Raw genomic sequence first — 72089 nt, forward strand, 5'->3', positions numbered from 1 at the left:
GTTGAAAATGGGCCAAAAATGATTTGCATTCATTTCAGCAAATCGACTGATTTAATTGGGCTATTTTGCACTGACTTTGCTCGTTTTATGGCTTTTTGTTGGACGTCAGCTGCAAAGTGTTTCCCCAGTGATTTCCAGTTTCTCCCTTCACAGCTGACATTGAACGTGGACATTCATAAACCATCCAGCGCTTGAGACTTTTCCAAAGACTTAACAATCCAGCCTGAGATCTCTCTTCCACCTCTGTCCTTCTACCTCTATCTCACTTTATCTCTCGCTCTCCATCCCTCCTTCCCTCCCTCCCTCCCTCCCTGTCCAAAGCTGTCCTCCCAGCCATCTGTCATGTGATGTTTATGGGGCCTTTTGCTTTTGTGTCCTGATGACCACTGTCACAGAGAGCTACCCATTACCGATGCGGCCTGATGAACGATGTTACCCAGACGCATTGCTGACACCCCTGTGTCCTTGGCCGCAGAGACGGTGCCTCACTAGCCAACTCAGGCCAGTAAAGAATGAGGACAGGGGGGACCTGAGGGAGCTGGACTGAGGACCTGTCCGTCATCCCGCCGACAGGATGTTCATATCGCCCCCCCTGCTCCCACCACCATCTTCCCTCTCTTCCTTATCCAGCCAATGGAAATGTGGTGCTGGTCAGCATGGTGATGATGTTGTCATTAATCCTGAGGTGCTGAATAGTGCCCTTGCCTTTCACCTGAATATATATCTACATGTGAACAGACACAGTGAGGGACCCTTACGCCCCTCCAGAGGCCACAGAAGACGCCCTAAAGGGTTAATGTAGGAAGGAAGACATGATGAATGTTGTTGAGTGTGATTTTTATCTGTCAAATAGAAATGTTGCTGCTTGTTTTGATCTTTTATTCAATATGTTTGCAGGTACTTCTGTGTTAGAATAATCTTTTATCATAGGAAATAAAAGCTCTTCCAATATGATTTTTATACACACTGTTAAATCATGTTGTTAAAACTGTGTGCTTGTTTGGATTACTCTTGAACTTGGCCACATCTATGAAATATGGGCTACCATGTTTGATATAAATGCCTGCATATTTTCTACTAAGTACTGTTTTGGCAATTTGCAGGCAAAAAGATGTGTAAAATTCTACAGCATAAAATCAAGCAAAAACAAATTTGAAGATCTCTAGGTCACATACAATTATGTTGTATATACAGTATATATTATTGTATAGTATGTTTTGGGCACTAAGAGTAAAGGCGCCATAACAAGGCCATAATTAAAACTTCATTCAAATTGCAGAAAACAGAAATAATCTAAATCAGGTCAACTTTTGGTTTGACCACCGTTATCCTTCAAAACAGCACCAGTTCTCCTCTTCATGGTATTTCAGACTGACTCCATGATGTGAAAATCAGGGTTCTGTGTGGCTCATACCATCTGTTGCAGGACTCCTTGTTCTTTTCCTGACTAATGGTAGTTCTTTATAACTCTGGCCTGATGTTTAGGGGTGTTGTCATGCTGCAGAATTGACCTCAGACTAATGGTCTTGTGCGATTCTCTGTACATCTAAAGTGCCTCCAGCACAGTAACATTCAGTATATTTCATGCAAAGAAAGGAACTGTGTCACATTGAAATATATGATGTAAAATGCTGCTGAAACAACTGTCAGATAACCTACAGCAGTGGTTCCCGACCCAAAGGGCTGCACCACGTTAAGTGGTTGTTGGAAAAATCTGAGGTGTCAAATAAATCTCATTATTATCAAGATTGAGAAATTAAAGAAAATTCTTGTCACTTTCTCACTCAAACCTTGGTTTCCTGGGTTTGATAAATTCAACCACCCCCAACCACCCACCTCTCTAAACTCCTCGGACTTCATAAGTTTTGTACTTTGCCAAATGACCTCTGTCACATGACCTTCGTCACATGACCTCCTTCCTCGACCCCAATCATACGTGCATTTACTTTTCACGCAGAAAGTGACGCTGACATGGCATCGTCTGGACTGATGGGTATATTGCACACTTTGGCCTGATACTGGGCTGGACTGTATGTTCTCAAATCTTTGCTTTGCATTTGTAGTACATGACGTAATGTCACTTGTCCAGGCATTTCTTTTAAAAAAAATTCTTCAAAAGAAATAGCAGAAGGGTTGGTTGAACTACTCACTGGAACCACATATGCAACATGTAACCACATATGCAACATGTAACAAGTGGTCTTGAGAACACATTGTTACGGTACCACAAGTCACAAAATTGAAAAATGCTGACCCCAATCTATGAAAAAATGCTCAGTTTTCAACAAGATTGATCCCAGCTTTAAACTAAACCTGGAGATTTCTTTTGGCTTGAAAAATCATCACTGTTTACATCAAAAATATCAACCTTATTAAATTCTGTTGATCTGGACTGAGCTGGATAATATGGACCAAAACAGGGAATTCTAACACAGGAAATAACAGTGAAGATCATCCTTTCACAATAGTGTAACATAATGTGAACAATCTGTTGGACAAAATCAAAACCTCATTTAATCAGCGAGGCCTTCTCTCCCCCTGTGTCACCCTCCCTTCCCCTCCCCCTTTCTGTCTCTGCGAACGTCTTTACTGGCCGGTGAAGCCGCTGATGAATTTTTAAGCAGATCACACTGATAATTGTATTTCATAACTGTCAGTTGTGCGAAGGCTGCCAGTGTGCCCAGGAGCTATTTGTGTCTCAGTATGTCCTCCACAAACCCTTCTCTCTCCCTCCCCCTACCCTGTCTAACCCCCCCAATCACCGGGGATGTGCCTACTGTCTCCGGCCCCGAATTACTCAATCAGGAGGACACATTTATGGATGACACCTTTATTACAATTAATCAGGGGAACTTGATTAAGAAAGTTATTCCTCCCCTTCATTGAGACTTACACAAGTGGTGCTGCTGCATATTGTAATTTATGTCCCACTGAGCTCTCGCGCCGCTGATAGACAGAAAAGCCCGACAGATTGCCAGCCATACTGAGACACATGTGGACATTTGTGTGTGTGTGTGTGTGTGTGTGTGTGTGTGTGTGTGTGTGTGTGTGTGTGTGTGTGTGTGTGTGTGTGTGTGTGTGTGTGTGTGTGTGTGAGGGTTTGTGCGCATGCATGCAACTTGCACACACACTTACATATCCAGAAACACATGCACAGACACAAACAAACACATTCCCCTATCATTCTGTCATGCTCGACTCAGGTTTCGCAAAGAGTTTAATAAATGACTTTAATTGGCTGTAGAGATGTGCCGGCTAAAGGAGGCTTGAATATTCCATTTCCCTTTCTTCTTGTCTCTTTCTTTCACTCTCCCTCTCTTTAACACACACACACACACACACACACACACACACACACACACACACACACACACACACACACACACACACACACACACACACACACACACACACACACACACTCTCTCACTCCTGAATGAAGCCATCTCTTTACCTTTACTCACAGTTCCTGGGTCTGCTGTGGCTAATTAGCTGAGTGGGGTTTTAGGTTTGGTAATTAGGCAGAGGTAGGAGTGATGGGGGCTCGGGGAGCTGGGGAGTTGAGGGGGTCTGACTGACTTGCAGAGAAAGAAACTGGACTGTCTGGATTCTGGCATCACCAAGCAGCCAGCCAGTGTCCCTTAGGTGCCTGGAGGTAGACTACCATCCCACACTTTGAGGGTGATGTCTTTGTTATGTGCCACATATTCCAGGGAGGGGAAACTGTGGAAAAAAGAGGGTTTAGTGGGTGGGGGAAGGAGAAGGAGGGAGACCTTTGAGGATTTCACTACTCTGAACGTCAACATGCAACAATTAAAAGCAGCACTGTGCCGTTGTCTTGAATTGAGAGTTAAAATGGATCGGACAGCTACAAAAAAAGTTGTGATTTTTCTTTTTATGTAAAGGTGAAGAGAATAACAGATAGAGGAAAGTGTTAACATTAGCACAATGTCAGTTATTGAACAAAATGTCATTAGCTAACGATAGCCACCGTAAGCTACAGGTCATATGACTTAAGAAGCAAAACCCCCAGAGTGTGTTGAACTGAACAAAGGTTCATTTTGATTCTTAACAGGAAAGCTTTTAATTTTTTCAGGAAATAATGGGTTATTTCTTCTTATATAGTCACTTTTTTACATGAAAACTTACACATTCCCCTATGAAATACATCATTCTAGGCAATCAGTTCCAATAATCTCTGCACCGTTTCCAAGTCATACACTTTTACATTAATGGGTAAATTTAGTTTATCCTCCCTCACTTTCATCTACATAACTATTTAAATATAACTCATGTATTAATGACCCTTTCTAAGGAGCAGCAGTAGAGTACCTTAAAAAACGAGACATTTATTCTAATTTCTTAAAAGAAGAATGTTTCCCTCCAGTTTCACCATCACAAAACAGTCTGAGTACTTCCCGAGAAGACCTTCTCTATCTTTAATGTCTTGTTTACGCTCTGCAGATCCAGGATGCTTCAATACGATGCCAGTTAGCAGCGTAGGACGGCAACACAATCCAATTAAATAAAGAGTGTTGTCTCTCCAGGTTCCTGTGTTCTCTAATTGGGGCTGTGACTGCTCACTAATCAGCGGAGGTACAGGTAGGCCCTGGAGGACGCCGAGACAAGGCCTCTCCTGTTAATTGAAGAGATGCTAAACCTGGCCCTTCTCCTCGCCGTCCGACGCGGACGCGCACAGTACTCAAGCATGCTAAATTCATCTAAACATCCGTGTGCATCGTCACCTCTCTCACCTTCTGTGTGGCTGGCATGGAGGAGCTTGCGTTTGCATTATAACACCTGAGCAAACATTTGAGTCACAGAGGTGCCTGCAAATAATTTGAAGACTGTTTGTTCAGTTGGTCACTTAAACTCCCAGTGCCTGCATTTCTGCTTTAATTAGTTTAAAACATAGTCACTTTAAATCAGTCAACTTCCGCAGCAATAAAGTGTTAAATCTCGTGGGTCAGAAATCTACTCTTAGATTAGAAGCAGTGTCGGGATGCTTTAAATAATGACAAAATAAGTGACTCGATAGTGTTAAATGAAGTAAATCTGAGCTTTTTTTTAAATGTAAGGCTGTAAGGGGAAAGCTGAGAATGTAATGAGCAGCATGAATCCTTTTTGTTTTTCACTATTAAAAATAAGAACAGACCTACACACTACATATTTTGGCTAGTAATAAGAAACAATAAGGAACTACTTGGATAATTAAAGATAATTGTGTAAGCAAAAATGCTGTTCCCTCACCTAAATATAAAAATGACCACTATCTTTGCTGACAGTCACTTTGAGTGGTGCTCTGACTTCCTCCACTGCGGATTTCCAAACGTCCCAGGCCTGGTGTGTTTCTGATTTCCTGCACCGTCTGGTGAAGGTAGCAGCTTTGCATGCTGTGGTCACACCTGTAACGTATTTCACACTGGGTTATATTTTGAGTAGCCACCTGGATGAGGAAATAACATGTTCACAGTGCATGAAGACTACATCCCTCCCTTCCAGGTAGGAACAGGTGTTTGTTTTAGCTGACATACAGGACATTAATGCGACGTGGGCCACTTCGAACATATCTTGCGTCTGCTTCCTGCTTTTTGAGAAATGCTGCTGAGCTTCAAAAAGTTTAATCCTATGAGATCTTCTAAACTTTTTGCCTTGTGGGTGTTTTAAAGTTACAATAAACACGTATCTTCTGGGTCTTATCTGACTGAACTTCATATGTTGTAAGGCTCTTTTTCTCGTTTCAAAAAAACTAAATTAAGTACAAAAATAGAAATGAAAAAAATGTGTCAAAGGGCATTACACAAAGCATTCACTACCAGGGATTTTTTTTTTTTTTTTACCTTTGGTGCAGGAAAATAATGACATTTTCTAGTCCAACTCCTGGTTAGCTGGACTAATTTTTTTTTTTTTTTATTATGTGCAGCTTCAGGGCATGTGAATGAAAAGATTGATTGTGTGAACGCCATTTCTGTCAGCCACAAACAGGCAATGAAATGCCAAGCACACCTGGAGCAGCACTCACTTTTGACAAGCGCATACCAACGTAAGCCCCTATTAGAAAAACAATGAAGTCTATCATAAAACATTTATGGTAGATAAAGTGCTTGAGAGTGCTAAAAGCAAGCACATCATGGCAGTGGGTCTAAACTAATTTTAGAGGTGGGCACAACAGATTAGGTGACACCATGGAAATATTTTTATAAGTGAAATATAGAGGCTTCTGTTTCTGAGTTTTAATTTGTGCAATATCAATGAAGACGTTAATTTCAAATATTTTATGTTAAATTCAGTGTTGCAAATTTATGACTGAACATTCAAAAAATAAATCACTTTTCATTCAACAGTTATGACAGTAGAAAAATAAAGCTGCTCAGTTTGTTTATTCATGAAAGCATTTTATATATTTAGTTATCGGCTGTCAATCATCTTACAAAAATAAAGAGCCTAACCTCTCAAAAATGTTCAATGAAGCCATTCACAGTTCTCGGTTTTAGCTTAACAATCATTTGGGCTCAAGTATGATTTCTTTAGTGCATCAACAATCAGTTAAATCACAGCTTACTATTACTAGCGGCGGGTGGTGCCACCTCCACCACGACTTTGCCCAGGTTTTTCCCAGCATACATGTAGTCCACGGCTCGGAAAACCGACTCCAAGCCTACAAATCTCCCCTCCTGAGCCAAATCCCCACAGTCCACCTCACACACGAGCTTCCCTTTGGCGAACAATTGCATCATGCTACTCAGAGCCTCCCTGTAGTCACCCAAGAAGTGGGGCAGGAAGAACCCCCGAACGCTGGCCGACTTCTGGAGCAGCTTGACCGGTAGTGTTCCTCCTCTGAAAGGCGGGATCCCTGACGCGCTCTGGTACCCCGAGATGAAGCCGATCACTATCAGCCGGCCTTTGGTGGCCAAACTGTTCAACGCAAGCTCTAAGATGCTGCCTCCGATGGACTCATAGACTACGTCTATGCCTTTTGGGTATTCTTTCCTCAGAGTCTTAGCCAGGTCTTCTGCGGTGTAATTGATCGGCCTGTCGCAGCCGATGGATTTAAGAAAGCCGGCTTTCTCGTTGGACGAACAGGTCCCGATGACGTGACAACCAGCCTGCTTGGCGAACTGCACAGCAAACTGTCCGGTTCCTCCTGCAGCTGCCGTGACCAGGACAGTCTCACCTTTGGCCAGGTCACCCAGACGTTTCAAGGCGATGTAGGCTGTGGCACCGCTGACCAGCAGAGTGAGGAACTCTGGCTTCACCGCGGGGACAGTCACGCTTTCCTTGGCTGGTACCACCGTGTACTCGGCGAACGCACCGCTGCCGAAGTAGGCCACGGTGTCCCCGATGGTGTAACGGGAGCTAGCGCTGAGGCCGAGGCCGACGACCTCACCAATACCCTCCAAACCGGCATCGAAGGGAGGCTTCACCGAAGGGTCGTACCGGCCCGACGAGTAATTAATATCAGAGGCGTTGATTCCCACGAAACTGGAATACAAACAGAGAAACACAACAGTTGTGATTAAAAGGTGAGAAAATAAAACACTGTGATGTGTCGAGCAAATTGCATACATTAACATTCACTTTAGTAGACAATGGCTTTTATGTGGTCATTAGTGTATGCGCATATTTTCTGACACCCCGAATGAAGGTCAAGGTTTCAGCTTCCCTCTCCAGACACGTGTGCACGGGGCACAAACACTCCGGTTTGTTTTGGCAATGTTTCCCTTTTCGTTTGAAAAGAACAGTCCTGCACTGACAGGGAAAGGCTTGTATCACAAAACACAGTGCATGATGTCATGATTCATTGTCTTCAGAGACACCCACAACAAACTGCACTTTTTAAAATCTTAGATAGTTGCCTCTTGCCTCAACACGAAGACGGCTGTTTTCATCTTACTTTTGTAACATGCTGGAAACAAATATGTGAGAAAGGAATGTATAAATAAATCATTTACTGTCTTTTAGAGCGGCACGCATGCTGTGCCTCATTACTGTGCATGTCACACGTGTACTTTGCGCTTGTAGATAATGCTTGTGTGGTTTATAGATGGGTAACGATGATATAACACAACACCTTGATTCGACTGCTTTACAGTTTCCTCACAGAGATATATTACGTTATTATCAAAAGGTACAACTGTTTGGATGTACATAACTAAAAAAATACGGAGCCATCTAAATCCAAAGGAATCTAAATAAGTGAATATTTGTGGAGAAAGAAAGACACAAACTGTTCCAATCTAAAGCTTTGAAAAACGTTTTAAACTAAAAACATTTCATTCGTCGTGCTGCAAACCTCCAGACTCAACACTTTTTCTACTAACATAAGAAAATATAATAACAGTGATATGTGATACGGTGTATTGACAAATGCTGAACTTGGAAAAATGCGGAATCAAGTGTTCAGGTTTTGAGGCCTGTGGTTTTGATGTACAACAAAACAAACAGGAATTTAAGCAAATTATTTGTTTTGAAATGCATTTTTATAAAATAAATAAATAAAAGAAAATATATGATATCATTTTGGGCCAAACACTAACAATGGTCCAAAAAAACATGACTAAAAGGCCTCATCATACACCTTGATGCCACCGCTATCTTTCATGTAGCACACTGGGATCAATGTTGAAGAGCACTTGAGAGTTTCTCCATCGAAGGACTTGCTGTATGTTAAAAAGATCTGCAGCAGTGATGTCACAAGGCAACATCTAAAATAAAAAGAAGTTTAATTTCTTTCTTGCAAATGTACCTGCTCTTTTCACAGCAGACATGCTCTTATCAATTATCAATTTCTCCCTCCTGAATTCCTCTTCTTGTGTATTTTATGTTTCATTAAGATTCACACTCACACTGTGCCAAATGGGACACTCAGGATGGCGAACACACATTTGAACTCCTACGACTGTAATGCATCACTAACACAGGAGAGTGAACGGTCAAAGGTCTTAGTTCACGAGCAAGTGAGCCCTGTCTTACAAGCTAATAAGATCCTAATGTAGTATGTTTTACCCTCGGTCTGATAGAAAAACTACATTTTACTGGCAGTAAATACGACAGTAAAGCCTGCAGTGTATTTGTGTAAAGCCGATTTAACATTAAAAACCACATCAAGCGTACATACAGCCGGTAATGTGGTAGTAAATCAGAAGTCGAGTGAGATATTACCTCCAGCTGGGATCAAAAACACACTCAGAAATCCAACTATTTAAAAAAAAATAATTTTTGCCTTTTTCCTGTTTAAATGAGTTGATGTTTAGTTCAATGCTATTTATCTGTTCATATTATGATCATTTTGACTATAAGAGGCCACAACAAGGTGTGTATGACTGACTTCTGGATTCACATTGCTGGGCTCTGCTGCTGTGGATGAGAGAAATGATGCTGCAATTCCAGCGCCATGTAACACTGCATCTCCTTCTCCATCATCTCCATCCCTTGATGCAAGTCTGAGCCCCCCCATGACTTTCTGTTTTCAGGTTGGTGACGTAGAGAGACAGGAGGACAGAGAGAGAGAGAGAGAGAGAGAGAGAGAGAGAGAGAGAGAGAGAAAGAGATGCCGAGATGGATTGATAGACAAATACAGAGAGGGCGGAACTTGGAATTACAGTAGAGCGCTTATTCCTCACGCATTTTGCCATCTTGTGATGATGATGATGATGATCGCAGGTGCTGGACATGGGTAAACCGAGGTAAGCGGATCCCTTTTTATAACTTCTCAACAATGTAGTGATAGATCGACACCAGTGATCCACAAATAGACTCAGAACACGCTCCGGGTCATCTATTGCTATTCCGAAACGCGCCTGCAGAAAACAGTAGGGTCTATTTCTGCCCACCTTTCAAAAACAACAACTTACCGATTTCTGATGAGCAAGTCCGCGTCTCCGGGTGTCGGTACGGGAACGGTTTGCACAGACACGGCCTCTCTGAAATTGGGACTAAGCTTGGTTACGACCAGCTTTTTCATACTGCTCGGTATGGAGGATCCTTTAAAATCCATGAAGTGCGCTGAGTAGGACATGTCTATGATGAAGCGCCTCGCCACCGGATGAACTCCTGAAAGTGCGTCGGTGCCTCTGCGCCCCCCGCCGATCGCCGATATCGCTCTCCTGCCGTGTCTCACCGACAGCAGGCTGGTCATGGCTCCGAAATGTGACAAAGTTCACGGGTAACTTGACGTGTGTTCGTGGCAGTATTAAAGCCCGACTGCCATTAGCCCGCGCTCGAGGCTTCTCCCCCCCCCCCCCTCCTCTGCACATGCACAGCGTGCAGGCCAAGCCGGGCTGAGCAGGACCAAATCGCGCTTCTACGCTGAAATAAAACCCGCCATGCTTCCTAGCGTGACTCTCGGTTACTTAAACAAAAACAACAAGCACGGAATCGAGGTTTTTTTAGGGCTTAAAAACGATGCAGTAGTGCAGCCTGGTGAGAAGCACAGCAGCGCCCCAGACTTGTCGTCGGAGTCCCTCCCCTTCCCGGACACAACACTCACTTCCTCGTAAGGTGAAACAAATCAATCCTCATCTCCTAACATATCCTCGGCCGTATTCCTCCCACGAAAACAACACCAAGCTGCCGGATCTCTTCCAACATTTACCAATATATATATTGTGTATATATATATATATACATTCACATAAATCGTGCAGCGTAAATTACGCTCCCGTTTAATTCGCCTTTTTATTTGGAGAGCGCTGTTGCAGAGACGTGATTGTGGTCACACTGTACAGTAGTACACCTGTAACCTAAACCCATATCGGCGATTTGTGAAAGTGTTTTGTTTCTGTTACATTTTCCTTGCACGATTCATGCAGCTGTTTTCTCATCTAACTGTCATGTTCTGGAAGTATTTGCTATTAGAAATCCTATAACAGTAACATTAAATCCTTGTCCCACCCTCAGTGGGAGTCGAGCCCGAACTCGTGCCATGTCACTGCTGCACTATCGTGAGCCAACGATGACATCTAAATTCTCACAACCTCGTGCTTGAGTCGTACTTATCGAACTTTGATAGCCTGCATGTTCAAGTTTGGTTTCAGTTGATCTCCCAATAAGTTCCGAAAGAATCCTATCCTTTGTCGAAGGTTTGGGATTTTTAAAGCAAAGGGAGAAGGAGAGAGAGAGGGGGGAAAACAAGACAATTAAAAAGATTGACAGGTAGGCTCCTCTGTCAGGGGTGACGCTTGTGGAGAGGGGAGGAGTAAAAATGTAGCAGGAAAAGCCACTCGATGCGTCTGTCTATCAGTTGAGACTGTCTGAAACAGCTTCTGGATCCACCGCGTTTCCATTTTTTCTTTTTTGAGAGAGCTCGGATCAGTCCCTGGAGTTTCCCCCACCTCTTTTTCGCTTTTTTAAAGAGACAAATATTTTAGTCCATGTCGATCTGATCTGTTTTTTGGCGAAGCTTGGATGCGCCTGCGTCTTGTTTGTTTCCCCTCTCTCTCAAGTGATATCCTCTCCACCGCATCAACCACCCCTTCCAAAAAAACGACTCTGTGCAAGATGCGATGAGATGAGCGGTGGAAATCATTCTCACGACTCTTAAAACGTAAGTAAGAGAGAAAGCCTGCTCGTCCCATTTATTCTTTCTTTGAATGGGAGAGAAAGAGGGTAGGAGGGGAGGGAGGAAAAAGTCTCCGCCGGACTGGTGAGGCTGGATCCGGGCTGAGGTGGCGTGGTGGTGACGGGATTGACATTAACCCATCTAATGCCTGTCTATCTATTTTCTCTTCTCCCCTTTCTCTCTTTCAGGTCTCTGGCAAAAGAAGAGAAGGAAACACGAGGATACATTACTTATCAGAGGTGTGCGCTGCGCTCACACGGGACTTATTTGTTTGGTTACCCCCAGAAATTATTTATTTTTTAGTTTTGGTGTGCGTAAAAGGCGCAGCAAACTATCTTCCCCCCCTCTAAACAGCACTGGAGATCAGGTTTTTTTTTTTTTTTTTTTTTCCAGAGGGAGTGAACTGAAAACTTGGGTTTCAAGGTGCTGGTTTGCTGCTGCTTTTTCTTTTTTTCTTTTTTTTTTTTTACCCTGCCATGAGAGAGATGAAGAAAGATGATTTTTAATGGACATGAAGGTGTCAGGAGCTGGCCGAATCCCTTCGTAATTTTTGAGCTTGTTCTCGCTGAAGCCGATCCAGCTATTAAAACCCCAAAAGAGCAGCCAATCTGAGAAGAAGCCTGACATTTTCAGCTCCAAGATCAAACACTCCAGCCCTCCCCCCGAAAACGGGATGATTTTTCAAAACTGATAGACTTGATTTGTTTGTAATTCCTGCATGAGAAGCACCGTGGAACGTGACGGTCACTATGCCGAGGAGAAAGCAGCAAGAGCCGCGGCGATCAGCAGGTATAACCCGCCCCTCCATTGCGACCATTTCCCATCCCAACTAGTTTTTATTTACAAGTGCCCCGTGAACACATCTCCTTCCACATCACACTCTTCACTTGTGCTGCATGCTGCGATTTATTTTACAACTCTGTTGAAATTAATTTTGTTGTGTTATTAACACTCCGCGCAGCTCACCCCTGACCCACACTTGTGTTTAAAATGCATCTTAATTGCGCAAATGACGTACGTATATGCGCAATGCCAGTTTGAGATTTATTTTTTTTAATCTTCCTTTGCCAGGAAAGTTCTATTAGGAATGGTGAGATAAACTAAATGGCATGTTATGGGATAAAAGGGAGTTTTGAGGTTCAAGAGTGAGTAATGATGAATAATTGACTGGGAAAGAAGGGGGAGAAAACTGGTGAGAGCCGGTTTTTTCCTTTCTTTCTATTTTATTAGAGGATTGCCATCCTTGATTTGATGCGTGATTGATCGCCTGTCATGTGGCAGTCTTTGATCTATTCATTCCTGATAAACATCAATAAATCCCTCCATGAAGACAAGCATGCTTCTGGTAGGTTTAGCCACTCAAAACACACAAAACCCTCCTGTTGTTTCGAACAGGAACTGAAAAGAAAAAATAAGTTGTAAATTAAGGTGGAAAATCAACTCGTTTATTTGGATGTTCTTGGACTAAATGCAGATGAAAGCATGGTGTGTATGTTGAAATAGATTGTAGGAAAAAAAAATCAGGTGTTTGAATCCCCTCCTTTTTGTTCTTAGAGATAACTGTTGAGTCTTTTTGCGTGTTTCCATCCAAATTCATCCCACATTCACTGTAAGAATCAGTCCACTATTAAAATCAATATCCACTGCTGGAGGCGAGTGTGATATTTGCGATGTGACCAACTGATAAAACCAGGTGGTTGGCAGAGGACCGACAAGGTTGACTTCTAGTGGTTTGGATTTGGACTCCCCCTTTTTCCTCTTGTCTCCCTGCAGCCTTTAAACAAATGTAAATGAGTGACAGGGGTTTCTACCTCTGTGCTAATGAGGCCGAGCCTTTGAAGTTAGGCATTAACAACTGGAGTGAACAAAAGACAGTTACAGAATTTTAAAGAGATTTTGAAATATGAGGTGCAAAGCGGGTCGAACAGGAGGGCCAGCCGACGAAGACTTTGAACTCAGCAGGTTTTATCATTTTAAGCAGGGAGCTGGTGATGATGATGGTGGTGGTGAGGAGGATGAGGAGGAGGATGAGACGGAGTGTAGGACGGAGAACATGCAACCAGTGCTCGCTTTTAACTTCTTTTCTTTCTCCTTTGCCTTTCTAGCAAAGCAGTGTTCACATGATATTCTGGCCCACACTGCAAAGCAAGGATTCAGATTTAGATATCGACCCCCACTGTACTTTTCTCACTCTGTGTGTGTGTGTGTGTGTGTGTGTGTGTGTGTGTGTGTGTGTGTGTGTGTGTGTGTGTGTGTGTGTGTGTGTGTGTGTGTGTGTGTGAAAGAGAGACAGTTGCCTTGTGTTTTTTTTTTGTTTTTTTTGGCAAAATATCCTTCTTAAAAAAGCTCAGCCGCGGTGGGAGCAGAGTGACCCCCATTGGGTTTCTGCATGTAGATGGAGGCATGAAAAACATGACATCGCTGTGACCCCTCCTTTCCCTCCCCTCTCGTACCACACACAGACACACTCGCACAAACGCTCACACACAAGCCATTGATCCATTACACTGTCCACTGAGCGCCATGCACATCATGGGTTGTAATGGTCAATCACAGCTTGGCAAACGGTATGTTTTCCATTCTCCTATGAACATGACGGTCGGTCAGAGATAACACCATCCACACCACGATCCCACCAGCAAATAACTAACACACATTCACACAGTCACACTCTCTCTCACACACACACACACACACACACACACACACACACACACACACACACACACACACACCAGGCTAGCCTGATGCTCCACTGGGAGCTGGTACTGACCTGTGGCTTCCTCGCTGGGCTGCTGCTCAAAAGAGGAAATTGCTCATAGAGGGACTAATCATGGATCTCACGAGTCAGACAATTAAAACAACAATAGCAGACGTGTCTGGCCAGGTTTCTTTTTATTTCTCACCTTGTTCCTCTTTTGGAGAATAATTTTTGGCACATTATGTTTTATTTTGTGCTTTCATGGCCAAATCATACATAAAGATAAAATATCTTGCAAGACCAGAAATAGCGACGATTCAAATTGTGGATTTTCACCATCAGTGATGCAAATTTTACTGTTCGTTTTCTTACATTGTGCACGTCAGTGAAAACTTGTTGAGAAAGAACAGACATTTTGTAACACTTATCTTTCCCAAATAATTTTTTTTTCTTGAAATTTAATCATTTGATTATTTTTCAGTAAATATTGAAGTTCCATAAAGACAAATTGGATGTTGAAACAACAATTATTTTTTCAATTAAAATTTTGCAGAATTTTCTTAGTATTGTTTTAAGTATTATTTTGAAGTGTGTGTGTGTGTGTGTGTGTGTGTGTGTGTGTGTGTGTGTGTGTGTGTGTGTTTTTGCGGTGTTAAACGAACACATTAAAATTATCTCAAATTTTCTACAGTTAAAAACAAAGCACTCACTACACTAATTATCTATTTATACTTTTTATCAGGAAAATTCACATGAAGGAATCCAAACAGGAAGTCACGATTGACAGAAACTTTGAAAAGCTGTATCAGCAAGTTTCTCGTGTCGTGTATTAGTTTGTGCACAGATGCATGCTCCTGTGTGCGTTAGTACTCCTTAAGCCTTGCCTCATCACCAAACGACTTGATTTGAGGGTGACGAGGACAACAGGGAAGGCAGGAAAGGAACGAGAGGAGTGGCGCCGCCTTTCATCCAAGGCAGATAGTCTTACCGGAGGAAGAAGAGCAGATAAGATAGTCGTTCTTATATCTTTGGAGTACGATGGTTAATTATCAGAAAGACAGTGTGCGCGCGCGCGGGCGCGTGTGTGTGTGTGTGTGTGTGTGTGTGTGTGTGTGTGTGTGCATAGAGTGGGGTGGTGGTGATGGTGGTGGGGATAAGGTTGCTTCCCGTTGGCTTCATTAGAGAGAGCCCTAATTATCTGTGGAGCTGATGGATTTGTGACAGGCCCTAACGATTAATGCTGACAAATTCAGTAAGGTGTCAAGTCCGCAGCTGCCTTGATGTAATCAAGTTGATATTATACAGTCCCTATAGCCCCTAGTGCAGCACCAACTCAATTTGCCTGTGCAGGTGACAAATGGACTTTGCTACCTGACTAATCACGTCAGGAGACAATGCCAGTTAATGACCTCAGTAAGCCCCCGCCACCCCCACCACTCTTATAACCTTGTAATAAGCAAGCAAGATCAGCTTCAGCACATCGCAACCTTCCCCTCTGCTCTCTTCTAATTTTCTCCCGTCTCACTCTTTTGTTTTCATTTGAATCTGTTCGGTTAACAGCCGATAATTTTCATGTTGAAACAGCAGCGTGCCCTCATGAGTTTCCTCTTGTTTTTCGTCTGGAACGTTCGAGTGGAAATTCTTCAACTGTTGCAGGAGATTTATTTATTTTTATATTAATGACACGGCTCAGGCCTGTTCTAACCACTTGATATATCAGCGCTCCAAAGCAATCCCAGGAACCATTTTTAAAATCGAGACGTTCTGTTGAAGTTTTTACACTTTTGCGTGTGTTGCAGCCCCTGCTAGTAAATCACCAGCACATCATAACACTGTCTCCCTCGCACTTTGGCTGAACGTCCTCCTCCCAGCTCGCTGCTGCAGCCGCCTCGCTGAAGGCCTCCAGTTTATTCCGAGCTGGAGAATCACAGCGCCCTGGGATTAATGATTTTGCATGCCCGGGGTAGCTAAGATTACACGGCGACCTTTGTGCTCTTATTTGACGATGCTGTTATGTGATATTCTCCCCTCGAAATAATCAGCATGTTGAGATTTATGTGCCCCCCACCCTGTCTGTCTGCACCGGGGTCCTGGGGAGTACATCAGTGCATAGCCTCTAGGTGTGTGTGTGTGTGTGTGTGTGTGTGTGTGTGTGTGTGTGTGTGTGTGTGTGTGTGTGTGTGTTTTCTCTCTTTGAATGTTGCTGGATTTGAGTAACACCCTCCTTCCTGAGAATTAGAACAGTCTTGTTTTGATAAAAAAAAAAAAGTTGATTTTCAGCAAAGGAACCAGTGTCTTTGGCCCGAAAGTTGGAGCGGCTTATAACTTCCGATGGCTTAAAGGCTCCCCGGCTTTTGAGAATTGAGAAGTTAGAATTTGATGAAAAAAAAAAAAAAGCGTGTGTATGTTTATGTGAGTGCTGAAGAGAAAGAAGGGGAGAGAGACGAGGAGAAGAGGCCGTGTGTGTGTTTAGTAGCTTAGCACTGACCGGTGTTGGTTTTCCTGGAATGAATAACTCGAATGAGTGTAACGGTAACCACGCCATGTTAGTCATCCTCTTTAGCACCCGGCCTGCCTTCAGATCCCCTCTCTGTTCCCCCACATTAGCAGGAAAACAACCTCCCAACAGCAGCGCCGTGTGTTTTCCACTGCTGACTGTCATATCTTTGCACTATTCCCAAATCAAAAGGAGGGATATCAGACAGAGCAGGAACACATATTGATCCACCGCAGCCTGCTTTATTTTCCACCCTTCGGTTGTACTGTATGTTTCCTGGGCGTTCCCTTTAGCCTCTGTGTGTGTGTGTGTGTGTGTGTGTGTGTGTGTGTGTGTGTGTGGTGTGTGGTGTGTGTGTGTGTGTGTGTGTGTGTGTGTGTGTGTGTGTTTGTTTGGCGGTCGGACTCAGATAGAGGTTACGCTAATTGGAGCGGCGGTGTCGCTAGCAGGTGGCATCGATCGACCTCGTCGATAGCCACTTTTGCTCCAGCACCACCCTCCGAAACTAATAGTTAAATTTACATCTGGGATTTGAGCCAGTCAGAGGTCAAACATGCTCAGCTCGCTCTCCTAATGCTTCGAGTCACCACAAGTGCCCCCGGTGTTTCTCTCTGTGTGTGTGTGGTATTAGTTTCTTACATTTATTGTCCCTCCTTTCATTTTGTGTGTACAAAAAACAGTAGTTACATTAACATCACCAAAGCGGTTTCAAGATCAACAGGTTATTTATTTTTTTGTATTAACGATTATCAGTGACTAATCAAACGGAATACATTAACAACATGTTAAGCTTCTCCTGTTCACATTGATAAGAGTACATTTCAGACCATACTGCAGCCCTAATGCCCCTTCTTGTCTTTTTCTCTTTCTGACTCTTTTCGGGCCATTCTCAACAAAAGCTGCCCTCAGGGCACGCTGCTACCATCACTGCCAGTGTGTTGCCCTCGCTGCACTTTAAACACACACATACACACCATCAACCGTAAACACAGACAGTCAGACAGACACACTGACGCACACACACACACACACACACACACACACACACACACACACACACACACACACACACCTACACCTAACGCTTAAGTGCAGCCAGCATGTCTCTGTGGGAGGTCATAATGGAGGTGGCTTAGTATGATGGGAAATCATATCATTAAAGCAGCCAGATGTGCTTTGTTGCCTGCCTTGCAGCACATAAAAACAGCAGCAAGTCATGGGATCCAAAAAAGAAAAAAAAAAAGTCTGAGAAAATCAAGTCTGAAACAGATAGAAAGCAGCCCTGTGGGACTGGGCTGACAAGCAGTCTTACTCCTGACTGCCACAGAAAAACAATTCCCCCCCCCAAATAAAGATTTTTGTTTTTTTTTGTTTTTGTTTTTTTTGTTCTCATGTTTCAATGTTGCAGCAGCATAACAAACTCCTTTTTTTTTTTTAAACTTTCCTGAAACTCAGATAGGAGTCAAAGCTATGCTAAAAGGCGTCGCTGATGCCGTTATCAGTTCTCTGTTAACTGTGCTTAATTACTATGTAATATTTGTGTTGTGCTGAGTAATTACATTTTGTTAAGGGTCCACAGCAGGGATGTAAGGCTTAAGAGCTCATTAATGAGAAACTGTTGATATGTTGTGTTTTCTCCTTTTTTTTTTTTTTTTTTTTTTTTTTCCTCTGGCACATAATTTGAGACATGAGGAAATAAGAGGGGAAGCGTTCAAGAGAAGTAGTCATGCAACATTTAAGGCACAAAAATTGACATCTCAAATTTTCTTAAGTAAAGTATTACATTTGCCGAGGGTAAATTTGCTCTCTTGATCAGTGCCGTGCCTCCTCGAGAGGCTATGGGAAAGTCTGCTAGAGCCAAATTTAACATGTTACTACTATCAATAAAAGATGAGCAATTACAGAATATTTTGTCTAATAAGTATTTGAATTCCTCGGCGCAGGAAAAAAACAAAAAAACATGTAGCTTACCCACTCATTACATCAGTTAGCAGGGGGAGTGAGAGGCAGCTCTTTGATGCCAACAAACAAACAAGACAAACGAGATGGGCCCACTACAGAAGAGCAAAAGCCCTATCCAGGGACACCCAACCCCTGCGCACTCCTCCCTCTCCTCCGTCTCTTCTTCCTCTATGCCTCTCCACCTCTCCCTCTCTCCCCGTCTCTTCCACGCACCTCTCATCTCCTCTCGTTTCGCGGCACTCCCTCTCCCTTTATTTCTGGCTTTTTACCACTCTCCAGCATGTTTCTCATCTCACATATCCCTCTCTTCTGGATAAATACTCGTTTTATTTTATTTTTTTGCCACTCAGAAGCAACAAGAAAAGAGGGAGAAGTGCTGGTGGTGGGGGGTGAAAAATGAGGATGGAAAATAATTTATATTTTTATATACATATATATATACACATATTATATATATCTATATATATCTATATATACACATATATAGATATATATCTATATATACATATATACATATATATATTTAGCATTTTTTTAAACTGCAGATTTTTTCCTGTTGGTTGTACCTCATCAGACAAAATTAGGTGAAGATTGTTGGTGAAATGAACCGTTGAAAAGGAAACAAATGAACGAAGAAGTAAAACTGCATTCTTTATTTATTTGATACGTACAGCGATGTAACGAAATCGGCCTGTTTTTCTCTGTCATTCCAATAACTGAATGGAATCGAGGAGAGAAGGGAAGAAGGGGTGTTTGATGATGGCAGTGGGCACCAATGTTTAGTCCAACGGCAGCATCAAAGAAGGTGGTGTTTGCGGGTGGGTGGGGTGGATGAATAGGATGGGGAGAGGTGGTGGTGAGATGAATCCTGTGTGTGTGTGTGTGTGTGTGTGTGTGTGTGTGTGTGTGTGTGTGTGTGTGTGTGTGTGTGTGTGTGTGTGTGTGTGTGTTTGGGGGGGAGTGGGCGGGGGGGTGCGCAGCTTTTAGGATGGGCATTAAAGCTGACAGATGAACGGGACGATGGACAAATTCTCCCGCAACAGCTGTGACTGCCGCCATTATCCTGACAGGTGTCAATTAAGAATTACTGCCTGGCCGGCTGAATGCACCCCCCCCGCCCCCCACCCCCCCCCCCCCTCCACTCCACTTCTCCCGACTCACGCGCACGTCCCTCCATCCCTACAATGCTCCCCACCGCTCCCGCCCCCCTTGTCCAGCTGTCGGCGTGTGAGAGAAATAACACTTTACCCTTGTCAGTGTTGTCACAGGCCCTGCAGGCCCTGCTTCTCGCCCCCCCCGCGCCCCCTCCCCCCCTTTGAAACAGCAGCCAGCGGCAGACTGGTGCTGATCAATAGCTCGGCGTATTAGTGATCATGGTGATGTGTCTGGCGGTGGAGGTTTGGAGTGTCCGGTATTTGTTCATCTTTAACCGGACAAACTTCTTTTTGTAGCCCGCTTCGCTCTCAGATTGCCAAATATTACCAGGAAGATGCAACACTTACACAGATGTACTTAAAATGTAAAGCTTCAGATCAGATCTATATGGATTTTGGGGTGCATTACTACACAGTGTGAGTTAAGTTCACCTTTTGCAAAGCAGCGGCTGCAGTCGAACCGAGACGCCCGTTCTCCTGATCCTCTGTTCGTCACCCCCGTTGGCAAACGCGAGCGGCGCTTTTTATTCCACGTTGTAAAGTGGGGAGCTGAGGTCAATGAGTGAGAAAATGAACAGTTGCCATTGCCCATCTCGAAGGCCTCCTTCCAGTAAACTCGCTGGCTGACACACGTTTTGGGGTCGACAGGCTTCTGGCTTCACAGGGAAAAAAGAAACGGAAATTGAAGTGGTGTGTGTGTTCTCCATTTGCCATATTTTAAAACATTTTAAGGGTTTAAATCAGTGCGGTGGCATGTAGTTCAATTTCACTTTAATTGTTGGAGTGTATTAGAAAGCATTACGTGTATGAGACGAGGCCAAGTGGTGACAGTGTGAGTAACAAAGACGGAAACATAAAGTTTAGTGTCACATTTCTGTTGCTTTATTTCTAATTAAATATCACATAATTTACTCCTTACATGCATATATGTTCTATGAATTAGAAGTCATGTCATGCTGTTGACACTGCGTAGTTTCTACTTTGCTGCTGTAATAAATGCAGTTTTCAGTGTTGGTGCAGAATAAACATGAGATGCTTCAATCGAATGAAGGAGGAAGCAAAAACAGCAACGCGAAAAAGCAACATGAGAGTGAGCGCAGACGACTCCCCAGGAATACGCAGATGGATTTGCATGTTCACTTGGGAGTTACAGTTTTGGATTTCCTCCCTAGAAATCATTTGCCACAGAAAATAACCGGGGAAGATAATATCAGTGTTATTTCGCTACTCCTGCTTTATTTGCATATCTCTTGTTTTAAATAAGGCAACCCCTCGGAGTGAAATTTGGTTTGTTTTTCCGAGCTTCATTCTGCATCAACTCTTTTTTTTTTCTTTTCTTTTTATCATCATCACAAACCCAACATCTCTCCCTCTCTCTCTCTCTCTCTCTTCTTTCTCTTTTTTTGTTATTTCTTTCTTTCTTCTAGCCTGCCTCCTCTCTTCTGTCTCACGCTGGCACTAGACTGCTCTGAGCGATTATCAAACCTGAGAATATTTTTTCCATCCCCATGCAAATCACCCCACCATGCTCTCTTATCATTCCTGCTTTGCCTCCCCCCTCCCCCTCCACCTCTCACACTCACACACACACACACACACACACACACACACACACACTCCCCAGCCACCCCAAACGGCTGTGTGTAATCAAAGTAAACGGCAGCTAAAGCTAAAAGGAAAACGCTCTTTGTGGAGATGGATGGAGGGATTAAATATTAACCGGATGCGGCTGACTTAAGGCAAGTGTTTTACATAGCTGCTGCCGCCGCCATGGATGGCGAACATTGATCCCCTCGCCCCGCCGACTTCACTTGTTTGGCTGCCTGCTGTTAATTTTTCACCATCATCTCCACTGGCCAGGCCTCTAGAACGGAGCGGGGGAAAGGGAGGCCAACGAATGGTTCAGCCATCTAACCCCCCCTCCACCACCACCCACCCACCCCTGTGCTTTAAACAGGGGCAGGTGAGATGGATGATAGCAATTTGAAATTTTGTTTGTGCGTGTGATCATGGAGATTGTTTTCGGTATTACCATGGTGTAACAATTCCAGTGATTAATTGAGCCGAATGCTTGGCTCCGATTGCAGGAATCAAGGGTGGTGTTGGTGGCGGAGGGGGGTTGGGGGAACGGGAGGTTGCAGGTTCTCCACCTTCCTCCGCTCTCAACTCGTGAATGTGCTGTTTATCAGCTGACCTTGGAGTCCAAAATTGCCGCCTTCTCAGAAACATGTGCAGCAACTCACTCCCCCCAAAAGAACTCCTCCACACACACAGCCCCTCTTGTCGTATCTCTTCCTTCATTTCCTCATGCCTCTTTCTTCCTCTCCTCCAGCTGTGATTAAAAGAGAAAATCAAACCACTCAAACCAATCTTTGTGTAAAGGGGAGACTAAACAAAAACAAAGTGGCTACAGTGGCTACACTATTCATGTTGATGGACATCAGTGGCAGGGAATGTTCTTGCAGTGGCAGTGGCGCTGTGTTTTCCATGTGTTTGTTGTCTACATGTGTATAGCAATATCCTGTGGGTCACAGAGGCAGCTTGTTAACAGGGAGGGGGCTAATACCAGTGGTGGTTTCATCCCACCCCTATTTTCCAACCACACACACACACTCACTCATACACAAAGTTTCTGCACTGGTGCCATTGACAGCATTGTGAAGGCCCTCTGGCATTTATAAATGTGTCGGTCCTGCAGCAGAGTTATACCAACCCCCTTCCTTCTCCGGCACCCACCCCAGCCAAGAGCACACATCTGAAGGGGTCGAAGGCAGGTCGTGACCCCCAGGTGGCCACAGTCCGCACGACGCAGGGTCTTGTTTGCTCTCTTTCTTTCTCTGTCGGTCTCTGGCTCAGCTTCTCTCCTCCTCAGCTGACTTTATATTCTATTTAAGTTCAAACAGTCATGAGTCTTCTGCAGCGGATATCAATGTTTCGCTGCTGGAAGGTGCAGATAGCTGATATTTATAATGCTGCATGGTATTAATTTGACAATTTTCATGCCACCAAAAATTCCAAACATTTGGTGTTTCAACCAGAATTACGCGATATTAAAATGCTGTAAGCCAATAAGCCAATAATAATAGCTCTGATAATAATAATAACACTAAAAATATTGTTACCTTGTTGTGTAATCCAATCAAAACGCTGCATTAAATTAAATGCAGTTTAAAGAGCTTATACCTTTCACAAAAAAAAATTTGATGATGAAACATATATATCTGCAGTATGGCTCATTCTTTAACATATGATAAATATTAGTAAACAAATATATCAATATGCCTGACCCTCCTTTTTCTCCTTTCGTCTCCTGGATCCTCGCCAACTTCTCCTTCCTTTTCATGGTCTTTTCTTTCTGGTCCTCCTCTCTGTCTTTCTGTGTCTCTCACTCTTTTGCTCTCCTTTAGTCAAAGTAGCCCTGGTCCCCATAGCAACACATAGTGAACTCTTACTCATTAGTGTCTATGCAGCCGGCTGAATGGCCTGAATCCTGCTCCTCATTCCTGTGTTTTCATACCAACACAACCGTCACCTCATCATGATTTTTCACCTGAGTAAGCACCAGTGAAGATATTTGTTTGATTCCAAATCTATGTGTGTCTTGTAGTAGTAGTGTGTGTGTGTGTGTGGGGGGGGGGGGGGGGGGGGGGGGGGGGGGGGCACATAAAGATTGAGAAGCGACACTCGTCCCTCGTCCCTCCGTCACGCCTGACTCAAGCTCGCCTGTTTGTTTTTTTTTTGGCTGTTAAATCTCCAACGTGCTGATAACAGGTTAGCCGTTGAGAGAGAAAGGAGAGGGAGGAGGGGTGTAAAGCGAGAGAGAGGTAGAGGGAGGACACAGAGAGAGGAAGAGGAAGAACCAGGATATGATCAGAGAGAGAGAGAGAGAGAGAGAGGAAGACAGTGAGTATGCAGGAGGGAAAAAAGGGAAAGAGAGAGATTGGTCTTCTTTATGCTGGCTAACCCGTTGCGTGGGCGGTGCATGGAGTGGAGAGGTCAATAGGATGCCGTGATAGGCTAATCTGCCAGGAAGGGAGGGTTAGGGCAGGCCTCACGGGAGCAGCTCATTGGCTAGACTCATTTGCCCTCTGAAATAAAATCTCATCATGTCTTTGTTTTTCCTTTTTTTCCTCACTGTTTGAAGATTGATAGTATGGATATTTGCTCTGAAAAGTCCTCTTGAGTGTGTGAATATGTATCTGCTTGCATATACTGTATACTGTAGGCCCGTGTGTAACTCTGTGTGTGTGTGTGTGTGGTATACTTTTCTCAGTCCATCCCAGTTCCTGTGGGAGTGTGTGTGTGTGTGTCTGTGCGTACGTGTGTGTATGCGCAACATTTCCAGAGCTGTGTGTGCTCCTGCTCCAGTCACACACATGGATGACAGATGACCCAGTGGGAGACACCAGCCATCCTGCCCAACCGGAATCCCCCCCCGCCTATTAAAAAGTGTGTACTTTGTTTACTTCCTCGGCTTTTCGCCCATAAATCCTGAATCCACCTCCGATGTGGCGTTGCCCTCTTTTCCTCGGGTTACGGCTTTGAACACGATCATAATAGCTGCGTCACAGTGAGTGTGTGTGTGTGTGTGTGTGTGTGTGTGTGTGTGTGTGTATGTGTGTGTGTGTGTGTGTGTGCCTGTGCAAGAGAACAAACCAGCCGCAACCTGACTTCATGCATGCCTGTCTATTCCTGTGTGTGTGAGGATTGGGGGGGGGTGGGTGGTGGTAGTAAGGTGGGGGCTTACTGGACCAGAGGAAACCTAAATCCTCATATAAAAAGGCCATGCACTCAGGACGAGGAGGGAAGGAGGGAGGGAGAAAGACGGAAAGAGAGAGGGAGACAGAAACGGAGAGAGAGAGGGAGAGAGAGAAGGGAAAAAAGTTGATTTCCTTTTTCAGCAGAGCCATACATCACAGGGCCTCCCAGCTGCAGTGTCACAAGCTGACAGAATGACATGTGTCATTTATCAAAGGGGCCAGGCGGGGGGCCTTGGGAAACGTGCACCACAAAGCCTGAGAGAGTTCATTCCAACGCTCAACCCTCCCTCCTTCCCTTCCTCCTTCCCTCCCTCCCTCATCTCTACTCCTTCAGCCCGCCCCCGCTGTTCACCCCCCCTCCCCGGCCACCTCCACCCTCCCTACTGGCTGCCTTGTGCCGAAAAAAAGGGCCCTGTAATGTTTTCTGTCTTCCCCGTACTCTCACTCAGCTGCTGTGTGTGTGTGTGTGTGTGTGTGTGTGTGTGTGTGTGTGTGTGTGTGTGTGTGTGTGTGTGTGTGTGTGTGTGTGTGTGTGTGTGTGTGTGTGTGTGTGTGTACAGAGTACATCAGGCACCAGCTAAACCTTAAAACCAAAGTCAGGTGAACTTTGAAGAAAAGAAGATTAGATTAATTATTTAATCAACTATAATTTTAAACCAGTTTTCATACAGCCATTCATAAAATGATCACCCAATGATCACCCAATAATCTTCTTGCTATTACTGATGTGATTAAATACAATTAACTCTATAGTTACTTTATAGTTTAGTTATTATTGTAGCCTTATTAGAGAATAGCTGGGTGCACACCCATGATTCTTTGCTGTCGTTTTCCTTAATGTTATCTCTTCGTGGTCTGGAAATATTTATATGCACACACACACACACACATACACACACACTCAAACTCTATACCTGCTACCGAAGACTTGTTTGACAGAGAGATTACAGCTTTCCTGGCTGGTCGGGCCCCAGTCGGGGGTCTGCGGGGTCACGGCACTGAACACTGGGGGCCCATTTAAGAACGCATTACGCTGCCGAACAGCTTGTACATAGGCATGCCTGTTGTAAACCGACGTGTCGGTTACAATCGCAAGCGGTGTCAGTCCGGTCACGGCATGCCTATCTACCACTTTTTGTGTTAATGTCTTACCTCACCGCGTGCACTCCATTTCCAGCTTCCGCTCATCCATCATCGGCTCACCTTTCATCCCAGCCCTTCATCCACCCACATCATCAGCCTCAGCTAGGGTTAACTCCATTCCAGCCATTTCCAGAATCAATAAACTATCTCACCTGGGCGCCCTTCCTTTCCTCCAACCCGGGCAGATTGGACGTTTAGAAAGGCCAAAGCTTGAACACTGTAATTTAGCTCCTTACCTGTGTTTAATGCAGTCAAGCAGGCCCTGTTGTCATGTTTGTTCCCTTCCTTTTCTTTAGAGCAAATCCAACCTAGATAGATGGTGTCAAACTATGAATGAGAAGAGATGAAATAAAATCAACGTGAATTTATCCAGAAACTAAACCCCAAAGAATAAGTACAAGTTTTTACATGAAGCTAACACCAGTTTTACTGGCTACCAGTATTAAATACAGAGACTTTGGAAATGCATACAATTTTGAGGCATCTTGCAAGAATACGTCTTCCTTGAAACTTGTGACCGCTCACTCACTTTTGCTTTTTAATTACAAACATGACAAAACATTCTACTTATTGTCGCTCACAGTGCAGAATCCGGCCACGTCAGACAACCCGAAGAGCAGCTGAAAAACTCCGGGCGGAATTCTCTTTTTAATAATTAAAAATCCAACTCAGGGCAGGACGAGGTGTTGAGCTGAAGAGTGAGTGAAGGGGGAACAGAGAAAAAAAAGAAGAAGTGGGGGAGCCCTCCCGACAGTATAATGTTTCCTTGCTTTGTCTGCAGGGGTTAAAAGACTTGGTACATCATTAAGAAGAATATTCAGTGGCGGGTGTCACCGAAGGGTGACCCTCCTGACAGGTCATGGATAGTTCACTCTTTGAGCCCTCACTAAATACCTCCCCTGCCCCCTCCTGTGTACACACAGCCATAGGTGTGAGACCACGGCTGAAAGTTTTCACTCAGAGTGGACATTTGAATATCTTTGTTATTTCCTTGTTCAAGTGCATTCAGCAGGAGAAGCTTGTAATTGACTGCAGTGAGCAGTCGGGTTCAGCTACATAAACAAATCACATTCAAACATATTCGCTTCAGCTATGAGGCGCATTTTGGCACCTACGGGCGACTCAACTCATGTTGACCAAACTAACATGTGTATTCAACAACATCAGTGTTTATAGGGGGATCAAGACCGAGGGAATGAGCTCTGAGATGCAAAATAACTGTCCGTGAAGCATGACTACATGAATGAATGCGCTCTATCTCCTCTCACCTCTCCCACTCGGCCTCCCCCCCTCTCCCCTCTTTGTCTCCTCACGTCCTTTCTCTGCCCCTCGCAGTGCATTTTTGGCCGCCTGTGTGTGTGAGTGTGTGTCGGCGAGGTGGGGGGACTGGAAAGACGGCCTCCCCTCCTTTTCATTTGTCTTCATAAGCCTCATTTATTTTTGCAGCCAGATGTGAGCTGACAGACATCACTCAATCCCCCCCCCCTCACATACACACACTCACACATACAACCAACTCCCCTTCTTCCCCTCCATCAGCACCCTTGAGTCCTCCCCTCACCCCACCCTCGCTCCCCCTCTAGGAGGTCAGGCGAGCACCCCACTACCTCCTCCACCCCACCCACCCCCCTCCACCCAATTCAGCATTACAGAAGATGGATGTGTCTTTAAAGCAGAGATTGATTGTGGATATCAGAGTTATAGCGCCATTCATCACAGCAGATATTATTCAGACGAGCAGGATTGAACAAGGAGGTGGGACTCTGAGCCCATGGGTGAGTTCTTGGGGGGAGGGGGGGCAGCATGGAGTGAAGTTTAATAGATTTTAGATGAGTGTGTTAGTGTGTGTGTGTGTGTGTGTGTGTGTGTGTGTGTGTGTGTGTGTGTGTGTGTGTGTGTGTGTGTGTGTGTGTGTGTGTGTCATTCTGTGTGTTTGCAAATGAATGGGTGTGCTTATGCTCATGTACTTGCTTTTAGCTTCATAAGCCTCCCTCAGTCAGGAACTGAGCAGGAACATATTTTTGCATCCGTCTGTTTCTCATCCGTATTCTCTTCTGTGTGTGTGTGTGTGTGTGTGTGTGTGTGTGTGTGTGTGTGTGTGTGTGTGTGTGTGTGTGTGTGTGTGTGTGTGTGTGGAGCTGTCTGCATTGATCTCCACTGATGTGATCCTCCTTCAGACTGTGTTCTCATCGGACTCTGATTTACGGCTTCATTAGGATCCCTCCGCTCCCTCCCCTTCTTTTTGTCTCCCTCCTTTGGCCAGGTCACTCTCAGAGAGTCACACACACTCAGACACACAGTCAACACACACTCTGTGGAAGGGGGAAGCTGCAACTAAAGGACTTCTCATCCCTGCACTATGTATAGTTTGTTTCTGTTCTGTTTGTCATCTTTATGAATAATATCTCATTATTCATCAAGGCTTAGCACCTCATTGTGCCTTGAGAGTTGAAGTGCTGTGGCGGTTTTGGAGGTGCTTCCCTACCCCCAGGCAGCCCCACTCGCCTGAAAAGAGCCCTCATTGTGTGTGTCGTCTTTTATGGCGCTGTCTGAAAGAGAGGGATGCACTCCAGTCGGCATTCAAATGCACGTGGTAAAGCAGCCAGCAGAGCAGGACAAACACCACAGGTTGTAAACGCTTTGAAAAGGGAGTGTGTGTGTGTGCGTGTGTGTGTGTGTGCGCGTGCGTGTGTGTGTGTGTGTGTGCGTGAGGATGTGTTAATGTGTCTGTGAGTCTGTGCAGGCTCTTGACTGAAAGGTTTTCACTCTCTTTACCTCCACTTTTTCTTTCCTGATACTGTTCGCCACTTACTTTACTCCTTTTTTTTCTGTCTACCTGTCTTGTAGTTGCCTGAAATGACTTTCCTCTTTCTCCACTAAGAAAAGAACCTCAAAGTTTTTGCTTCTCGTGTTTTTAAACCCTACCCCCCCCTCCATTATCAGGAGTCAAGTCATGTAGAAATGTAAAAAATAAGAAGGTAATCACACTTTGTGCTGGTGCTTTTGTCGTCAGTCCGTGATGGAAATGGGTCTAAATATGAGATTAGAACCTGCCGGTGACTGATGCTATTAGGCAGATATGCCATAGACTTTACTATCTCCCATGAAGGATTAGCGCAAATTATACTGGGAGACAGGCTTGATTTCTCCTCTGCCTGGCTGGATGTGGGCATTTGAGGCACTCTAAGTTGACAGCGTCTGTCTCTGCTTAGTTCTCCGAGACAGGTTGTGTGACAGCTGATGCCAGGCGAGGGCTTAAAAAGTGTGTATGTGTGGGTGTCTATTTGTGTGTCGGACGATGTTTGGTCTGCGTGTGTGTGTGATTGTGTCTGCGTGTGTGTGAGAGTAGGAGAGTTATAAACTGACAGGCGAGTGTGTTTGAATGTGATTGCACGTCAATGACGTTTTTTCTTTTTTCAGAGAACAGGTTCTCTTTGAGTAGGTTGACAATTGGGAAAGGCTAATTTTAAGCTTGGTGGCTTCCTCTTTAATTCTATACTCTCTTATCTGGTTTTATTTTAAATAATTAAACCGTAAGACTGTCCAGGTGAAGCTGTTTTTTGGCTATGAATAAGGAAGGAAGCCGGTCAGGCAGCCGACTAGGTGCCGGATTTCAGTGATTGAATCCATTTGTAGGAATGCTGATGAAAACAAAACCTCGATAACACAAATCATTAGTTTCTCTGCATCTTCCAACCTTCTTTTTGATTCAGAAAGGTCCGTCATAACAGCAAGCCAATGGCATCCATCATGTGGTGCGTAATCTCGAAATGTTTGAACTATGATGTTGACATAACCGGAGGAAGGTGGTCGAGTGCTTCGTTCACCTCTCTGGAATGTTTGAGGGAACATGGAAATGCTCCCTGTTTTAGCCCTGCTGTCTCCTCTCGCTGCGCTGATTTAGGAGGGCGACATGTCCTTTAATGTTGGGTAGTAAACTGGAGGGGTGGATTTGTAGGCCGGGGCCTTGTTTTTCTCCCGCCGGCTCCTGTGACGACGATACAAAGCTCCACCCTTACTGCATTCAAGGTCTGTTTCAGAGATACAACAGTTGGTTTCTACCTCAGACCCTGTGTGGCCATATGTCACACAGAAACAGGACGAAGCAGAAGCTTCCCAGCACAGTCAAAATTACACCAGCTAACCCAACCACAAGGAGCTGAGGTCATTTTGGATTAAACCTGCTATGAATTAGGTTAACGACATGTTCAGTTTTAGAAAACAAGAATCTTCCGGCACCAAATTCCCGACCATTGAAGCTCATAAACTTTCCTTGTGGCTTTTGTTGATGGATTTTTTTGCGGTTTGCTTGTGAAATTCAACCAAAGCAACACCTAAATACATCATAGCAACGATTCAACACTTCGCTCCAACATAAGAAGCAAAGTGAACATTCTTTACTGCATCCTTTCTTGTCCTCACTTTTCCTCATCCTCAGATTACTGCTTCGTCTTCCCGTTCATCGTAATCCTCTCTCCTCCTTCCTCCTCCTTAGTTTGTGAGATACGTGGCGCAGCAATGCTTTGCTGTGTCAGCAGGATTGAACCAGGTCAAAATGTAGAGTGACTCAGATAGGTGTGGGGTTCGAGCGATACACACCGATAAATACTGTGCAGGCAGTAAGACTGCCCACTTCTAGTACAGAGATGTAACGTTTACCCACTTAACTCTGTAAATCCTGCAATGACACATGAATTCCCTGCTTGTAAGAGCAACTAAAGCTAAAATAATTTTCATTAGTTTGGCCTTCAAGTGACTTTTGTAGTCAAGTCATGGGTGAAATGCTGTTTTAAAGAGAAATATGTAACTTTTTTAACACTATAAAAGTCATGTGAGGGCCAGTATCGACATGTTAAAAGCCCGTATCTGTCTCCTATACGCTGGGTGTTCCAGATCAGTCTCATCGTCTCCTCGACACAGTTTGACTGATCAGTCCGAGGCCTAGTTTGCTGTTGCCAGCATGGGACTCGATGTTCGTTTCTCTATTTATTTCCACGGCCCATGCGTTTTCCCCATATAAAGACAGTCTATGTCCGACTGTGTCACTGCGTGATGGATTGCATAGTCCCCCTTCTCTCAGGAAAGAGAAAAAGGGGGGGATGGTGGAGCGAAGGAAGGGGAAGAAGAAGGGAAAGAATGAGTGAGAGAGGGAGGAAGCCGAGTGGTGCGGTGCAGCAGTGAAGGACATGGCAGCTTAGCGCTGGCCAAAAAGACTGTGCTGAACACCTGCTCCTGTCTCCAACGCCCCTTCAACCTCCTCATTACCTGTCAATCTATCACAAGGCAGCCAGATCAAATGTCTGCAGCAGCCAGGACTCGCACAGGGAGGGAGATGGGTGAGGAAGGAGGGGGAGCGAGGGAAGAAAGAAGGGAAGGAGAGGGACAGATTGCATGTCGGGGAGAGCTGAAAATGAAAGGGAGGTAAATGGAGCAGCTGCTTGTGCATATCGAAGATCTGTTGATAATTTGGGGTAAACTTTCTTCAGAGTGCAATTATTTAAAACTTCTGGAGGTAGTTTGTCATGTTGCTAAATTTAGAGTTCAGGGATTACATTTCAGTTTGGTACGGCTTTATGTAAATGTGTTTCATCATCGTCAATAGGGAGTTAAAATATCAAATATTGGACTTTATTTTTAAATAAAAGATTAAAAAGGAGCACATCGGGAGAACTTTTAGGTATCTAACAATAAAGATTTCTGACACTGATAAAAAAAACAAAACAAAAAAACATTTTTTTTTTTTGTAAGTATTCATGAACAGCAGTTTTCTGCTTATATTCTGTTTTCCTGTTGGACACAGCTGTGTTCAGATCCACCCTACAGCACCTTCTGTCCTTTGATTGGCACCTTGAAGTAAAAGATGTGAATCTGTGACTGACAAGCACCTCTGCAGGGAGGCGTAGCCTGCAGTTTCACAATACAGCAACAATGCTTCCAGTGTGTTTGTGGATTGTATCCACGACAAAGTGAACACACACATTTGTGTATATGCAGACGTATAGTTTTTTTTTTTTTTCCTGTTTACATACAGGAGTGTGTGTGATTTGTGTGTATGTGAGTGATTGTGTTGATACATGAGACATGTGCATTTGTGCAATCAACGCTGCATGTGTGTGTGTGTGTTCTTTTAAAAGGGAGATGAATTTGAGCTCATCAAGGTGCATTAGTGCACACATGACCAGTCCCAGCCCTCTAGTTCTGATCCCTCTCAGTCCCTACTCTCTCGCTCCCTCCCTCCCTCTTTCTTTCTCCGTCTTCCTCAAGCTCTCTCGCCCCTCTCTCTCCTTTAGTGTGTGAGCTGTGGTGATTTACGGTAATTATCCATCGTTGGGTCATCTATCAGGCTGGCTGTTGCTAGGAGATGGAGGCAGCTGCTGCTGGCTGTTGTCTTGTCAGGGACAGTGCATGTGTGTGTGTTTGTACATACTTATGTTTGTGTGTGTTTCCTGGGATCTGGGTAAAGATGTGTGCAGGGGTTTACGCGAAGGTAGTTCAGTGTGTGTTTATTGGCAGCGTTCGAGTGTGTGCTCAGGTAAAATGGTCCATCCTGATGTGGGGATTTAAAAGCGCAGGTGGTGTAAAAGAAAGAAGGACGCGATGGAGTCAATGGATGGAGGGGGGGGGGGGATTATAGGAAGGAGGGAGACTTTGGTGAGGGGTGGGGTCAGAGGTTGAAAGAGGCCAGGTGGAATCTGAGTGCATGTGTGTGTGTTTTGTGAGGGTGGGCAGCTTAAAAGGCACAGGTGTGTGGTGATAGACAGGGGAGCGGTATGATAAATTTATCCAGGCAGATGGAAGTTGGAAGAAGTCGGGCCTTGGGGAGTAGTTTTAGTGGCTGTGAAAATTGCAAGATTGTTTTTTTGTGTGTGTGTGTGTGTGTGTGTGGTGCGTGCGTGCGTGCGTGTGTGCGTGCGTGTGTGTGGAGGGGGGGTATGGCAAAGTCTATTTTCTATTGGCAGGTGATGATCCACAGATGGGTGCGGGTTCGGATCCCTGCTGAGGGGCCTATTTCTCCTCATTTTACGATTGTAATCCACCGTAACCCATTGTGTTGACACCGTCTCAGGTTTCATGTACAACACACACCATTCATGCTGGAGCAGACGTGAATGCACCCACACACACAATGAAAGGTCAACTGCAAACATTAAAGTCTTAACAGTCTGCTTTCAGTGAAAATGTGAGAGGGAGTTTTCAGAAGGGAAGATTCAGGTAACCTCGAGGCAGAGAGAGATTTAAAAACAAGTATACAAATGTGGTACCATAAATAGCAAAAACGGCAAGCAATATGGAAAATAATTTGCTACTATTTTACTGCCAATGCAATAATAATTGAAGTAATAATAATAATACCAAAGAAATAATTAGAATAGCAAATAAAAAGGTATTGAAATCATTATTAATAGTTCTTCTGTCATGTAAATAACTAGTATTAATGTTCTGTAAATATTAAACCCACCATGAGGTACAACCTGAAACGTCTGTTGAAGAAGCTGTCCTCACCATGTTTTAACCTCCCAGTAGTTTTCCTGAAGGTTCCTTTGTGTAACCTGTTGGCAGATCTGTGAGAGGCAGCTGGACATAAGCCACACATCCATACGAGCCGCGGTAACTGTAAATACAACCTCCACTCTCGGCTCTCCATACCGGCCTAATTAGCGCCAGTTAGCATTTGTCATTGCATTTAGGGGTGAAGATTAGGAACACCTCTCAATTAATCTGCAATCAGCCTGTTTGTTAATTAGCTAACCTGTTCTAAGTGGCCTTCAGGGCCCTTGTGTAATTAGCTAAGCTGCTGAGAAGCAGGCCTGTGTGTTGACATTGACCTAAAACGTAAACACACACACACACACACACACACACACACACACAGATATATGTGTATACGACACACATTTCCGCAGACGTCTCCAGTTATGGTCAAGAGGGACAAGAACCTCTGGTCCCCTGTAAATTAGATGCAAACACAAACACACCCTTTGTGTTTTCTTGCTTAAACACACATGCAAACAAACGCACACACTCCCTAACACACGTTATTAGTAGTCACAAGTGTACCATGCTCATCCAAATATACATATTTGCATTTTGTCATGCTTGCAGCGATACGCTGATTATTCCTGCTTTCACTCTACAGCAAAAGTGTATCCCTCAAAAGCATTCTTAGGAAAGGCGGGAGGGGAAAGAAAATACATACTGTACTCCCCGTGCACGTACGCTCTTTTGAACATTTCATCCTTTTCAAGTGCAACAACATCCCTACCAAAATGAACAGCTTCTCCATTGCTGTGTCGAAGCATTTTTTTTTTTCCTTGCTCACTTCAAAGCCATTTGTTTACTCTGCTGCCTCCTGACATTGTCTGTGGTAATTAAAGGAGCGCACTGAAATTTATGGTTTAATTATACAGGCCTTGTTATGCAGAGAGGACCAGGATGGGCTGATATGCTCAATAAAAATAAATAAATTCCATACGGGTTTATTGAACCCGCTTTTGCGTGGAGGGTGCAATCGTTTCGGCCGCTCAGGTGTGTGTATGTGTATTGCATTTATGTGTTCTTGTGTATGCAAATGTGTGTATGTTTATTTATGTATTGCGTCGCCGGACAGCAGCAGCAGCTCAGTGTACAGTGTGAGTGGGTGAGAATGAAATAAAAAAATAAATAATAAAAAGGCCAGATGAATTGCAATCGATTGGCGCTGGTTCACTGTATTGATCTCCGAGCATGTTAAAGCCTGCTGTACTCCATGAAGAACACTCAGTCAGTCAGTGTGGGCTCACCCCACTGCATTCCCTCATCTCCACCATCTCCCATCCACCCCTTCACCTAGTAAAACACCGTTATACTGTAAATACTGTACAATTCCTCTCATTTTGTTGCTGTAAAAATCAGAGATGATAGCCATAGCTTGCATATAGGCGAGTGTGTGTGTGTGTGTGTGTGTGTGTGTGTGTGTGTGTGTGTGTGTGTGTGTGTGTGTGTGTGTTTGAGTTTGGCGCATGCACTGTAATGGAGAGCGATTTTGGCTGTGGCCCACAAGCAGCTTCTCTGAACTGATCTTTGAGTTGGGTATAAATAGCACTTGCTCTATAAATAAAACAGCAGCACCTTTCACACTCGCTCTCTCCCTTACACACACGCGCACACACACACACACACACACACACACACACACACACACACACACACACACACACACACACACACACACACACACACACACATTCAGGCCTGCCCAGTTGCCTCTTGCATCTCACACCTGCCCTGACACAATCATATGCACAAATACTCCCACACAGGCTCCCCGTTAATCCATACAGCCCATCATTCTCTAAAGGTCATACAGAAGGATGTCTGAGGGACATATTGACATATTTACATGAGCGCACGACCTGTACCAGCTTATCACAATGCTACATGTCTGACCTCTGACCCCACCTTTCTTTACAGAATATCTTCATCAATCTACAGTGCACACATTTAGGTATTTAGCTGAGGCTGAAGCATGAGCAAATAGCTCATCGATATCTTCCTCGATATATAAAATGGGATTAGCGTCCATTGGGCAACAGAACAAGCTCTCAAAGGCCAGAAAGACTCTCCAGCTCGCAGCTGTTGCTTTGCTGGCCGGTAGCAATCGAGATATGGGCCAAAGTTTTAGAGGGACTGACTGGCAGACAGTCACGCTGCTTGCAGAGAGAGAGAGAGAAAAAAAAAAAGAAGCACTACCAAACTGCTATCTAAAGCATCCGGGCTGTGACTTTACATAATGCTACTGGCCCACTGTAACTCAACATGACTTGAAGAGTTCGTATGTAGCTGCCAGCGCAAACGATCAGGGGGGGGGAAAGGCTGGTGCTTGACTCACTGAATATCTGCCAATAAAACAGAATTTCAGGACTAATCCTGTTTGCACAGCACTTATTCACTTTCACACCACTTTCTACGTCAGTCCATTATGTAGCTATGTGTCTGAAGAACAACATGTCCCATCCACCGCTGTCTGCTGAGCTCAACTCAGGCTAGAAGTGTTTTGAAATGGGGTGCAGAGGAGGAGGAGGAGGAGGGCGGGGGGGGGGGGGGGGGGGGGGGGGGGGGGGGGCAAGAGATAAATTGGTACAGCGAGCTGGAATGCTGCAGCAGTTATTTAAGGCCCTGTAGGTGCTGCCTAGGCCATATGCTCCCATTATTCCGCTTGGGAGGGGCCCATGTGGGCGTGTGAGCAAGGCTGGAGAGAGGAGGAGGGCGGGAGAAGAGAAAGACGGGGTAATGGAGGGGAGTGAGAGGAGAAAGGTAGCCGAGGAATTATTTTAAGGAGAGCCCTCCTATCAAGCGCGGGAAGAATTTTAAGAACGGGATACCGGGAGAAGCCTGAGATGAGATGAGAACGAATTAGCTCCCTAAAGTAAATGATCGTCTTCACCCTCAATATCCGGCTCTTTCACCGTCGTCTTTGCATAATTCATCTCGTCAAATTTTGAGGTGCGACAGAGTATAATTCATGAACTCCTGAACTTTTCAGGTCGAAAGCTTCTCTGCTGCTCCGGCTTCTCAATCACGTTCATATCGTGAAGCTGAAACTAAAAAGATTTTGTATGACACACCACCTGTGTTTATTGTGTTACTTTTTTCACAAAGTAAGAAGAGATTCCCACCTTCAAACTCTGCACCCTTAAACTTTATTTTGTTATGTAAAATATTTTCTCATAGTCATCTGTTAAGAAAACTAGGCCCACATACAGCTTTATAGCTCCCTCTTGTTTCTCCCCCTCTGTTTCTTCCTCTTCCTATCTGTTCAGTCTCTTGTCAAACTGAGGCCTGTGTTCCTGATCAGGGCATTGCTCTCATGTTAGCCGCTTCACGGGAAGCACATCCCAGCATTCCCTCTGACACGCCGGCAGCAGCATTACCATAATTGGCTTTTCTACATGACGGGACAGAGGAAATAATAATGTCATTTTATTTACAGCCCTCTTGTCCCGGTCCAAGAGCTATCACCCCCTCCTCCCTCCTCCTCCTCCTCCTCCTCCTCTCTGCACCATACACTGACGTACACCCCTCCTCCTCCTGTCTCATCTCCCCCCTTCTCCCTGCGCGGGGCACGAGTCTCGTTCTGCCACGGCGTGTAGGTCAAGCGATGGCTTTTTGATCAGCTCCTGTCCAAAGCCATCAGGGTTGAGAGGCACATAATGGAGAGCAGGGTGACAAACAGAATCTGGGGAAGGAATAAGACTGCCAGTTTCCTATTAGGGGCCGGCCTAAACGGCCTCTGCCCCTCCGCCCCCCACACCCGCCACCTGCCCCCCGCCATCCTCCGCCGCGGACCCACTCCTGCACTGCCTAAATCACATGAGTGAAGGGGGCCATGATTGGACATTAGTGCCGCAAATGACTGCCGTGATTGCCCCCTCTTCCCAAACTCACATCAAATAAATAAAGAAATGTGTGTAAATAAATAGAAGGAGGGGTGTTGGAGAAATGGGGCCGTTGGTGGAGGTGGTGGTGGTGGTGGTGGTGGTGGCGAGGGGAGGCTGACTGGTTTCATCCCCTTCTTTTTTCTCTCTCCCGTTTCATCGCCTTCCTGCCTTTCTTATCTGGTTTGTTTGGCTTTGACAGCGGCCAAATGGTGAAGCTCCGCGAGCCTGACAGAGAGTTTTATTGATTTAACAACCAGCAGACTCTCAGCAAAGAAAAGGGAGAAGACGAAGAAAAAAAATAAAAAATTGGGCAGGGCGGAGAAAGATAGCAAAGTTTTGAAAAGGAGTGATATGTTTCTGCTTTCCTCCTTGCCAGAATGCTGACGTGTCTGCTGGTTGTATTTCATTTGCTATCATTTACAAAAATCAAGTCATACAAAAAGTTGCGCTGTGTGTGTGTGTGTGTGTGTGTGTGTGTGTGTGTGTGTGTGTGTGTGTGTGTGTGTGTGTGAGGGGGGAATGTTTTCGAGATGATCTGTACTTCGGTCGATCATGTTGTCCCATTGTGAGGCCCAGTGTTGTGTTGAGGCAGGATACAGGGCGTTCACCGCAGTCTTTTCATTAGCAAAACATCATATCAAACTGTCTGTTCTGCATAAAAGGAGGCTTCTCTGGTGTGGTCTCTGTGTGCTGCGTGTTAAATGCACAAACCTGATAACAGATTGCAAAATCTGTAATGACAAGTAGCGTCTTGTAGTATTTGTGTTAGGTACAAGTCATAATCAAGGGTGCTTCATGGGCACATTAGTTGAGGATGTCCTTCCGGAACTCATTTAAATAAGAATAATAATATTTGAGAGAGATGGGACCAAAACATACTTGAGCTCTTTTAAAGCTCTTATCTAATCAAATAAGGGTCTGTAGCCTGAAGTATATTTGGTAGCCTGAGACGTGAAACACATGCATTACAGCACTATTAAGCGTGTATGTCAATCTGTTTGTGCATTATGCATTTTTAAAAGAGCTCTCTAAAACATCCAAAGGGACTACTTCAAACCCATTTTGGTACTTAACATGTTTTCTATCACTAGTACATTAACCCTGTGTGTAGGTATCGGGAGATCAGTGACACTGGGATGCTAATTCTAGCTTCCTCGGTGTGTGTAGTCGGTGATCTGGCGTGGCTGGTGGCGGGCTTGATTGCTGCTGCTTCTGACAGTGAGTCTGCAGTCCTATCCTGGCCGCGCTGCCGCCTGTCTCCTTGATGGCGGCACGTCCCCGAGCAAAAGTGACAGGCGCTTTGGCGCCCGTGCAGATGGCCCTGCTCACAGCCATCACCCACTCGGCAAACCAAACCGCCAGGGACGGCACGCCAGCCCTACCCCTTCCCGAGCCCGCCCCTTGCTGCCGGTGTTGCTCCGCATATGTTCATCCAGGACAAGAGAAGGAGCTTAATCTGCTCGGCAGTCAGAATCCCACATCTTCAAGTTGCAGTGATTGACTTGATATGTAGCTCTTTAATATTTCTCCCTTCCTCGTGCTTCAGATTTTTAGCATCCTGTCAGAATAGATGCAGCACCTCAAAACAGATTGAGAGATCATTTATTTCAGACTCACACCAGCCACATTTCATCACTAATATCCTACGTTTATGGTTTGCGAAACCGTCCACTTGCTGCCTGTGATTTTTACAGATGTCTGTCTCTGCCAGTCTTTTGTCTGTGTGCTTTTGATATCTCCCTCTTTGTTGTTTCCATGACAACATGGCAGGGCAGGAATTGATTGACAGGAATCGTCAAAGGGTTCCCTGGCGACCTGCTCATCGCTCGAAGCCCCTCCCTGCTGCAGTCTGTGTTTTGTCACTCACCCAGGGATATTTCTGATCTGCTGCCTCTCATTCCTCCTGTCTGTGTATGTGTGTGTGTGTGTGTGTATTAAACACTGCCAGCTATTGGGGTTTAGCTATTTTTTGGCTGCAGCTGCCGCGAGTGACTCACATAGGTAATTCCTACTGTATGTTTGCACTGTTCTCGTGGGCTTGTGAAGAATGGATAGCCGTTCTGCAGGATGCTTTGTATATTAAATGGCTGATATGTATTGATAGCCTCCTCTTCTGGAAGCGGGTTAGTGAGGGGGAAGGCACTGTAACAGAAGACACTCTGCAGATGTGTTGTAGAGAGTACAGCACATAATGCTAATCTGCTGTGTTAGGGATTTTCAGGAGTTTTAGAAACTGTCTCGGTCTCAGTCTGTCAGTGGGATTGAAGCGCAGCCAGGTTCTCCTGTAGTGCTCTCATTTCACAGAAATCCTGTCAGGCGTTAGGGGAGTATGTTGCTCATTTGGGGAAGGGTGTATCAGTGGCACACAGCGAACCCAGACTTATAGGCAATATTATGGTCGGTGGGTTCAGGTTTACACAGTAAGCGCAAACGTGTGCGAGCTGCGGAATGCATGAAGTACACACGCAGGCATGGGAAGGTGAGCATGCGGGAAAACGCGCATTCGCAAACAGGCACTTACAGAGGCACTCACACGCACGTACATGCACATCATCACACAGTCACAGTTGATGGTGCAGCTGCTCACCTCCCCCACCTCCTCCACCCATCTCCTCTCAGGCAGCAGTAAATGGTGCCAGTGTATATATATCAGGTATTATGTCCACTTAGATTATGATATGACAGGTTAGCGTGCCGTTTGAAGTTGACAGCACATCTGTTTCATCAGGAGAGACTGATACTGGCATCTAGGACACACATCTCACCATGCAGGAAGGAGATAAAGGAAGAAGCTAGGGGGCCGTCTTTCCTGTCTCCCTGCCTCCCTCACCCTCTCTCTTCTTTCTCCCTTTTCTCTTACACTCCCTTCTCCCCCCCTCCTGCAAACCCACCACGTTTTCCCTCTCCCCCACATCTTCTTTTCATTCACTTGTTCTCCCCCGAACCACCTCCTGTCTCTCTTACTTACTGATGCTCGCTGTGTCTTCCCTAACATTCACGTGCACACATAGTCTATCCTTCCATCTCATTTGTCTTTACACATTTTACCGGTAAACCTGTCTTTGATCATGCGCTCGCTTCCCGCTTTTAATCTGTCTTTTTTTGTTTGTATTGTCCGTGCCGTTGTGGATCACAGAACAGTAGTAGCGCGAATGAATAATCTGTCTGCCCCAGACTGCTTCTTTCAACAATCAACGTAGGATTCTCAATCCAAGTACCATTGTTTTGCCAGTTCCTGCTTATTAGCTCAAATGAAAATGACCTTCAGCTCATCAGAGTGGGTTAGGAAAAGCTGTGATATCTCCAAATTAGTGTTTTGTTTCTTTCCCTCCCCAATCAGTTGCATAACCTGAACATGTGAGGAGCTGAACTTCACGGACTGGATGAGTTAGATGCAATAAAGCTCGGGGAGGAGAGAAAGAGAGGGATAAAGAAAGAGTAAGGGGGAGTTGAACATGGAAGCATGCAGCTGGCTAACAAGGCCAAACAGCCAGTCATTTCCTGGGGAACATTAGGCATGTGTGGGGGAATAGATAGTTGGGAAGGAAAAGGACAACTGTCAGAAGCTCAGTGATTTATTTTTCCCTTGGAGGCTTTTTTCACCACTGGCTTTCAGAGCCACATGTGTGTGTAAAATACACAAACTCATGCATGCATGCATACCGACACAGACATACTCACATTGGATGAAAATAAAAGCCTACATTTCCCATCATTGAGTATTCATTCCATGTTATTTTGACAGTGGTCCTGTTAGTGTGCTGTAAATCTTTAATTTCACTGAGCTGACCTCTTTTTTTTCTCTCTTCTCTTTTTCCCATTTTTGTCTTCCCTCTCTCGCTGTCTCTCTCTGTACTCCAGCGTACATGCCCGAAGACGAGCTTAAGGCAGACACTCCCGATGAGGAAGAGCACCTGCAGGATGACGGCCTCTCATTAGATGGCCAGGACACTGAGTTCCTGTGCAACGAGGAAGAGGATGATGTGGATGGAGGCCAGCCACCAAGCTACAGAGACTCTCCACTCAGCAATGGCACGAACCCCGATGCTGGATACGGGTCTCCACTCAGCGATGCTAGCGACCGACTTACGGACTTCAAGAGCACCTCCTCCAGGGATGGTCAGGACAGAGATGGGACTGCTTTGCCCTTCCGTCCCAACAACGGCCTCTCTTTCCAGGATAGCCTGGCACAGATGAAAGCCGTCTATGCAAACCTCATCTCAGATGCCTCTTGGTCTAGCATCACAATGGACATCATGAAATCTAAGCCTGCTGCAGCCGGCAGTGTCAACAGTGGCCTCACCACTCCAGAGCCCGTCTCTGCTGCCTCCGTTTCCACAACTACCACCATAAACAAGAGCAGCGGGGTCAACATGGCGAGCAGTCACCACAATGGTAGGAGCTCCAGCACCACTGTCAACCACACAGGCAGCGCAAGTGGCAATACTAATGGCACAGCAGCTAGCGCTGTTAGCAGCCACAGTGCAACCAGCAGCAGTGGGGGCAGTAGTGGTGTGGCCAGTAATGGTACTGGTGTAGCTTATGACTGGCACCAGGCGGCACTTGCCAAAACTTTTCAGCAGACCCCTTACCACCTTTTACCAGAGCCTAGCCTCTTCAGTACAGTGCAGCTCTACCGACAGAACAACAAGCTGTATGGCTCTGTTTTCACTGGTGCAAGCAAGTTTCGCTGCAAAGACTGCAGCGCTGCCTATGACACACTGGTGGGTTTGACAGTCCACATGAATGAGACGGGCCACTATCGAGATGACAACAAAGACAAAGAGGAGGATCATGGCAAGCGCTGGTCCAAACCACGCAAGCGTTCCCTGATGGAGATGGAGGGGAAAGAGGATGCCCAGAAAGTGCTGAAGTGCATGTACTGTGGCCACTCATTCGAGTCTCTGCAAGATCTCAGCGTTCATATGATCAAGACCAAGCATTACCAGAAAGTGCCTCTCAAAGAACCAGTGCCAGCCTTGGCCACTAAACTGATGCCCACTTCAGCTAAAAAACGCGCTATCCAAGATGCTATAGTCTCTCCATGCTCCCCAGACTCTGTCCACGCTCATAGTGGTGGTGGCAGTGTTTCTCTTGGGGATGTTGGCAAAGACCCAAAAGCTGCAGCTAACCCTTATGTTACACCAAACAACCGCTATGGCTACCAGAACGGTGCCAGCTACACGTGGCAGTTTGAAGCTCGTAAAGCTCAGATCCTCAAATGCATGGAGTGTGGGAGCTCCCATGATACACTGCAACAGCTGACTGCCCACATGATGGTCACAGGTCACTTTTTGAAGGTCACAAATTCTGCCTCCAAGAAGGGCAAACAGTTGGTCTTTGATCCAGTGGTGGAAGAGAAGATTCAGTCTATCCCACTACCACCGACCACCACCAGACTCCCTGTTCCCAGTTGTGTTAAGTCCCAGCCGGTGTCCCCCGCCCTCTCCTCTGCCTCAGAGGAGAAGAGGGAAGGAGGTGAGGATGAAAAAATTGAAGGTGGTGAGTCAGTGGAGAAAAAAATTAAGGAGGAGAAAGATGACTCGGGTGAGAAATCTGAGAGTGGCACCACGTCATATAAATACCTTAGAGAAGAAGATCTGGAAGAGACACCGAAAGGGGGGTTAGATATTCTTAAGTCCCTTGAGAACACCGTGTCCAGTGCCATCAGCAAGGCCCAGACAGGCACACCCACATGGGGTGGCTACCCTAGCATTCATGCAGCCTACCAGCTGCAGGGTGCCATGAAGAGCTCTGCTACCATTCTGCCCCCAACAGTCCAGAGCATCCAGATGCAGCCAATGTTTAACAGTGGGCTACGAGGTCTTGTGGGTGACCATAACTCAGTCATCCACTCACCTCACAGCCCTTCTTCCCCAACTCCCCTAAGGAGCAATGTCACTGCCATGGAAGAGCTTGTGGAGAAAGTGACAGGAAAAGCTGCCAACGTAAAAAAAGAAAAGGAAGAGAAAATGGTGAGCCTGGAGCGGTGCCGGCCACCATCGTTAGTAAAATCCCCTTCCCCTGCCATGAGAGAGCAGAGAGAGCAATTGGTATCTCCAAACGACCTTTCTGCAGGTAAACCATCGGGTATGAGAAGTAGCAGCCCGGGCAGTGTAGACTCAGAGCTTATCTGCAAGAAGGAGCCCAAAGAGAGCCTAGTAGATGGCCACAGCAACCATTCAAAGAACGGCTCTGAGGCGTGCCAATCCCCAGTAACTAATGGCAACAGTCTCGGCATCATCACTGATCATTCACCTGAAAGCCCATTCATCAACCCTCTCAGCGCACTCCAATCAATCATGAACACGCACCTGGGAAAGGCCTCCAAACCAGTGAGCCCAGCTGCAGATCCACTATCTATGCTTTACAAAATCAGCAACAGCATGATGGATAAGCCAGCTTTCAACCCAACTCCTCAGGGCAAGCCAGCTGAGCCCATCAACCACTATCCGCTGTTCGACAACAGTGACCAGCCCATAGACCTGAGTAAAAGTAAGTCCACCACGAATAGCAACAACAACAATAACAATAACAACAGCAGCAGCGTGCTCTTGACCAACAATAGTGTAAATGGCAACAAACCCCTCATTTCCCTCTCTGACTCGGTCTCCTCTCCGCTGAGAGAGAATGCTCTGATGGACATTTCTGATATGGTAAAGAACCTCACAGGAAGACTGACGCCCAAATCTTCAACTCCCTCCTCCATATCCGAGAAGTCGGATGCCGACGGCAGTGCATTTGAGGATGCCCTGGAGGACCTGTCACCAGTGCAGAAGAGGAAAGGGAGGCAGTCCAACTGGAATCCCCAGCATCTCCTCATCCTGCAGGCCCAGTTTGCCTCTAGCCTGAGGGAGACCACAGAGGGCCGCTACGCCATGACTGACCTGGGCCCCCAGGAAAGGGTCCACATCTGTAAATTCACAGGCCTCTCCATGACCACTATATCCCATTGGCTGGCTAATGTCAAGTACCAGCTCAGACGGACTGGGGGCACCAAGTTTCTCAAGAACATGGACTCGTGCCAGCCTGTGTTCCTATGTGGTGACTGTGCCTCTCAGTTCAGGACTCCCTCCTCCTACATCGGCCACCTGGAGTCTCACCTGGGCTTCAGCTTGAAGGACCTGTCCAAACTGTCAGCTGAGCACCTACGGGAGCAGCAGGCTGCCTCAAAGGTGATCACAGACAAAATGACATTCGGCAGCCCCCTGTCAGCCTTGACCACGCCAGAGGACGACACAGGCTCTGTGTACCAGTGCAGACTTTGCAATCGGACATTCGTCAGCAAACATGCAGTCAAACTGCACCTCAGCAAGACCCACGGCAAGTCTCCAGAGGACCACCTGGTGTTTGTCACTGCTTTGGAGAAACTGGAGAAGCTAGACAAAATGGAGAAGGTTTAAGCAAGCAAGTCTTGAGCTGAGGGTTAAGACTGACAGCTGTGGAACTGACTAGAATTTCATTGCACTAAAATGACATTGTTCACAGTTACTGCACTGGGCCGAACTGAGCCGCCAGAAGAAAAAAAAAAATCAGTCTTATTATTTTTTGTTGTGATAACTGCCTGACTGGACCATGTCTTTTCATGTTGATTTTTGTTTTTGTTTTGCCAAGCTTTTTTACACTTATTTTGTAATATATTTATATGCTATTTGTCTGACCTGTGCATGTATTTTAGTGAATCAAGGTTAAACACGAGACTTTAATCTTTTCATGGCAAAAATACAACTACTGCTTCAATGGTAAAAGTGGTGACTGGAACGAATTGGTGGAAGAGAAAACTGTATAATACTTGATATGAAGAAGGTGAAAATTAAATGTATACACCAAAAGAATGAGAGAATACCCTGAAAGACTGAAGTAGCACCTTAGACAGTTTAATTTTGAATTTGTAAAGAGAACATGTTTTGAAATATCTTGCATTTGTCAAAATCAGATTTTAAAAGATCGAAGATTATCAGCCCCCCTCCCCACCCTTCCTCCTCCTTGGGTTTCTGTCACTGCAATGTTTTTGAATGATGAATGGCCTGCTAATAAATCCTCCAGTGTATTAGAAAAAAAAAAAAAAAAGACCACGTGAACATTTGGGAAAACTGATATGCTGCTTCTGGTTCCGAGTCAATCAGTAAAAAACAAATGGCCATCAGTATGCAAGATTGCTCAAAAAACGTTTCCTTGTTGTGAAGTATCACCTTATAGCAATTTTCCAGTTGTATGATTTGTTACAACTTTCTCTTTCTAAATTGTGTCGCTTTATTCAACTGTAAAGAGAACAGTCCGTTACGTGTAAATGATTACCAGTGAAATGTCAGTACTCCATAAGACATATCTTACCATTTGAAACGGCTCAACATTCTTTGTATCTTAAGGTGTGTGCATTCTCTAACTTTTATATTGTCATTTTATATACAAAAATGATTAAAAAAAAAATAAAAACAGATGGTGTATATAGATATATGCTGTAGAGCTACAAAATGTCCTTTTTTAAAGAAAATACAACTTTAGCTTCTTTGGCTTGGTTTACAGAAATGATTTTAATTATACTTGCATCCAATTTGATGCATGAAATGGTGTGGAAAATAAATAAGCGATGCACAATGACTATACATTTCAATGTTTTATCGACAATATTGTAAAAAAAAAAACGAAAAAAAACTTTTTAGCACCGATTAGTTTGTTTCATTTCTTTCTCAATTGTAAAATAAACCCCAAAGCAGTTGTTAACAGTCATATATTTGTGGTTGTGTGTTCTTTTGTCACGGTGGTGCACCGAACTCAACGTGTATAAAAACTCTGTAGAATCTGCTTTCCGGAAAATTCAAGCATTCGCAACCATTTCAAATCCTAACCCATTGTAACAGGATTTCTTTTTATGGTTGTACTAAATTTGTGCATCGCAGAGGTGAGATTTATAATGTCCGTTTGTTTGCTGTAACAGGCCTGCTTTTATATTTGCCAAACATTTAGAGAAAAAGAAAAGTCACTGGTGTCATACTTGTAACTGATGACTGAGCCGCATCATACCGCCAATGATTATTATAATGATGAAGATGACGGGGATGATAAACTTGTAAGGGTTCCTATTGTACTGAGAAACCCATGCCAGGCTTGTGACTGGCCTTCGGAGGGCAGTTCTGAAAGAATCAGTGTTATATTAATGACGGCAGTGTACTTTTGCCTGTCTCCTTGGAACAAAATCAGATGGGTGTCTGTTCTCCCCAAGTAAAACTTGGCAATGAGAAGGCTATAATCAAAACTGAATTATAAGTTACGTGTGATACTTCAGGCACTCGTCAATTTGTGGCCCACACCATTCACCCGAGCCAAATTTAATACACATGTGTGCAGTAAATGCTATACAACACCCCTATTTATACATTCCTCAGATTAAATAAAACTTTCCAGGATGAAGGGTCACTTGTCACTGCGTACAGGTTTATTGGCTGATTCCCATCCCACAGCCTTCACAGATTTTCTAAGGTCAATCAAATGTTTTCTTGCAGGAGCCGTTGCCATCTCCCTCTCCACTTCATTGATTGTTTTCATCTCTTTTAAATGAATGTCTGCATCGTTACTTGTGGAGCATGACAGAAGATTTCAGCACCTATTTGACCAATCAAACAGCTTCTACATCATCAGAGGCCTTCAGCCTCTTTTGTTGCACTTTTTTCTCACAACTTTGACCTTTTCTGTGATTTGTATACAGCAGTATTTTGTAATGTGTCAGGTCAAACTGTTTCAGTACATGCAAGTACAACTGCCTTACATTCGGGTGGTGTGCGAGCAGAATGTAGCCTTTTTTTACGCAGCCTGTTACACATGGGAATATCGTGGCACTTTTCCACCTCTGCGTTTTGTATCTAAGGTATGAACACAGATTGAGGGGAGGGCATTGTTGTTCCACCTTTAAACCGGCAGCGGAGGTGATCACAGAGCCAAATCAGCGCCATGCCTGCTCTCACTTACAGATCCTGCAACACTGCCGTAAAGAAGACCCCTCGTCAGGCCAGCTTTTCTTTTTCACACTGAACCAGACAAAGCTGGAAAAATGTTGCCCCAGTGTATGATGTCAGATAAAATGGAGGCTTTCCGGAATCAGAGGAGCGGTGTGACACAACAGCGTCTGCGTCTTGTCCCGCGCTATACCGTCTCTCGACATCTGTGTAAAAGGGAGAGCCGGCATTGCGCTGATTCAGCTCTGCTGCTACCTCCAGTGCTACCTTAAAGGCAGAACAACAATGCCCCCCATTCCATGTTTGTACCTTTTATACAGAATAGTGAAGCAGAATAATGGCGCAAAATTCCTGCCTTAAAGAAGCCGAAGAAAACATCTTACAAACGTTGAGAACCAGACGCAGATACCGTTGTGTATTGTCAGAACTTCCGCATGCTATCTATCACAGAGGGGCACAAATATGCTTTGTTTGGTTCACTGTAAATAAATTTTAAAAAAAATCCAGTAATCAGGGTCTTCTTTACGTCAGTCAGTATTGCTGATCTCTGTGTAAAACAGGCTTGTTAATCACTATGTACGATGACCTCTACACGACCCCTAGCCTAAGGTAAGCAGCGAGTTGTGGGGTTTTCTTCCTCGGGCAGCCCTGCAGGTGAAGCGTCTGCATCAGGAATTTGATCTCTCATCTCACCCTCATGTCTCAAGTTTCTGATAGAGTACTCACAGTACCAGCCTTTGTATGGCTGAAGCCATACTGCAGTGTTATGACTTCCATTCCTCACACTCACAACATGTCTCGTGTCAGCTGAGTCAGTCACACACACTCGCTCTCCCGGCTATATTAGCACGAGTGTCTTTGTGCAATTACACACCTCCTCGATCTGGCTGCACCTCGCTGTGTTGATACATGGATTCAGTGACAAAGGAAACACAGGCAGAGGGCAGATTAGCCCGGCTGAAGATGCAGCTTCCTCGGAAAGGGGCTGCTAGAGTTGGGTTATAAAACAAACAAGTCAGATAAACAAGCAACATTTGGAGGAGATAGTGTTCCCTGAACACCAGAAATAAAAAACACCTTGTAGGTTTAATACCCCACAGCTAAACCTGTAATTTTGCTGTGCCGTCAGATAGCTCCTGAGCCGATAGAGACTCTTTCCTGCTTTGTTAGAGATCAGCGCACTGTTTCCTGTGCGTATTCTATGTAAATTACATGCGATAATCGCCACGCACGGCACAATGCTGGTTCCCGTGGTGCAAACGGAAACCGAGGGTAGATAAACGCAGGCTGGGCAGATTTGCATAGCCTTTGTGTTTTGGGCGCTGCTGAACGTGAGCCCTGAGGATTGGTAGGGATTTCCTCAAGGTTTTGTATAAGTAAATGCCTGCTTCCTCCCAGGGCTGGGACCATTATGTACAGCAGACAGGGGTGGATGTAGACAGAGGGCACAAACGGAATAACAAAATTACCTGGGCTGGTGGGAACACGGGGAGGGAGTATTAACCTCCATAACTCACATCTGCCTCTGCCTCGATAGAACAGGGATATCTCGGTGTTTGCATGAGAATGTGTAACCCTCTGATTCGACATGAAGTATACTGTACTGTGTATGTTTGTGTTATCTGTTGGAGTCAGTGATAGAGAGGTGTCAGTCTACGGTTAGGTCTCACAGAGAAGTGAAGTTAAATAAGAGAGGGCATGTTGATCCGACTGTGTGCGATGTTTGATCTTTTCTCAGAGGTTCACCTCCAAAGCTTCAAGGTATGTTATTACCTCAGAATGCATGAACGCTCAGGGGAAACACACCTGGGTTGTTGTTTTTTTCTTTTTTTTTTCTCACAATTCTTTTGTTTCGGCTTCGTATGTTCTCGCTCGTTGTTCCTGGTTTGTATATGATAGCGGTGTGAAGATCATCGTCAGCCACAAAACAAAGACCAAGCTCCTGCTGAGGATCCCCGGCGCGTGTCTGCAGCCTGTAAAACCTCCAACTTCGCTCACAACTCCGACGTATGGTTTAATACCCTTCCAAAATACCTCAAACCAAACAAACAATGTCTGACGGAGAATCAACAAACAAAGCAACAACGGCTGAGAGCCTTTGTACTGGATCAGAAACTAAAGTCGGAGAAATCTGTTTGGATCCTGATAAAACGCCTCATTGTGGGAAATGTGTTCGGTAAGAAGTTATCAGTATTCAGGTTTCGCAAAGGATACCTGCCTCCGTCTATTTTTATGCTCATCTAAGTCAGTTTGTGGACATGATTCAATTATGTTGCTGGGTTCCATACTGTAAAATGCGCAGGATCTATGACAGTTCTGCCTTCCATGCACACAGACCAAAAAGGGTTTTGTGCAGTAGTTCTATTCTGTTGGTGCTAAAATAAGTGATTTTCTTGAGCAACTAACCTCCACTTTAAGAACCTTTTGTTTCTATTCTTGTTATGCAAGCTACATAAAGCAACTTTTAACATCATATCTGAAAGAAATGTAAACACTATGGAGGTTTAAACAATGCAGCAATTATTATTATTATTATTATTATTATTATTATTATTATTATTATTATCATTATTATGAGCATTACTGTTTGTTTTTTTACTGTCAGAATAGGTACTGGCAAAATCTTGACATTTTGACCCATTATAAGTCTCATATTGTTAAAAGATTGCATTAGCTGAACCCAATGAGTTCCATCAATACACATTTAATTTACAACAAAGCCTATTAGTTTATTAACCTGTATTCATTTCATTCTTTCAAGCCGTGTTACATCGTTTCAGGCCCTTCAGTGCGATACTGGTGCCACTGTATCCGGGAGTGCAGCACCTCACTCAGCTGGCATCGGCAGCAGTGTATTTGTATTGTTTTGATGGACACGCGGCAGTCTTTCATCAAGGTGGGTTTATTTTGCGGTGGGAGGGTTGATGTGACAGAGTTGTCCTCCGAGAATGATGGTGTTTGACAGCAGCAGGCTAACGGATGTAGGAGATCATCTGAGTCTGCCAAGCCTTTAGTTATGATGTGGTGGTGGATGAGATCTGCAGGTGTGTGTCGCCAGGCCCTTCATCCATCACAAGCCCGGACAAAACACAAAGCATACAGGGGGATGAAATGTTTCCTCCATCTCGGTGGATGAGGGATGTGGTTTTACAAAACAAGATACGATACCTATCCATTCTGTTCCTACACTGTCATTTTTTCTTTGCATTATTTTTCTTTTTGAGGGGGGGGTAGCGGGGAGCCGGATCTGTTTGTTTTGTTGTGCATCTTTGTTTCTTTGACTTGCATTTAAGCCATCCACCCGTCCATGAAATATGTATTTGAATTCTTAATCTCTGAGCTACAAACATGCTCTATATCTGTTCCATGTTTTCTATGCACACCTCTGTGTACCAGCTAATCTATCTCTATTTGCCTGCTCACCTGGGGACATATCTATAGCTACAATAATAATCCATATATTAAAGATTAATGACATATTTCCCCTTATCCTTTTCCTATATGTATGATTTAATCATTGACCTATCGGGGAGTTTTAGTCTTTTTTTTTAATATGAGAACTACCATGTTCCTGTCATTTCCCATTTCAAATCAAAGAGGTCAACATAGAAAATGTCTCAAAACCAATTTGTGTTTCAAAAAGACCCTTGAGAAATAGTGGCTTGTGCTGTGTTTGATATGCACAAAGACACTTATCCCTTATCTATCTTTTCAGAGAGAAAGAGAGGGAGATAGAGGGTGAAGTGTTCCAGGAATCAGTGCTGCCTCCATGAGATATGATGCTGCTTGATTTTGATCATTGACATTTGCTTTTTCATGCATCCCGAAAAACAAGGCCTCCCTTCCATTAAGGAATTATTCAAATGACCTTCAACAGTGCATGTTTTCCTACAGTTTTGTTGTGGGAATATGAGAACACATACTGACATCTCAATTACTTATGCAAGGCTCAGAGTGGGCCCAGTGGATGCAATCACCGTGTGTGCAATCCTCAGTCACTCCGAATCACAGAAGCTCCCGGACAGACACACATAATTCAGACAAGTCAGACAGGATTTGCATACAAAGACTAAAAACACACAAAAAAACCACACAAAAAAAAGGGCATAAATAAAAAATGCACCATCTTGAGCTGGAAGAGTAGGTAGATATTTTGGGGGGAGGGGAGGTTGAGGGAGGAAAGGGAGACCGGTAAATTGTTTTAAAAAGGTCTTGCATGTCATGTTGTGTATATAAAAGGGTTAGACCGATATACAGAACTGATGTTGGCCTTTGGCATTTGGTTTCATGTTGTATGCCATTTAATGAAAACATGTATGCATCTGTATTGATAATAATGTAAAATTAATATTATTATTATTATTGTTGTTGATTATGATTGATAATTAAATATATTTTTTCTTTTCAAGGTTTCAAATTACATTTTTATTTAAACAATTTTCCAAAGGAAAATTAGGAAAAACATTGTTTAACAATTATTAAAAAAAAAAAAAAAGAAAGACCCATAAACATATATTAAAGATAGGACAGGGACTTATCACTACCTATTACGACTATTGACCTTCAAAAATCAATATTGATCAAACTCTCCTGTCTAAAGGCCGTCGTCCATCATCAGAGTCTCACAATGGACCAAACACTGTTGTCCATCTCGATCCCCTTAAAAAAAAAATTATTTTTTATTTTTAATCTTCCGCCCTTCTGGAGGTGACACACTGTCTTATCGTTGCTGATGGGTGAGGGGGGTGGTGGAGGAGTGGGTGAAGGGAGTAGAAGGGGTTAGGGTGGTTGGGGGCAGGAGGAGAGGTGGGGTGGGGTGCATCGGAGGCTAACCCGGCATCCCGTCATTAGCGTTGTGCGGCGGAGATGCAGGGGCACCCTGACACATGTCACGGACAGCCAGCCGAGAGCCCACGTATGAAGCTGACACGCTGCGCATAATTTATCCCGTGACACGATCTGCATGTCGAGTTGTTGATCTGTTGTGTTTGGTTTGGACATGGGCGCTCTGGCAGGGAAGACAGAGGGAGGGGAGGGGGGTTATTATGCAGGTGGGGTGTGAGGGCTGTGGGGCAGGAGGAGGAGAGCGAGGGCGGAGCGGTGGCAGGGTGTGTGTGTATTTGTGAGGGGCGGTGGAAGGCGGCATCTTGGTGTTGCACACACTGAAGGGGCGACACATTTGTCATGTCCACTGAGAAGCTACATATACTGTACATAAACAAGTGCATTCAAATTCACTAATGCAGACACCCAGACTCTCTCTCCCAGGCTCTCATACACACACACTCACACACACACACATACACACACACTCACACACACACACACACACACACACATCCGCGCTTTGGTGATATGCATGTTGAGTTACAATGAAATCACAGCCATACTCTTGTCCCTAAAGACATCTGTTCATGAGTGAAAATGACTAATATTGTTGAAATGACCCCGTGTCATTCCATTGGATGTGATTGTTTTCAGGCTTCGCTGCAGTGTGCTGTTATAGCACCGCTGACACCACATCTATTCAGCCGAGCATAATTTTTTGTCCCAGTGACTCAATACAGCGTTTGAGGATGAACATGTAGTTGTGTTAGTGCTTTTCTTTTAATCCGTTTTAAACCGTTTAAAGACACAAAACCAATACTGACGTGATGTCGCTACGCTACAGTACATATGAATACGTTTAACTGCAATATGTAAATGTACAAGTGTGTTGATGTTTTACAAATCAGTAAACAAATACATTAATATTGAAATAAGATATCAATTAGGTTGTGGTTAGCATTTAGTTTTCTTGGTGAATTGCTGTGGTGTGTGTGTGTGTGTGTGTGTGTGTCTTGTGGACGTGCTCATCAACCACCAACTTCTCCTGCCCCCCTCCTAGCCCGGCTCGTTTACATGAATTATGCATATGACCAGTCTCGTTAGAGGAGCCCCTCCCTCATCGCACTCCTAATCCCTGCTGTTGCCGCGGTAACCAGATTAGACATGACTGTGAGATACAGTATGGGCCCTCGAGGCCTTTTTCTGGACAGGCCTCATCCCGGGCAGGCATGTATGAGGGTCTGCAGGTCCTACAGGCCTGTAGGTCACCTGTCCACTGATATTACTGTACTGATGCTGGTGGTTGATGGGAAATATTTATTTTAGTTCAGCTAAATCTGTTTTCATGAACCCCAAGGGCTATGTTGGAATAACAGCGAGGGTAAAGACCAAAACAAGGAAAGCATGCTGTGTGAATTGTAATGTGTTTTCATGTTATTGATTTTATTGTGATTTGTCCTGCATCTTGTCCTGTTGATTTCCAGACTCATCCAGCTGGATCCAAGAATGCAAGCATTACATTCATGTAAGGAAACACACAAAAATGACTTGCCTTTTTTTCTCAGTGCAGACAGTTTGGACCAGGGTGAGGGGTTCATGAAAAATTAAGCAATTCAATTATTTTGTGAAGAATTCAGTCATGTTAATCAAGTAAGATCATAATTTTTTTTTGGTTTGATTTGTTTTTTCTTCTTTATGTCTATATAGTTCATGTTTTATTGAATCCATATTTAGTTGCATGCGTTTCTGTTATACGTCAGTTATTTTATGACAAAATAAAAACAAACAGAAAATGACCATTGTTATGTCTGAACCCATCCTGGGAATTATGGTACCAATGTGTCAATAGAGGAAGTTGCGTGGTCTTTATGTCGTGAAGTGATAATGAAGAGTGCAGGGAAGCTGATAGGCAAGTAGGGCATCCAATTTTCATGCGGGAGTTTATTGCAACTCTGTGGTGAAATTTGCTAACTATAACCAAGTGTTTTTGTTGTTATACCTGAATCATAGTTCAATTGTCATAACCAACGTCTTTCCCAAACCTTACCCACACTGTGTTGGCCATGTGAAGATAATATTAAAAGACGAAAAATAATTTAAAAAGTTGGCATTCGGTGTTGAAAAAAAACGTGTTTCCTAACATTTGGGATCTAATGTGTCGTTATTTCCAATATAAAGATCTCGTCTGGCAAAAAAAAAAAAAAAAAAAATAGCCACTATATTTAAATATTTGAGGGAAACCATGCAGCTTTACAAACATCAAAGGGTGTAAATGTGACCAGGAATGTAGTACACATTGTTGAAGTCAAATGATGGTCTAGTTTTAACAATATAATAGCCAATATAATAACTTCACTCCGGCATTTTACTTCCTCCAGCTGCTATTTGTAATGTACAGTATGCCACAATAATTTGTTTTTAATTAATTCAATAAAGCTATGACTCAAATTTAAATGTTTTATTCTTATTTAGAAAGTGAATTACCCCTTTATCACTACAACTTAAATTGTACTTTGTGGCGTAGTCATCCATAATGTGATCAACACCTGCAGTAACGTTAGCATAGTGTTAAGATGCTCCATGAAACTGCACACTCTGATACAGTAGGCGGTTGTATGACAGTAGGTTTACTAATTGCTCAAAAGAAGAAAAATAATATATTCAAGATATAACTTCTGTGGGCAGAAATAAACTAAAAACATTTCAGATTTGTCTCGCTTTTTCCCCGATGTCTGTTATGCCACTGTTCTGAATTTCACAATGACATTAACTTGACTTTGCGTGTGGATAATCGCTGAAAAACGATTGGCCCAAACGCCAGCAGTGGAGGCTGCTCAGCAACTACCGAAGACAAGTTCCAATCATTACGATCTTTTTACATTTTGTGAAAACATGTCGATGGACTGATATATTTTTAAGATTTTAACACCGTGTCATGTGTTAAACCCATTGGGATTTTAAGTGCACAACTATCCGTGGTGTTACGGTACGGCTCCAAATGGGTCACAATTAATAGACCTATAACAAGTAAAAACAACATTATATTGCATATTTGTTCAATTCTATTCCGATCCTATATTCCCATTGAGAAGGCGGAGTGATATTTCTCGTGATGAGCAGGGTGTGATGTTATGCTGATTTGAACACGTTCCAAATGTTCAGTTGACCAATCAGATTGCTGTTGGAACTACATGTTGTATAATTGCAATTTGCACTACGATATGTGAGTACAACATTTTCTCAGTACAAATTTTAGTCTTAAAATTATAAAAAATAAATTCCCAAGACTGAATCTTTTTACCAATCAGCAAAAAAAAACTTGTAGAAATGTGATTAATAGCTGTTCAAAGGCAGTGATATTCACATTGTCAATGAGTACGTTTTTCTATCCGACTGGGTAGAATTTTGAAGATTAGCTGTAGGCTTTTTATGGGCTACATACTGGGCTATGTTTACAAAGCTGCCTTTGTTTTTTCATTATGTAAATGTGGTGCCATTGTAACAAAAGCGTGCTTGTGCCAAATACAAAAACTTGGCAAGACAACTTAATATTAATTTAATACAAGACAAGACATCAACTCACACAGGACGGGATGCAGACAAGTTGACCTCGGCAGCCCTGATGGTGATTTTTGACCACAATTAATCAATATGTTTTTGTTAATATCATAAGATCCGATGTGTAGCCACATTCTGGTGTGTTGTGGAGACTTTTTTCAATCTGGAAAACCTGCAATGAAAACTGTTTTTAATGGATTTTAAAGGAGGTTTTTAGTGTCCTGTAAAGTCTAAATGCTGTTTCCAAGACTTTTATCAACTGATCATTTCCCAGAGGATTTGGACCTCGGGCACATATTGTACACTCACTGTTTATTTTTTTTAAAGGACAACAATGTGTCTGTTTGGAAGCATTACCCACACCCAGCTCAATCACTGCTCCCTTGTGATCCCCTATTAACAGTATTCGCTCAAGTTTTTTTAGTCAGAGGGTGCACATGGGGTTTCTTGGACTTCAAGGAAGAAGGGAGACTATCAAGAAAGGCATTTTTGTTCCTGTGTATATGGGCTTTTGTCTGGCATGAATGCTGTGGTTGTGACATCTGATTACATGTGTCAGCCATAAATAAGCGTTCACTTGAGTGTAAAAATTCCAAATTCACACAAGATATGATTCAGCGCGACAATTTTATGTGAAGTTTATATAAATGTTGGTTGATTTACATTTCTTATAAACGATTGTCATCAGTTGCTGAGTGAAACATTGACAGCAAAAGGTAATTCTGCGTTTGACCAAAGTAAGATAACCCTTGACCAATGCGGTATCAGTTCAAAGAAATAAAAGTAAAATGAAGGGAAAACGAAACAGACTGCCATTGTAGGCAGCTTGACTGTAATCATCCTGTTGTTATTTCAAGCCTGTTAATTTCACAGCACCAGTTGGAGTTGTCCATCTGTTTATTAAAGGTTAACTGCCTACACACTTATGAAGCGCACATTTCTCACGATCCCAGAGTTTACAACATGCAGTAGCTTGTCTCTGACTCATCTAAAAAGTTTGTTTTCCTCGCTGATAAAAGAGTAATTGATGGGTTTTATCAGTTTGTCCAGTATAAATAACTGAGGGGAAAATTGTGAATTCATATTGAAATTAAAGCACAGTGATGAGAATAGAAATACAGAAATAAATTCAGATTTATTATACTTAGTATTTTGTATTAATATAAAAAAATCAAATACGGTCAGACAGTCCGAGGGAACAACGAGCATTCATGATCCATCGCATGTTGCTTTCCTCATAGGGGAGTCTGCGGATGAGCAGAAGCTTTGGTATGGAGGGTCGAGATGGGCAGACAGTCCAGTTAATGGCCCCGCATCACCATAGTGGTACTGAGGAAGGAAGCTGTAGTTCCTGGGTGTTGATTTAACTGACATCTTGTCACTTCCTTGTCACTTCACCAAGATAATTTTACTTCACCCATCGTGTGTGTGTGCGCGTGTGTGTGTGTGTGTGTGTGTGTGTGTGTGTGTGTGTGTGTGTGTGTGTGTGTGTGTGTGTGTGTGTGTGTGTGTGTGTGTGTGTGTGTGCGTGTGTGTGTATTGTATGTGAAATGAATTAGACTGGTTCCAAAGTATGTGAAGGGCTAACCACTGTGGGAGTTTTTCCTCCTGCAGTAGTTGGTTTATAGAAAATATTTCCAACAAAGATGCTACTCTGGTTTATTTTTCTATATGTGAAGACAGCAATAACTCTAAGGAGGTTTTTTTTTTTTTTCAGTGTTTCCAAAGCAGCCCTGCAGAGCTTTGTTGTGACGGAGAGTCATGTGATGCGTCTCCTTAAAACGAACTGTGAATAATGGCTTAAGGCAAGTTTTTTACAAAAGTGCTTTCCCATACCAAATTTCTGACCAAGGAAAGAAATGACTGCTGCCACATGGCACTTGTTGATAATGTCAGGTTTGCTGGGTGTTTTTGCCATATGAAACACAGCTGAACCAATACATAAATGCAGTGACGGTCTTGGTGCAATTGATTTGGTTTCTGTGTTCTCTTCTGCTAAAACAAACCTGACAAACATGCAGAAACTATTGTGAACACCTTAAATGTGACTGATAGTTAAACATCAGTTAGTGATATTTCCAGGGGAAGCAATATGGGAATATAAAAGGGAAAAAGCAAACATGCTGGTTACCATGGTGACTTTTTGCACCACAGATTCTGTGAATTGTGCTTCCTGTTCCTGCACAGTGGATGGAAGTGACACCATGTGACTGCGCTACCAACACATTTTCTCAACGGCTAGCCCCACCCAGTCTCCGACATCCGGCACCCAATACCCCCCCCCCCCCCTCCCCCCGTCCTCCACCTCACCACCCTGCTCCTCCTTTGTTAAGCCAAGCTCGGAGTGCCATAGACACAGATGAAGGCGTGGAGAAAACACATGCCAAAAAGGCCCCCCTGCCACTCTCACTCTTGCACAGCGACAATGATAGGCTGTCATCACACAGCGATCAGCACTGTCACCCACAACATTGCAGTGCACAACACACACACACACACACACACACACACACACACACACACACACACACACACACACGTATACATGTGCACGCAAGCACACAGACACACACACACACACACACACACACACACACACACACAACTCAAACATTGCATATACACAGGCGTACACACACACACACACACACATACACAGGACCCACGGCTGTGAAAATCCGCACCAGCCTCGACAACACTGACAACCAAGTCACTGCTGTCACTTCAGTTATTTTTACACTAGAGCCTGACAACACATCAAAAATCCCTCTCGCTATGGGAACAACATGAGACCACTGCATCAAGCCCATTAGACGCCACGTGTCACATCAAATATCTAATTATCTGTTATTCAATATTCCCAATTAAGTTAGAAATGTTCACTGTGCACATTCACACAATAATTTACCACAGTGTTTTGTATGCAAACTGAGATGATAAGGCTGGTCTTGCAGTAAAAAAAAAAAAGAGAGAGGAAAAAAAACAGCTGCATTGCTGTCGCGGTGACAGTGAGGAGGCTGAGGTGGGTCCTGGAGAGAGTGATCGCTTGCTGTGGTTCAATCCTGTTTTCTGCAGATAAAATCTGACCAGAAACAAAGAGAAAGAGCGACAGAGAGAGAGACAGTTATTTTAGTTTCTTTTTTTTGTTGTTGTTGTCCTGGCTGGTGGAGCAAGAGTTAACTTTTTTGGCCCCGGCTGCTGTCAGCAAGCAGAAGGCAGCTATGTGATGAGTCTGATTGGCGGCCGATGGCGGTGAGATCAGTGACAGGGCTGTGCGATGGATGCCATCTTGGCCGGCTTGTGATGTGCAGTTTGTCGCCCGGGCTTCACTAGGAAGGAAAGCCTTGAAAATACTGCTGGCTGTCACTCAAAGAGAAATGTGGTTAAGTTCCAAAAAAAAAAAAAGTCCTTCACCAAATACCTTTTTGTTTGCTATCACTTCCTTTTACAGACACTAGGATATGAGTGTTATAGTAGTAAATAAAAATGTGAATAAGGACTGCTGTTGGTCATAATTAGAAGGATCATGATTAATGAACAATCCCTGCAAATTTTCCTAAAAAGGCCTTAACACAGGATATCGCTCACCACAATAACAACTAGAAGTAATTCAAGTAAACCAAACTAATAATTTGGGTCACCCTTAGAAATACTGTTTCTACTCAGATTTGACCAAATACATGTCTTCAGCCAGTACCTTAGCAGTAACATGGGTCATTTACCAGCATATTTCAAATCAATCCATGTGGTTATATATATACAGTAACTCGTGTTATTATTTTATGATCTGTCACCTGTGTGGTTTCACATTCAGTATCGTTGAGTTCAAGTGAGTGACCCAACAGCCAAGTGATTTGTGCACATACCATGTGTGCAAATGGTGTAAACAGTAAGCCCAGGGTTCAATTCCCAGTCGAACCTTTAGTGTAAATCATTCCACTGTTCTGTTTTCAAACATGCCCTGTCTGTCAAGACTGCACTGTTGAAATAAAGGCAAAAAAGAAAAAAAAAAAATATTAAAAAAAATTAGTTTAAGTAACTAAAACTTAGACTTGATTAGCTAAAATAGATGTAACTAAGAAATGGGATCTAAACTCTGGGGTTATCACCAAGCAGAAACCAACAGTGACGTCACCCATTGGTTTGTGAGCTTCCATTACGAGACTTTGAATTTGGATTTTCAAATCAAGTCAAGAGGACCGAGCGGAAGATCTGACTCGATTTGATTGAAAACTCAAGGATGCTAGGCCCTGCCCACTGATAGCCATAACCTGACGGCACCATGGGCTTGTCAGTCAAACAGACCCCCACCCCAAAACAACAACAACAACAACAACAACAACAACAACAACAACAACAAACAAACAAACAAACAAACAAACAAATAAAATAAAAATATAATCTAATTAATGATGGGATTATTTGCAGATGGACAGTCAGAAAAGGAAGGACTTTAGCTATCAACATCATATTAACTTGTAGAAAAAAATGCTTTGACCTTGTATTTCATGAGAGAAGATGAATGGGAGTCTATGGAGCTGGAGGCTTTTAGGAGCCAACTCCTAATGGACCTCAGTGGTACTGCAGTTTAAGGCACATCCGCATTGGCCTCATTTTTCAGACCTGGAAGCTACATCCATGCTTATATGCTGTCTATGGTTGTCTCACATTCAGAAGCCCAACCATCCACCCTGACCTCCTCGTCATGAAGTCTCAAGACAATGTCACATGTCTTTAACCTTTACTGCTAAAGGAGACAGTCTTCATTCACACCAACGGCATTTGTCAATCAGGAAAATGTAAACATGGGTCATTCCAAGCTTTTAAACAACCGATGCTGTTTATGTTTTTGTGAGGACAGTCTTAGAAAATAACAAAGACACTGATGCTTAAAGTATCACTTTTGAAAATCAAACATATTCTGATACGATTCATGAAATCTAAAAAGTACAATGTCTCATTTACAGATTAAATGTACTGCCCATGTTAGGCTGATTTGTCTGTGTGAAAGAGGCAAATATCCACACAAACCACCAGTCAAGTGTTTGCCCACACTTCAGGGGAAACCCCACCCCCGACTCTGTCACCCCGTTTTTCTCCATTAGCCCCTTGTTTGCCATGACAGAGTGGGATTAATCACAGTGTAAAATGTTACACTTCTGAGCATCCCCCTTTTTACATTTAGTGACAAAACAGGCAAATTAAGCCTTTGCCTCATGCAGCCTTGCACTCCCCCTTCGCTCCACCATTCATCCGTTCCCCCCTTGTATGTTTGTAGCCTGAAGCGAGGATCGGCGCCTCATCGCAGACAGTCAGAGGAGTACGGTGGGGTCAGCGTTGCCTGCAGGCGCGACGGGCCCCTTGGAGCCGCAGCCGCCTCTCATTTCAACCCGCAACCAACATGTACAAGAACTGAGGCCCGAGCTGCATCTGCTGACCAGGAAGTAACACAATAACACGAGCAAACCAAAGTAGACAAATGAGGACAGGAACAAGGTCTGGCAAAATGAGAAAGGTTACTTTGCCATTAACCTACGACAGTATACAAGTGAATATTTATGACTTTTAAAACAAATATTGGGTAACACTTGAAGAGGTGCTCATTTGAGCAGTCTGAGTTGGAGCATTACATATAGCTATGATCTAACTGAGCAAACATTTATTTAAGAAGCAAGAAGCAACCTTAATTGCCACTGTGTTCATGTTAGCTGATGGTTTTTTTTGCTCCGTTTTACCCAAACCAATAAAGAGCAATTGACATATTCGTCCCACTGACATTACTTTCAGAGGTTTGATTGTCTGGAGCATGTAACCTGGTGTTTTTTATGACAGTCAAACAAGTTCAAGCTGCATCAATCTTATCCTAAGCCATTCCTCTCTGTATTGTTATAAAGGTAGCAGTAAGATGATGTCCCCATTCTATATCCCACTGCTGCAGCTCTGATATCTCAACTCTCTCTCCAACTCTGGAGACAACAGCCGTCAACGACAAGGGCGCTGGGCCTGTTTGAATTGTTGGAGAAAATCAGACATATTGGCGCTGATTCAAAGTTCTGGTGTGTTTCTTGAGGCAACGATGCTTCTCGTAGCTTCAGGAATCCCATTAAATGAACTAAACAAATTAACTGTGGGCAAGACGGAGTAATATTGTTGCAGTACAAGTTCATAAAGTGATTATCAGTCATACCTAGTGCAACATTTGGCAAGAAACAAATGTAATTTAGATGGTAACTTTAGAAAATTATAAGATAATTTCTTATTTACACACATATGGTGTTTTCCAGCTGATCGAATCAGTTAATGATTACCCCGTCCAAGTGTTTCCATTGTTGTTTTGTTGCTGGCCATACTGTGGAAACCAGGCGCAGGGCATATCTATATGACTTTGGTCCTTAATGAGGCCTATTCTGGCTTTTTAAAAACCGAGACAAGGTCCTTATCAGACGCTCTCTCCCCGGGGATTGTCACCCTTTGCGGAGTACGTTTCCACGTAAGAGAGATTTCCCTGACACAAAGGCATCTCTCGTCTATCTGTAAAGCTTCTTGAAGTGTTTATCCACCAGAACTGACAGAGAGCTGACTTTAATTAGCACCAGCTCCCTCTTTACCCACCCACCTACCCCCTCGCTCCCCCCCTCCACCCCCAACTCTCATCAGATTGCATAACTTCGAACTCAACCATATATTAGGTTTTTATTCACTGATGTTTTTGAAGGACCAGTTCATAGAGAGAAGGAAAGCGAGTCTGCCGCTCTCCTCATTTATGGCACATAATTAAAACTAAATGACAATTCCACTCCGCTATTTAATTAACCACTTCAGATAAAGCAAACACACATACGGTATGGTGCAGAAACGCACGTACACATCACTCACACACACACACACACACACACACACACACACACACACACACACACACACACACACACACACACACACACACACACACACACACACACGCGCGCACTAACCAAATCCAGAAGACACACACAAACCCTTGCACAGAAGCAGGTCACTCCCCCCAAGTCTTATTAAACCCAATAATATTTCAATCTGGGGCTTTACTGACTTTGATAATATTCAAAAGGGAAAGCCGCCCCTCCCCAGACGCTTTTTTTGGGGTGGGGTGTCAGTCAAGTTGACACCCTGTAAATACTCTTTCAAGCTCCCGTTTCAGCTATTCCCCCCTCTGTCCAATCATTTGTGAGTTTTCTCAGTGTTAATGATGAAGGGTTTAATTCATCATAACAGTATTCGCACAACCTCTAATTAGCAGCAACACTCGTACAACAATGCCAGCGTTATCTCCTCATGCAAATGAGCTCTCAGTCTGTTGCGTTTGCTAATTTTATGAAACGGCAGGGCGATAACTACGCAGGCTGTGCTAATCTTCCCTGCGTTTAACCCTGGTTTTCTTTTTAATCCACCATCCATAACAAACAAACAACAAACAATAATCCTATTATCGGCTCGATGATTCTTCTTCTTTTGACTTTTTTTTTTATTTTACTCTAATTTAATCTCAATTGTGGGCAGAGAAAAACACTGGCAGACATGCACTTTCTCTATACATTCAGATTTGAACCCCAGATGATCTTATTTAGTTCATCAATACAATTCCCCCGACAGAAGCCTGCTGATAACATCCATATAATATTCTGCCATTGAAAATGAATGCTTAATTATTTGCCATGTTGTGCCTCATACCACTATGGAGCCTGGAGTATAAAGGATACAATTTAATTAGCAGCGGAATGAGGTGTATTAAGGCATGTACAGTGCACACATTCATCGCAATTTATTCTGATATTCGGAAATTATATTCATAATGTTCATATATGTGATCAAAGACAGGCAATGTGTGTATTGTGTGTATGTGTGTGGGGTGGTGGGTGGTAAGGGTCTGGCTTGTTATGACCCTGGGTTCACTAACCTTGTCCGTATTGACAGCTCCTGCTATTTGGGGCCATAACTGTGAGGGATCCCTGTGGTTAGATTAGTGAGAGATGAATGCCCTGTGCCTGTGTGTGAACATGTGAGTCTGTGTGTGTGTGTGTGTGTGTGTGTGTGTGTGTATGAATGCTTTTGCTGTTGCTGATTACCCACTTTACCTGTTGTCACTGTGGGAGAAAATATCAGATATTGTCTCATTTGCCTCAGCAACACAGCAATAATGCAATCAACACCCGTTGTAGTTTATACGCTAATTTAGCCATTCAGATACACTTTGATTCACAGTGTGATGCCTTTAGAATATTACAGTTCTTGACTGTATGACTAAATAAATTGTGGTGTGTGTGTGTGTGTGTGTGTGTGTGTGTGTGTGTGTGTGTGTGTGTGTGTGTGTGTGTGTGTGTGTATAGTGCATTGAGGCCTATCTTGCGTTACACAGACAATCTGGTGTGACAGTTCAGTTTCAGTGACCTAATAGAGATGACTCTGCTTTCACAAAGACATTAAATGGCCACTGAGAACACATATTACTTATTATTTATATTTGATGTTTAAATTCTTATAACACGATGCCATCAAAAGGACACCAAATTCATTCTGCAGCACAGCAACAACTTCCAACACAAAACCAGAGTCAAAAGGAACTATGTTTAGTGATAAGAAAGACAAGGAGGCCTACAGCAGATAGTGTGGTCCCCACAGAGGCCTGATCTTAAAGTCTCAGACCGACTGTTGAGGAACTGGCGCAAATTCTCCAAGATGCTTGGAACAACCTACCTGCTAAATACTTTGAAATACTATCTTAAAAAGTTATCACATGCAAAGCTTAGAGTGGCAGGACGCCCATGCTAAAATTACAGATAAAACATGATTTCTCAGAAGTGAGGATGGTGGTGGTAATAATATAAATCTGTAGGATTGCTATAGGAGTGCTGTGTTTCTATTTAAAGCAATATTGATGATTTACTTCAGAGTTAATCATTTAAAATGGGTGTAAAGATGTCTATACTTTAACAAAGCATTTAAAAAATGAATAATGATGCATAGAAAACATTCTGTTTGAGCATGCACAGCTTATTTGTGGAACAATGTAAGTGTCAAACCAAGAAGCTGCCAATTACATGCTTGCCTTTATTAATAACACTCTCCACCATTTGGCCTACCTGTTGAGGTGAGGCCTTGAGATGATATGTCATAGCCGTGGTGTGTACGCCTGACTGGGTCAAACTTGACAATTACGGGCTTTGGGGTTCTGATGTCAAGGGTGAGATGTTAAAGAGGGAAGGGGGGATTGGGAGGGGGTGTGGGAGGGGGGTATGAAGCGGGACATCTAATGGATTGAACTTGTGTTGATTTGGCTTCTGACGACATCCTTCTTCCTCTCTCTGAGCCCACCAGCCATTCCCTTAAAGATGTAATGACATCTCATAATTAGCATAATGTGCCAACTTGTCTGCTGCTTTTAGCTGTCACACTGTATTTGTCTGAGCTCGGCCAATTATGGCAGCAGTGTGGGGGCGGGGGTCTACAATGGGGCACACAGAGGCTCACATGATCACCACATCCCAATGGCTGTTACTCACAATTTTTGTGTAATGCATCGTTAACAACATAACACTTGACAAGAGAGTGTAAATCAGATGAAAGGAAGCTTTGTTATTTGTATATTCTTTGATGTTCAGTACAATCTGAGTTAAACTTACATACAGTATCTGTACAGAGCTCTTAAATTGGTTTTGCATTAAAAACCCTTAACTGAACTGATAAATGTGATGCATTTGATTACATAATAGTAATGATAATAGTGGGTAACCTCAAGACTGACATGATGCCAACGTGACATTTTACAGGTTTGACACAACTGTGCAGGGATGGTTGTTGTTTTAGGCCGTTTTGTTTTACAATATCAAGAGATTACAGAATAACGCAACAGTTCCTCTTGTCAGGCTTCAAGTTAAACGATTGTGCTCAAACAAGTGTTTCGGACTAACCAGTGTCCTATAAGGAACTACCCATACCGGCAGCTACAGGTTTTGGTGTCACGACAGGGATAAGCAACTGGACGTTCAAAATCAACAATGGTGATCTGATGGATTGAAGTTAGTTCGTGATAGATGGTGATGGTTTCATGCAATCGTCTGTTTTTTTTTTTTTTTTAAGTGCCTGCCCCTTTCCAGACAGTTTCTAGGGATGACCTATCAGATGGTTCTGTGTAACAAACAGTCTGGTGTGTCAGGTTCATCTCAAAGATTTTCTTTTAAATAAATAAGTTTATGTCTAAAGCCGAATGACGTAACACGATGATCCACCGCCGAAAGCCCTTGCATTTGTAGTATTACGATTTGAATGAGTGGGATGTCGATGGTAACGTTAAATGGGGACAAAGTATGTGTTTTTTTTATCACCCAGTAATGGTTGTTCCACCATGTTCAAAGAGGGTAGACTAAGCTAAAACAACGGGCTCACTCAGCAGGCTGCAATCACCGCTCCTCATCATACGTGCTGCCAAAGAGAATAAAACAGAGATCTTTCAGATTGAAATTGTATTTCTTTGAAAAAAAATGATCATTGGTCCATCGCAATAGCTCTCCAAGCTTCTTATTTTCTCTGTTCTGTATCACCTACATGACAAAGAAGTTACGATGAGGAGAAAAAGAAAGAACAAAGAAAACAAAGTTTGCCTATATCCCCACACCTCACACTGTGATGTGCAACAACCAGAGTGTCAGTTTTATATAATTACAATTTAATAGCATCTTATAAATGTGATTGCTGTGATATATTCCATACTGTTTTGTTGATACAGAGAGACAACCAGCTAGTCAAGAAGCCAAATAAACCTCCATCTGAATCGTCAGACGCTGAAGATGCTCTATTCATCAGACTAGTTTTAATCCATCTCCATATGATTCCTGCCCTCTCCACTATACATCCAAGCCTCGGCAGCCTTATATATTATGTATCTGAACAGAAAAGAAATGGAGGTGACAGAGTCAGTAGTTACTATGATCAAATATCATAGCTGGAGGCTAACTGGGCATCAGGGCCCACTGACAGACACAATCCACGGGGAATGAAGGGATAGCGGGAGAGAGAGAGAGGAGATGTCTGTAGTATAAGGTAAAGGATGGCTGTGTGTCTGTATAAATCACCATTGCGGAGGCTAATCTCTCAGGGTCTCTGGCAGGATAAATACTTTGCTTATAGATCCAACACGCCTCAGTCTCCGCCACTCATTGGGCACGCTCAGTAGGCACAAGGCCTCCCTGGGCACGGTGCTGGCTTTCCCCCCTTAAATCATCCCTCATTCTCATCTTTTTTCACTCCCTCCTTTCAACACGAAGAGGCTGAGAGGCTGGCTGGGTGACTGGAAGAGGAATGAGAAAGATATTATTCTCATTTCTCTTTATTTCCTCACACTTCCCCTCACTGCAAAAAAAAAACAAAAAAAAAAACAGGTCCCTCTCAGTAAGGCTTTTAATCTCATATCTGATCTTAAAGTCTTATTTTTCTTCAAATGAGAAGGTAATTTAGACAGCAAGGATGAGATAATTCCTTTTGTTACTCTTGGAACTTCACCTGTCACTGGATTTATGCTGTAAACACGCCACAATATCTTGAAACAAGGCGAAAAATATGCAGATTACTCTACTACGTGGTTAAAAAAAAAAAAAGTAAAACAAGAGAAATTCTCATCTCTATCTTGCCCGATGACAGATTCTTTTCACTTGTTTCACAAAAAAATAAAGACATCACTGAAAGGACTTGTTAAAAGAGATACCTTTTGCAGTGTACCAATCAGTCAGCCTTTCTTTTTTTCTCCCTTAACTTTTTCAGCACACAAGTGGCAACAGTGAAATAAAATTAGCCTTGTTCCTTTGTTGCTGCGGTGACAGGGAGCATTTCCTCATTTCCAGTACAGTTCACTCTATTGTTAAAACCTTACATTTGCTTCTGCCTTGCTATCCATTTTGTTCATTTTGTATTTGCATGCCCCTTGCTTCACCCCTTTCATCACATCGACAGCGAGGTAAAGACACCCCCAGCCCCATCGCCTCCCTTCCACCTCCCCTCACCTCCCTCTTCCTCTCCTCCCTTCTTCATCCCTCCCTTGTTCCCCTCTCCCGGTAATCTGGTCCTGTCTGTAACAGTGGAGTCGCTGCCTGATTGAAACAAACGGCCGCTGATTGCTGATCAGCCAGCTGTAAAGCCTGGCAAGGATATGAGCTAATGAAAAAATGGACCTGATTTGAGAGGCACCGAGCGCCGTTCACCCTGCTAGCCCTGCTGTCCCCTGCTGTTACCCTCTATCCCTCCATGCCTCCCTCGTCTTCCTCCCATCACCTCCTCCACTTCACCCTGTCTGCCCATCATTGTCAGCTATCCTTACTGGGGGAGAGAGAGAAACAGAAGGAGATATAGAGGATGGGTTTGGGCTGATTGTTTAATAGAAAGAAAAAGAAAGAATTAGCAAAGACGTAAAGAGTCAGTTCTTTTTCAGGGTGTGTTTGCATATGTACAAGTCTGTGAGATCAAATGTCAAGTTTAAAAATGATTAAATCCTTCTAAATATGGACATTTAGGCTCATACTAATCTGTCAACTGATGGATTTAATCAGATCATGTTTAAATATGTCTGCTTAGCAGTAGGGTAACACGTGAAATAAATCTACAATAGAATAGACTTTATTTTTGGGTTGCAATAGAAAAAAAACAATTATATGTAAATTCATATATAAAGATTTCTGCATACATACATAATTCACAAATTTGCTGTGATGTTAAAAAGAAGGAATAATAAAAGCAATTGAATGTACTGATCTCCAAACATGTTTTATATTCTTGTTTTAACATTCAAAAAGTCATTTTTTTTTTGTAATAAAAGTACAAAGGGTGCTATAATAGCATACAAAAGGAGATTTGTGCACATAATGGACCACTTAGGCCACAATGAACATCTTGTGTTTGTTTTTGCACATTTTGATAATTTCCCCTCCCCATTTTGATGCATACAAAGGCACAAAGTAGTACACTCTGACCCCCTCATCTTGTAGGGTCAGCGCTAAAGTGGGCAATAATTGCCAGTGGCAACTCATTAGAATTGGTGATTTGGTGAAAGTAAAGTTGAAAAATAAGAGAAAACACACAAATACATGCATGCACGAACATATGCCGCGCACGCAAATACATATACACACGTACGCAAAGGCACAGAAGCAAGCGCACACACTCATCTACAATGCCAAGGCGATAAATTAAAATCTTCATGACCCTGTGTACACAAAATTAGCCACAGGGCCAACAGACCTGCATTAGAGCAGTGCATAGTAACAGAGAAGAACTCTAATTGGGGGTCATTATTTAAGCTGAGAGAGGGAAAAGGCTGAAGACTCTCATTTTCACTCCTCTTTCTCCTTCTTTTTTTATTTGACAGGCGCAGTAAATTAAGAAAGTGGTGATATTTAATACCTTTTAACCTCCCCGAGACAGTTTTCTGATCAATTACTAGAGCAGGCTGTAATTGTTAGCCTGGATAATGATTCCACATGTGAGAGAGCAGCGCTAAGATGAAGCCCTGAGTGCAATTACCTTAAACCCTTCAAGTGTACTGGTGTCTGGAGAGGACATTATGGAAAGAGAGAGTTAGTAAGACAGGCAGAGAGAACCTGCAGAGAGAGAGGCTGCCATATGAGGAAGAGGATGATGTGAAATCATCTGACAGTGAGGAGTAAACCCTGCACATAAACCTAAAACATACTGACTGATCACATCAAATAACATGACGAGGCTCGGCTTTGCTTTAGTTTGTTAAGATGACTTCAACATTTTGCACTTTGAGTATTGGTTGCTAACATGTTGCTATTCCCAAACAGAATTTATGTCAGTTGTTACTGTAAATCTTTGCATTTGCACCCAGTAAACTAATATCAGCATGCTCAACATGTTAAATATTAGCTTCTAAAATATTAGCATTCCCACCATGAGCATATTGGGATGTTAGCATTCGCATTACACTTGAATTTCAGGCTCAATGCAATATTTCCAGTTTCAATCTTAAACTGCGACCTCCATTGACCTCTTTATGTTGTTCTCAACTGGTACAGTTTCTAAAGAATCTGAATTTTTGCCAGAAAATGAATTAAAGAGATTAAAAAGGTGATAACATTATGCACAAGATGCAATCCAGGCTGTGTCAAATATGAGACACATACACGCTGCCACTTTCTTCATATGAATGGGTTTATGTGCATATTTGTTGGCCATATTTGCATCTGTACAACTTCTGGGTTGTATAGGATGACATGTCTACAATCCTTATATTGAAAAACAAACGTGTGGGCTCTGTTCTTTGCTGTAAATGGTGTACTGTATACAGCCAACCAATTCCAGATCAAATTTGACCTCGTCTTCCTTGGACTGAAAGTCCACCGAACACAAAATAAATCACCTTTTTATTGTAGGGGTAACAGTGTTGTTTGGGTGCACATGGAAGTGCTCCCGTTTCAAACAGCACCTTTCAACACAAGACACCCACAACAGTGGTTCTTTATTTCACCATTAGTTGTTTCCCCTCACTGTAGGTGGCCAAAGAGGAAACGTCGACATTCACATTGGCCAGCTTTAATTTTTTTACCACCCTGACTGAGGAGTAGAACGTTTCTTCCTTAATCTGCATGTTTGGTGTATCAGTCTTGAATTACATTTCAGGTTTGAATATTCATGATAAACAGCAACAGAAATGCGCCAAAATTTCCCACTCGAGCGGAGGCATCGTTGGTTAACTGAATATCTCCAACTGCTGTAAATCAGAGACATACTTAAAATTCAAAAGACATTTTGGGCAAAACTTGTGCGTATGGCTGTAGATATCTGTTCTATGTGAATAAAAAAAAGGGGATGAAGGTTCAAAACTTGGTTCACAGGATGTTAACTTAATTCATCGCAACGCTTGACTACCTTTTTCTGATGCAAAATTTGTAAAAATGTATCCCATAATAGATGGGTTTTAAAATGTAGAAGTAGAGAAGTGAAACTATACATTTATGTTAAGTTGTAAGATTCTAAAAAACTTTACTGTCTGATGGAAAATTGTTTTAGGTTTGGGGCTCACAAACAACTTTAATCACCTCCAAAAGACTCATCGAAAAACTCTCAGTTCATAAAGGATAGAAAAGAGCTATTGCTTTACAGCTTTCACAAAGCCTTAATTTGTTACTTTCCACCCTTGAACTGCTCAACTGTTTTGCATAAAGTGCAAGATTTATCAGGGGAGGTGGAAAGAATGCGAACAAATAGTGGAATTTCAAACAAACAGAATGCTTGATTTCTTCAAATATTGAACAGTTGGTGGTGTTATCTGGCTCGGTGACCCAGCGCTCACAGCAGGCAGAGCGGAGTGGCATGGCCTGACCTCCTGTCTGTGGCAAGGCTGGCTGGAGGCTGAGGAGAGCCGAGAGAGAGAGAGGGAGGGAGAGGGAAAAGGGGAGAAAAGACAGGCAGAAAAGGACGAGGGCAAATAAAATACCAGACGCCTGCACAAGAAACACACACAAAACTAAACTAGCATGAACCCGCTGCCACCCGCCCCTCCCCCCAATATCAAATATGTTAAGGCCATCTGTTTTTTTTACACAAGTAAACAACAATGCCCTGTCAATACCAACAGGGCTGGGTGAGTACACTGGTTTAATATTGAAGGGAAATAAATTGCTGTAGTTGTAGAAGTTAAAGGTCCCAGTATATCTGAATGGAGTGAATGGTATAGCCTCTGCCTCATGCCAGTGGTGTTGATAGTGATAGAGGTTTTTAAAAAAAATTTAAATCCTCATTTGTTATTCTGTCCAATGCATTATTTTGAGTAAACATGTTGTGAAGATATTTTCTCATCAGGCTTTCACTTCCTTCACCATTTCGTATTGTCAGAAAGTGAAAAAGCGCAATGCATGTTTGCACTGGTAAACAGCGTAATCTTCCTGTTTTGTGTTGTAAAATCTGTTAAATCATCTACCGGTGTTTTTACAAACGTTGCCACCGTGCATCGATATGTGGCTTTTTAGAAGTCAAAATCTAATCATCAGGGTGGATAAGAGCATACACTTTCAGGGGCGCAAGTGACGAATGAAACACACTATCTACAAAGCAGCACATCATCAGCATATTTTCGGCGGCTTCAGGCCTCCATCAGTGTCTGAACAAGAAGCTTCAGCCAAAATACTGCCGAGTTGTCAACCTCATTTTGGCACTGCCTGCGACCCAATAAAAATCAGTGAAGCCACATGTATGAAAATACACTGCACTCTATTAACTCCAAATGGACTCTTAAGGCTGCATTTTCACATAAAGAATGGATAAAACGCAAGCTGTGATGTGATCTGTGTTGACGGCTGCATTGGTCAAAGTAGAGCTGCATCTGTTCAGCAAGGTAGGTGGCGAAAAGATATCCTGTCCACAAAGGGTGCCCTGCTATAAGACATATATTTGCTTACTTAAAGGCACCATGTGAAGTTTTTGACCACTAGTAGTGCTGGAGAGCAAGACTTTTACTATTAATAGACCTCACTTACATTACTTATTACCCTAGACTAGTCACCCCAGAAAACT

General features: G+C 43.6%; 2 protein-coding genes across 4 annotated transcripts; one reads left to right on the forward strand and one right to left on the reverse strand.

Annotated features, from left to right (window-relative positions):
• Nucleotides 1–6361: 6361 nt before the first annotated feature.
• Nucleotides 6362–10441, reverse strand: LOC138194523 (prostaglandin reductase 3-like). The gene is made up of 2 exons (XM_069143321.1): nucleotides 9855–10441; nucleotides 6362–7482 (listed from the first exon to the last, which is right to left on the reverse strand). The coding sequence occupies exons 1-2, from the start codon at nucleotides 10136–10138 to the stop codon at nucleotides 6552–6554; spliced, it is 1215 nt and encodes a 404-aa protein (XP_068999422.1). The 5' UTR covers nucleotides 10139–10441; the 3' UTR covers nucleotides 6362–6551.
• On the forward strand, nucleotides 9570–45926 carry LOC138194522 (teashirt homolog 1-like). Of its 3 annotated transcripts, none has more exons than XM_069143319.1 (3): nucleotides 9570–9686; nucleotides 11749–12349; nucleotides 41056–45926. In XM_069143319.1, the coding sequence occupies exons 2-3, from the start codon at nucleotides 12310–12312 to the stop codon at nucleotides 44595–44597; spliced, it is 3582 nt and encodes a 1193-aa protein (XP_068999420.1). In that variant the 5' UTR covers nucleotides 9570–9686; nucleotides 11749–12309; the 3' UTR covers nucleotides 44598–45926. The 3 variants fall into 3 exon arrangements, with proteins under 3 accessions (XP_068999420.1, XP_068999421.1, XP_068999419.1); XM_069143318.1 differs by lacking the exon at nucleotides 9570–9686 and adding an exon at nucleotides 11184–11545; XM_069143320.1 differs by lacking the exon at nucleotides 11749–12349.
• The last annotated feature ends 26163 nt before the right edge of the window (nucleotides 45927–72089 follow it).

This window comes from Embiotoca jacksoni, unplaced genomic scaffold (genome assembly GCF_022577435.1).
Source record: "Embiotoca jacksoni isolate LCO1_2020_lvr unplaced genomic scaffold, fEmbJac1.0.p SCAF_11, whole genome shotgun sequence".
Lineage (NCBI taxonomy): Eukaryota > Metazoa > Chordata > Actinopteri > Embiotocidae > Embiotoca > Embiotoca jacksoni.

Bases quoted from the DNA above. Each gene is read 5' to 3' on its own strand.
- LOC138194523 (XM_069143321.1), bottom strand. From the start codon at position 10,138: ATGACCAGCCTGCTGTCGGTGAGACACGGCAGGAGAGCGATATCGGCG. The intron at 7,483-9,854 runs GTAAGTTGTTGT...TTTGTATTCCAG, and splicing joins GACTTGCTCATCAGAAATCG to TTTCGTGGGAATCAACGCCT.
- LOC138194522 (XM_069143319.1), top strand. From the start codon at position 12,310: ATGCCGAGGAGAAAGCAGCAAGAGCCGCGGCGATCAGCAG. The intron at 12,350-41,055 runs GTATAACCCGCC...TCTGTACTCCAG, and splicing joins AGAGCCGCGGCGATCAGCAG to CGTACATGCCCGAAGACGAG.